Raw genomic sequence first — 72,089 nt, forward strand, 5'->3', positions numbered from 1 at the left:
ATTCTCAGAAACGTCTTGGTCATGTGTGCATTGAACTCACAGAGTAGAACCTTCCTTTTCATAGAGAAGTTTGGAAACACTCTTTTAGTAGAATCTTCAGGTGGATGTATGGAGTGCTTTGAGGCCTATGCTGGAAAAGGAAATGTCTTCACGTAGAAAGGAGACAAAGGCATTCTCAGAAAGTTCCCTGTGCTTTGTGCATTCAACTCACAGAGTTCAGCCTTCTTTTTGATAGAGCAGTTTGGAAACACTCTTTGTGTGGAGTCTGCAAGTGGATAATTGGAGCGCTTTGAGGCCTACGCTGCAAAAGGAAATAGCATTGCATAAAAACTAGATGGAAGCATTCTCACAAACTTCTTTGTGGTGAGTGCATTCAACTCACAGAGTTGAACCTTCGTTTTGATAGACCAGTTTTGAAACACTGTTTTTGTAGTATTCGCAAGTGGATATTTGGAGCGCGTTGAGGCTGGAGTTGGAAAAGGAAATATCTTCACATACAAACTAGACGGAAGCATTCTCCGAAACTTCTTTGTCATGTGGGGATTGAACTCACAGTGTTGAACATTCCTTTTCGTAGAGCGGTTCTGCGTGACTCTTTTTGTGGAAACTGCAAGTGGATATTTGGTGCCATTGCGGCATCTAGTGGAAAGGAACATACATTACGATGAAAACTAGATTGAACTCTTCTCAGGAACTTCTTTGCGATGAGTGCCTTCTACTCACAGAGTCGAACCTTCCTTTCGAGAGAAGAGTTTTGAGACACTCTTTTGGTGGAATCTGCAAGGGGGTCACTAGGGCGCTTTGATGCCTATGCTGGAAAAGGAAATATCTTCACACGTAAACTAGACAGAAGCATTCTCAGAAACCTTTTCTGATGTGCGCGTTCAACTCACCGAGTTGAACCTTCCTTTTGATAGAGCAGTTTTGAAACCCTCTTTTTGTAGAATCTGCAAGTGGAGATTTGGAGTGCTTTGAGTCCTATCCTGGAAAAGGAAATAACTTCACTTAGAACCTAGACGGAAGCATTCTCAGAGACTTCCCTGTGCTTTCTGCATTCGACTCACAGAGTTGAACCTTCCTTTGGATAAAACAGCTTTGAAACGCTCTTTTTGTAGAATCTGCAAGTCGATACTTGGAACGCTTTGAGGCCTATGCTGGAAAAGGAAATATCTTCACATAAAAACTAGAGAGAAGCATTCTCAGAAACTTCTTTGTGATCTGCGCATTCAACTCACAGAGTTGAAGCTTCCCTTTGCTATAGCAGTTTTGAAACTCTCTTTGAGTAGGATATTCAAGGGGATATTCGGTGTGCCGAGAGGCCAACACTGGAAAAGGAAATATCTTCCCTTAAAAACTGGACGGAAGCGTTCTCAGAAACTACCCTGAGCTTTATGCATTCAACTCACAGAGAGGGCTCTTCCTTTGGAGAGCGCACTTTGGAAACACTCTTTTTGCAGAATTTGCTAGGGGATGTTTGGAGCTTTTGGAGGCCTATGCTGGAAAAGGAAATATCTTCACATACCAACTAGACAGAAGCATTCTCACAAACTTCTTTGTGATGAGTGCCTTCAACTCACAGACTTGAACCTTCCTTTTGAAAGAGCAGTTTTGAAACACTCCTTTTGTAGAATCTGCAAGTGGATATTTGGAGCGTTTTGAGGCCTTTGCTGGGAAATGAAATATCTTCACCTAAAAACTAGACAGAAGCATTCTCAGAAACATCTTTGCGATGTGTGCATTCAACTCGCAGGGTTGAACCTTCCTTTTGATAGAGCAGTTTTGAAACGCACTTTGTGTAGAATCTGCAAGTGGATATTTGGAGCGCTTTGAGGCCTATGCTGGAAAAGGGAATATCTTCACATAAACACTAGACAGACGCATTCTCAGAAACTTCTTTGTGATGTGTGCATTCAACTCACAGAGCTGAACCGGCCTTTTGATAGAGCCGTTTGGAAACAGCCTTTTTGTAACATCTGCAAGTGGATATTTGGAGCGATTTGGGGCCTATGATGGAAAGGGAAATATCTTCACATAGAAACTAGACAGAAGCCTTCTCAGAAACTTCTGTGTGATGAATGCGTTCAACTCACAGACTTGAACCTTCCTTTTGACAGAGATGTTTTGAAACACTCTTTTAGAGGCATGTGAATGAGGATCTTGGGAACGCTTCGAGGCCAATGCTGGGAAACGAAATATCATCACATAGAAACTAGACAGATGGATTCTCAGAAACTTCTTTGTGATGAGTGCGTTCCACTCACAGACTTGAACGTCGCTCTTGAGAGAACAGTTTTGAAACACTCCTTTTGTAGAATCTGCAAGTGTTTATTTGGAGCGCTTTGAGGCCTATGTTGGAAAAGGAAATATCTTCACATATAAACTAGACAGAAGCATTCTCAGAAACTTCTTTGCGATGAGGGCATTCAACGCACAGACTTGAAGCTTCCTTTGGAAAGAGCAGTTTTGAAACACTCTTTTTGTAGAATCTGCAAGTGGATATGTGGAGCGCTTTGAGGCCTCTGCTGGAAAAGGAAATATCTTCACAGAAAAACTAGTCAGAAGCATTCTCAGAAACGTCTTGGTCATGTGTGCATTGAACTCACAGAGTAGAACCTTCCTTTTCATAGAGAAGTTTGGAAACACTCTTTTAGTAGAATCTTCAGGTGGATGTATGGAGTGCTTTGAGGCCTATGCTGGAAAAGGAAATGTCTTCACGTAGAAAGGAGACAAAGGCATTCTCAGAAAGTTCCCTGTGCTTTGTGCATTCAACTCACAGAGTTCAGCCTTCTTTTTGATAGAGCAGTTTGGAAACACTCTTTGTGTGGAGTCTGCAAGTGGATAATTGGAGCGCTTTGAGGCCTACGCTGCAAAAGGAAATAGCATTGCATAAAAACTAGATGGAAGCATTCTCACAAACTTCTTTGTGGTGAGTGCATTCAACTCACAGAGTTGAACCTTCGTTTTGATAGACCAGTTTTGAAACACTGTTTTTGTAGTATTCGCAAGTGGATATTTGGAGCGCGTTGAGGCTGGAGTTGGAAAAGGAAATATCTTCACATACAAACTAGACGGAAGCATTCTCCGAAACTTCTTTGTCATGTGGGGATTGAACTCACAGTGTTGAACATTCCTTTTCGTAGAGCGGTTCTGCGTGACTCTTTTTGTGGAAACTGCAAGTGGATATTTGGTGCCATTGCGGCATCTAGTGGAAAGGAACATACATTACGATGAAAACTAGATTGAACTCTTCTCAGGAACTTCTTTGCGATGAGTGCCTTCTACTCACAGAGTCGAACCTTCCTTTCGAGAGAAGAGTTTTGAGACACTCTTTTGGTGGAATCTGCAAGGGGGTCACTAGGGCGCTTTGATGCCTATGCTGGAAAAGGAAATATCTTCACACGTAAACTAGACAGAAGCATTCTCAGAAACCTTTTCTGATGTGCGCGTTCAACTCACCGAGTTGAACCTTCCTTTTGATAGAGCAGTTTTGAAACCCTCTTTTTGTAGAATCTGCAAGTGGAGATTTGGAGTGCTTTGAGTCCTATCCTGGAAAAGGAAATAACTTCACTTAGAACCTAGACGGAAGCATTCTCAGAGACTTCCCTGTGCTTTCTGCATTCGACTCACAGAGTTGAACCTTCCTTTTGATAAAACAGCTTTGAAACGCTCTTTTTGTAGAATCTGCAAGTCGATACTTGGAACGCTTTGAGGCCTATGCTGGAAAAGGAAATATCTTCACATAAAAACTAGAGAGAAGCATTCTCAGAAACTTCTTTGTGATCTGCGCATTCAACTCACAGAGTTGAAGCTTCCCTTTGCTATAGCAGTTTTGAAACTCTCTTTGAGTAGGATATTCAAGGGGATATTCGGTGTGCCGAGAGGCCAACACTGGAAAAGGAAATATCTTCCCTTAAAAACTGGACGGAAGCGTTCTCAGAAACTACCCTGAGCTTTATGCATTCAACTCACAGAGAGGGCTCTTCCTTTGGAGAGCGCACTTTGGAAACACTCTTTTTGCAGAATTTGCTAGGGGATGTTTGGAGCTTTTGGAGGCCTATGCTGGAAAAGGAAATATCTTCACATACCAACTAGACAGAAGCATTCTCACAAACTTCTTTGTGATGAGTGCCTTCAACTCACAGACTTGAACCTTCCTTTTGAAAGAGCAGTTTTGAAACACTCCTTTTGTAGAATCTGCAAGTGGATATTTGGAGCGTTTTGAGGCCTTTGCTGGGAAATGAAATATCTTCACCTAAAAACTAGACAGAAGCATTCTCAGAAACATCTTTGCGATGTGTGCATTCAACTCACAGGGTTGAACCTTCCTTTTGATAGAGCAGTTTTGAAACGCACTTTGTGTAGAATCTGCAAGTGGATATTTGGAGCGCTTTGAGGCCTATGCTGGAAAAGGGAATATCTTCACATAAACACTAGACAGACGCATTCTCAGAAACTTCTTTGTGATGTGTGCATTCAACTCACAGAGCTGAACCGGCCTTTTGATAGAGCCGTTTGGAAACAGCCTTTTTGTAACATCTGCAAGTGGATATTTGGAGCGATTTGGGGCCTATGATGGAAAGGGAAATATCTTCACATAGAAACTAGACAGAAGCCTTCTCAGAAACTTCTGTGTGATGAATGCGTTCAACTCACAGACTTGAACCTTCCTTTTGACAGAGATGTTTTGAAACACTCTTTTAGAGGCATGTGAATGAGGATCTTGGGAACGCTTCGAGGCCAATGCTGGGAAACGAAATATCATCACATAGAAACTAGACAGATGGATTCTCAGAAACTTCTTTGTGATGAGTGCGTTCCACTCACAGACTTGAACGTCCCTCTTGAGAGAACAGTTTTGAAACACTCCTTTTGTAGAATCTGCAAGTGTTTATTTGGAGCGCTTTGAGGCCTATGTTGGAAAAGGAAATATCTTCACATAGAAACTAGACAGAAGCATTCTCAGAAACTTCTTTGCGATGAGTGCATTCAACGCACAGGCTTGAAGCTTCCTTTGGAAAGAGCAGTTTTGAAACACTCTTTTTGTAGAATCTGCAAGTGGATATGTGGAGCGCTTTGAGGCCTCTGCTGGAAAAGGAAATATCTTCACAGAAAAACTAGTCAGAAGCATTCTCAGAAACGTCTTGGTCATGTGTGCATTGAACTCACAGAGTAGAACCTTCCTTTTCATAGAGAAGTTTGGAAACACTCTTTTAGTAGAATCTTCAGGTGGATGTATGGAGTGCTTTGAGGCCTATGCTGGAAAAGGAAATGTCTTCACGTAGAAAGGAGACAAAGGCATTCTCAGAAAGTTCCCTGTGCTTTGTGCATTCAACTCACAGAGTTCAGCCTTCTTTTTGATAGAGCAGTTTGGAAACACTCTTTGTGTGGAGTCTGCAAGTGGATAATTGGAGCGCTTTGAGGCCTACGCTGCAAAAGGAAATAGCATTGCATAAAAACTAGATGGAAGCATTCTCACAAACTTCTTTGTGGTGAGTGCATTCAACTCACAGAGTTGAACCTTCGTTTTGATAGACCAGTTTTGAAACACTGTTTTTGTAGTATTCGCAAGTGGATATTTGGAGCGCGTTGAGGCTGGAGTTGGAAAAGGAAATATCTTCACATACAAACTAGACGGAAGCATTCTCCGAAACTTCTTTGTCATGTGGGGATTGAACTCACAGTGTTGAACATTCCTTTTCGTAGAGCGGTTCTGCGTGACTCTTTTTGTGGAAACTGCAAGTGGATATTTGGTGCCATTGCGGCATCTAGTGGAAAGGAACATACATTACGATGAAAACTAGATTGAACTCTTCTCAGGAACTTCTTTGCGATGAGTGCCTTCTACTCACAGAGTCGAACCTTCCTTTCGAGAGAAGAGTTTTGAGACACTCTTTTGGTGGAATCTGCAAGGGGGTCACTAGGGCGCTTTGATGCCTATGCTGGAAAAGGAAATATCTTCACACGTAAACTAGACAGAAGCATTCTCAGAAACCTTTTCTGATGTGCGCGTTCAACTCACCGAGTTGAACCTTCCTTTTGATAGAGCAGTTTTGAAACCCTCTTTTTGTAGAATCTGCAAGTGGAGATTTGGAGTGCTTTGAGTCCTATCCTGGAAAAGGAAATAACTTCACTTAGAACCTAGACGGAAGCATTCTCAGAGACTTCCCTGTGCTTTCTGCATTCGACTCACAGAGTTGAACCTTCCTTTGGATAAAACAGCTTTGAAACGCTCTTTTTGTAGAATCTGCAAGTCGATACTTGGAACGCTTTGAGGCCTATGCTGGAAAAGGAAATATCTTCACATAAAAACTAGAGAGAAGCATTCTCAGAAACTTGTTTGTGATCTGCGCATTCAACTCACAGAGTTGAAGCTTCCCTTTGCTATAGCAGTTTTGAAACTCTCTTTGAGTAGGATATTCAAGGGGATATTCGGTGTGCCGAGAGGCCAACACTGGAAAAGGAAATATCTTCCCTTAAAAACTGGACGGAAGCGTTCTCAGAAACTACCCTGAGCTTTATGCATTCAACTCACAGAGAGGGCTCTTCCTTTGGAGAGCGCACTTTGGAAACACTCTTTTTGCAGAATTTGCTAGGGGATGTTTGGAGCTTTTGGAGGCCTATGCTGGAAAAGGAAATATCTTCACATACCAACTAGACAGAAGCATTCTCACAAACTTCTTTGTGATGAGTGCCTTCAACTCACAGACTTGAACCTTCCTTTTGAAAGAGCAGTTTTGAAACACTCCTTTTGTAGAATCTGCAAGTGGATATTTGGAGCGTTTTGAGGCCTTTGCTGGGAAATGAAATATCTTCACCTAAAAACTAGACAGAAGCATTCTCAGAAACATCTTTGCGATGTGTGCATTCAACTCGCAGGGTTGAACCTTCCTTTTGATAGAGCAGTTTTGAAACGCACTTTGTGTAGAATCTGCAAGTGGATATTTGGAGCGCTTTGAGGCCTATGCTGGAAAAGGGAATATCTTCACATAAACACTAGACAGACGCATTCTCAGAAACTTCTTTGTGATGTGTGCATTCAACTCACAGAGCTGAACCGGCCTTTTGATAGAGCCGTTTGGAAACAGCCTTTTTGTAACATCTGCAAGTGGATATTTGGAGCGATTTGGGGCCTATGATGGAAAGGGAAATATCTTCACATAGAAACTAGACAGAAGCCTTCTCAGAAACTTCTGTGTGATGAATGCGTTCAACTCACAGACTTGAACCTTCCTTTTGACAGAGATGTTTTGAAACACTCTTTTAGAGGCATGTGAATGAGGATCTTGGGAACGCTTCGAGGCCAATGCTGGGAAACGAAATATCATCACATAGAAACTAGACAGATGGATTCTCAGAAACTTCTTTGTGATGAGTGCGTTCCACTCACAGACTTGAACGTCGCTCTTGAGAGAACAGTTTTGAAACACTCCTTTTGTAGAATCTGCAAGTGTTTATTTGGAGCGCTTTGAGGCCTATGTTGGAAAAGGAAATATCTTCACATATAAACTAGACAGAAGCATTCTCAGAAACTTCTTTGCGATGAGGGCATTCAACGCACAGACTTGAAGCTTCCTTTGGAAAGAGCAGTTTTGAAACACTCTTTTTGTAGAATCTGCAAGTGGATATGTGGAGCGCTTTGAGGCCTCTGCTGGAAAAGGAAATATCTTCACAGAAAAACTAGACAGAAGCATTCTCAGAAACGTCTTGGTCATGTGTGCATTGAACTCACAGAGTAGAACCTTCCTTTTCATAGAGAAGTTTGGAAACACTCTTTTAGTAGAATCTTCAGGTGGATGTATGGAGTGCTTTGAGGCCTATGCTGGAAAAGGAAATGTCTTCACGTAGAAAGGAGACAAAGGCATTCTCAGAAAGTTCCCTGTGCTTTGTGCATTCAACTCACAGAGTTCAGCCTTCTTTTTGATAGAGCAGTTTGGAAACACTCTTTGTGTGGAGTCTGCAAGTGGATAATTGGAGCGCTTTGAGGCCTACGCTGCAAAAGGAAATAGCATTGCATAAAAACTAGATGGAAGCATTCTCACAAACTTCTTTGTGGTGAGTGCATTCAACTCACAGAGTTGAACCTTCGTTTTGATAGACCAGTTTTGAAACACTGTTTTTGTAGTATTCGCAAGTGGATATTTGGAGCGCGTTGAGGCTGGAGTTGGAAAAGGAAATATCTTCACATACAAACTAGACGGAAGCATTCTCCGAAACTTCTTTGTCATGTGGGGATTGAACTCACAGTGTTGAACATTCCTTTTCGTAGAGCGGTTCTGCGTGACTCTTTTTGTGGAAACTGCAAGTGGATATTTGGTGCCATTGCGGCATCTAGTGGAAAGGAACATACATTACGATGAAAACTAGATTGAACTCTTCTCAGGAACTTCTTTGCGATGAGTGCCTTCTACTCACAGAGTCGAACCTTCCTTTCGAGAGAAGAGTTTTGAGACACTCTTTTGGTGGAATCTGCAAGGGGGTCACTAGGGCGCTTTGATGCCTATGCTGGAAAAGGAAATATCTTCACACGAAAACTAGACAGAAGCATTCTCAGAAACCTTTTCTGATGTGCGCGTTCAACTCACCGAGTTGAACCTTCCTTTTGATAGAGCAGTTTTGAAACCCTCTTTTTGTAGAATCTGCAAGTGGAGATTTGGAGTGCTTTGAGTCCTATCCTGGAAAAGGAAATAACTTCACTTAGAACCTAGACGGAAGCATTCTCAGAGACTTCCCTGTGCTTTCTGCATTCGACTCACAGAGTTGAACCTTCCTTTTGATAAAACAGCTTTGAAACGCTCTTTTTGTAGAATCTGCAAGTCGATACTTGGAACGCTTTGAGGCCTATGCTGGAAAAGGAAATATCTTCACATAAAAACTAGAGAGAAGCATTCTCAGAAACTTCTTTGTGATCTGCGCATTCAACTCACAGAGTTGAAGCTTCCCTTTGCTATAGCAGTTTTGAAACTCTCTTTGAGTAGAATCTTCAAGGGGATATTCGGTGTGCCGAGAGGCCAACACTGGAAAAGGAAATATCTTCCCTTAAAAACTGGACGGAAGCGTTCTCAGAAACTACCCTGAGCTTTATGCATTCAACTCACAGAGAGGGCTCTTCCTTTGGAGAGCGCACTTTGGAAACACTCTTTTTGCAGAATTTGCTAGGGGATGTTTGGAGCTTTTGGAGGCCTATGCTGGAAAAGGAAATATCTTCACATACCAACTAGACAGAAGCATTCTCACAAACTTCTTTGTGATGAGTGCCTTCAACTCACAGACTTGAACCTTCCTTTTGAAAGAGCAGTTTTGAAACACTCCTTTTGTAGAATCTGCAAGTGGATATTTGGAGCGTTTTGAGGCCTTTGCTGGGAAATGAAATATCTTCACCTAAAAACTAGACAGAAGCATTCTCAGAAACATCTTTGCGATGTGTGCATTCAACTCGCAGGGTTGAACCTTCCTTTTGATAGAGCAGTTTTGAAACGCACTTTGTGTAGAATCTGCAAGTGGATATTTGGAGCGCTTTGAGGCCTATGCTGGAAAAGGGAATATCTTCACATAAACACTAGACAGACGCATTCTCAGAAACTTCTTTGTGATGTGTGCATTCAACTCACAGAGTTGAACCGGCCTTTTGATAGAGCCGTTTGGAAACAGCCTTTTTGTAACATCTGCAAGTGGATATTTGGAGCGATTTGAGGCCTATGATGGAAAGGGAAATATCTTCACATAGAAACTAGACAGAAGCCTTCTCAGAAACTTCTGTGGGATGAGTGCATTCAACTCACAGACTTGAACCTTCCTTTTGACAGAGAAGTTTTGAAACCCTCTTGTAGAGGCATCTGAATGAGGATCTTGGGAGCGCTTCGAGGCCAATGCTGGGAAACGAAATATCATCACATAGAAACTAGACAGAAGGATTCTCAGAAACTTCTTTGTGTTGAGGGCGTTCCACTCACAGACTTGAACGTCGCTCTTGAGAGAACAGTTTTGAAACACTCCTTTTGTAGAATCTGCAAGTGTTTATTTGGAGCGCTTTGAGGCCTATGTTGGAAAAGGAAATATCTTCACATACAAACTAGACAGAAGCATTCTCAGAAACTTCTTTGCAGTGAGTGCATTCAACTCACTGACTTGAAGCTTCCTTAAGAAAGAGCAGTTTTGAAACCCTCTTTTTGTAGAATCTGCAAGTGGATATGTGGAGCGCTTTGAGGCCTCTGCTGGAAAAGGAAATATCTTCACAGAAAAACCAGACAGAAGCATTCTCAGAAACGTCTTGGTCATGTGTGCATTGAACTCACAGAGTAGAACCTTCCTTTTCATAGAGAAGTTTGGAAACACTCTTTTAGTAGAATCTTCAGGTGGATGTATGGAGTGCTTTGAGGCCTATGCTGGAAAAGGAAATGTCTTCACGTAGAAACGAGACAAAGGCATTCTCAGAAAGTTCGCTGTGCTTTGTGCATTCAACTCACAGAGTTCAGCCTTCTTTTTGATAGAGCAGTTTGGAAACACTCTTTGTGTGGAGTCTGCAAGTGGATAATTGGAGCGCTTTGAGGCCTACGCTGCAAAAGGAAATAGCATTGCATAAAAACTAGATGGAAGCATTCTCACAAACTTCTTTGTGGTGAGTGCATTCAACTCACAGAGTTGAACCTTCGTTTTGATAGACCAGTTTTGAAACACTGTTTTTGTAGTATTCGCAAGTGGATATTTGGAGCGCGTTGAGGCTGGAGTTGGAAAAGGAAATATCTTCACATACAAACTAGACGGAAGCATTCTCCGAAACTTCTTTGTCATGTGGGGATTGAACTCACAGTGTTGAACATTCCTTTTCGTAGAGCGGTTCTGCGTGGCTCTTTTTGTGGAAACTGCAAGTGGATATTTGGTGCGATTGCGGCATCTAGTGGAAAGGAACATACATTACGATGAAAACTAGATTGAACTCTTCTCAGGAACTTCTTTGCGATGAGTGCCTTCTACTCACAGAGTCGAACCTTCCTTTCGAGAGAAGAGTTTTGAGACACTCTTTTGGTGGAATCTGCAAGGGGGTCACTAGGGCGCTTTGATGCCTATGCTGGAAAAGGAAATATCTTCACACGAAAACTAGACAGAAGCATTCTCAGAAACCTTTTCTGATGTGCGCGTTCAACTCACCGAGTTGAACCTTCCTTTTGATAGAGCAGTTTTGAAACCCTCTTTTTGTAGAATCTGCAAGTGGAGATTTGGAGTGCTTTGAGTCCTGTCCTGGAAAAGGAAATAACTTCACTTAGAACCTAGACGGAAGCATTCTCAGAGACTTCCCTGTGCTTTCTGCATTCGACTCACAGAGTTGAACCTTCCTTTTGATAAAACAGCTTTGAAACGCTCTTTTTGTAGAATCTGCAAGTCGATACTTGGAACGCTTTGAGGCCTATGCTGGAAAAGGAAATATCTTCACATAAAAACTAGAGAGAAGCATTCTCAGAAACTTCTTTGTGATCTGCGCATTCAACTCACAGAGTTGAAGCTTCCCTTTGCTATAGCAGTTTTGAAACTCTCTTTGAGTAGAATCTTCAAGGGGATATTCGGTGTGCCGAGAGGCCAACACTGGAAAAGGAAATATCTTCCCTTAAAAACTGGACGGAAGCGTTCTCAGAAACTACCCTGAGCTTTATGCATTCAACTCACAGAGAGGGCTCTTCCTTTGGAGAGCGCACTTTTGAAACACTCTTTTTGCAGAATTTGCTAGGGGATGTTTGGAGCTTTTGGAGGCCTATGCTGGAAAAGGAAATATCTTCACATACCAACTAGACAGAAGCATTCTCACAAACTTCTTTGTGATGAGTGCCTTCAACTCACAGACTTGAACCTTCCTTTTGAAAGAGCAGTTTTGAAACACTCCTTTTGTAGAATCTGCAAGTGGATATTTGGAGCGTTTTGAGGCCTTTGCTGGGAAATGAAATATCTTCACCTAAAAACTAGACAGAAGCATTCTCAGAAACATCTTTGCGATGTGTGCATTCAACTCACAGGGTTGAACCTTCCTTTTGATAGAGCAGTTTTGAAACGCACTTTGTGTAGAATCTGCAAGTGGATATTTGGAGCGCTTTGAGGCCTATGCTGGAAAAGGGAATATCTTCACATAAACACTAGACAGACGCATTCTCAGAAACTTCTTTGTGATGTGTGCATTCAACTCACAGAGCTGAACCGGCCTTTTGATAGAGCCGTTTGGAAACAGCCTTTTTGTAACATCTGCAAGTGGATATTTGGAGCGATTTGGGGCCTATGATGGAAAGGGAAATATCTTCACATAGAAACTAGACAGAAGCCTTCTCAGAAACTTCTGTGTGATGAATGCGTTCAACTCACAGACTTGAACCTTCCTTTTGACAGAGATGTTTTGAAACACTCTTTTAGAGGCATGTGAATGAGGATCTTGGGAACGCTTCGAGGCCAATGCTGGGAAACGAAATATCATCACATAGAAACTAGACAGATGGATTCTCAGAAACTTCTTTGTGATGAGTGCGTTCCACTCACAGACTTGAACGTCGCTCTTGAGAGAACAGTTTTGAAACACTCCTTTTGTAGAATCTGCAAGTGTTTATTTGGAGCGCTTTGAGGCCTATGTTGGAAAAGGAAATATCTTCACATATAAACTAGACAGAAGCATTCTCAGAAACTTCTTTGCGATGAGGGCATTCAACGCACAGACTTGAAGCTTCCTTTGGAAAGAGCAGTTTTGAAACACTCTTTTTGTAGAATCTGCAAGTGGATATGTGGAGCGCTTTGAGGCCTCTGCTGGAAAAGGAAATATCTTCACAGAAAAACTAGTCAGAAGCATTCTCAGAAACGTCTTGGTCATGTGTGCATTGAACTCACAGAGTAGAACCTTCCTTTTCATAGAGAAGTTTGGAAACACTCTTTTAGTAGAATCTTCAGGTGGATGTATGGAGTGCTTTGAGGCCTATGCTGGAAAAGGAAATGTCTTCACGTAGAAAGGAGACAAAGGCATTCTCAGAAAGTTCCCTGTGCTTTGTGCATTCAACTCACAGAGTTCAGCCTTCTTTTTGATAGAGCAGTTTGGAAACACTCTTTGTGTGGAGTCTGCAAGTGGATAATTGGAGCGCTTTGAGGCCTACGCTGCAAAAGGAAATAGCATTGCATAAAAACTAGATGGAAGCATTCTCACAAACTTCTTTGTGGTGAGTGCATTCAACTCACAGAGTTGAACCTTCGTTTTGATAGACCAGTTTTGAAACACTGTTTTTGTAGTATTCGCAAGTGGATATTTGGAGCGCGTTGAGGCTGGAGTTGGAAAAGGAAATATCTTCACATACAAACTAGACGGAAGCATTCTCCGAAACTTCTTTGTCATGTGGGGATTGAACTCACAGTGTTGAACATTCCTTTTCGTAGAGCGGTTCTGCGTGACTCTTTTTGTGGAAACTGCAAGTGGATATTTGGTGCCATTGCGGCATCTAGTGGAAAGGAACATACATTACGATGAAAACTAGATTGAACTCTTCTCAGGAACTTCTTTGCGATGAGTGCCTTCTACTCACAGAGTCGAACCTTCCTTTCGAGAGAAGAGTTTTGAGACACTCTTTTGGTGGAATCTGCAAGGGGGTCACTAGGGCGCTTTGATGCCTATGCTGGAAAAGGAAATATCTTCACACGTAAACTAGACAGAAGCATTCTCAGAAACCTTTTCTGATGTGCGCGTTCAACTCACCGAGTTGAACCTTCCTTTTGATAGAGCAGTTTTGAAACCCTCTTTTTGTAGAATCTGCAAGTGGAGATTTGGAGTGCTTTGAGTCCTATCCTGGAAAAGGAAATAACTTCACTTAGAACCTAGACGGAAGCATTCTCAGAGACTTCCCTGTGCTTTCTGCATTCGACTCACAGAGTTGAACCTTCCTTTGGATAAAACAGCTTTGAAACGCTCTTTTTGTAGAATCTGCAAGTCGATACTTGGAACGCTTTGAGGCCTATGCTGGAAAAGGAAATATCTTCACATAAAAACTAGAGAGAAGCATTCTCAGAAACTTCTTTGTGATCTGCGCATTCAACTCACAGAGTTGAAGCTTCCCTTTGCTATAGCAGTTTTGAAACTCTCTTTGAGTAGGATATTCAAGGGGATATTCGGTGTGCCGAGAGGCCAACACTGGAAAAGGAAATATCTTCCCTTAAAAACTGGACGGAAGCGTTCTCAGAAACTACCCTGAGCTTTATGCATTCAACTCACAGAGAGGGCTCTTCCTTTGGAGAGCGCACTTTGGAAACACTCTTTTTGCAGAATTTGCTAGGGGATGTTTGGAGCTTTTGGAGGCCTATGCTGGAAAAGGAAATATCTTCACATACCAACTAGACAGAAGCATTCTCACAAACTTCTTTGTGATGAGTGCCTTCAACTCACAGACTTGAACCTTCCTTTTGAAAGAGCAGTTTTGAAACACTCCTTTTGTAGAATCTGCAAGTGGATATTTGGAGCGTTTTGAGGCCTTTGCTGGGAAATGAAATATCTTCACCTAAAAACTAGACAGAAGCATTCTCAGAAACATCTTTGCGATGTGTGCATTCAACTCACAGGGTTGAACCTTCCTTTTGATAGAGCAGTTTTGAAACGCACTTTGTGTAGAATCTGCAAGTGGATATTTGGAGCGCTTTGAGGCCTATGCTGGAAAAGGGAATATCTTCACATAAACACTAGACAGACGCATTCTCAGAAACTTCTTTGTGATGTGTGCATTCAACTCACAGAGCTGAACCGGCCTTTTGATAGAGCCGTTTGGAAACAGCCTTTTTGTAACATCTGCAAGTGGATATTTGGAGCGATTTGGGGCCTATGATGGAAAGGGAAATATCTTCACATAGAAACTAGACAGAAGCCTTCTCAGAAACTTCTGTGTGATGAATGCGTTCAACTCACAGACTTGAACCTTCCTTTTGACAGAGATGTTTTGAAACACTCTTTTAGAGGCATGTGAATGAGGATCTTGGGAACGCTTCGAGGCCAATGCTGGGAAACGAAATATCATCACATAGAAACTAGACAGATGGATTCTCAGAAACTTCTTTGTGATGAGTGCGTTCCACTCACAGACTTGAACGTCCCTCTTGAGAGAACAGTTTTGAAACACTCCTTTTGTAGAATCTGCAAGTGTTTATTTGGAGCGCTTTGAGGCCTATGTTGGAAAAGGAAATATCTTCACATAGAAACTAGACAGAAGCATTCTCAGAAACTTCTTTGCGATGAGTGCATTCAACGCACAGGCTTGAAGCTTCCTTTGGAAAGAGCAGTTTTGAAACACTCTTTTTGTAGAATCTGCAAGTGGATATGTGGAGCGCTTTGAGGCCTCTGCTGGAAAAGGAAATATCTTCACAGAAAAACTAGTCAGAAGCATTCTCAGAAACGTCTTGGTCATGTGTGCATTGAACTCACAGAGTAGAACCTTCCTTTTCATAGAGAAGTTTGGAAACACTCTTTTAGTAGAATCTTCAGGTGGATGTATGGAGTGCTTTGAGGCCTATGCTGGAAAAGGAAATGTCTTCACGTAGAAAGGAGACAAAGGCATTCTCAGAAAGTTCCCTGTGCTTTGTGCATTCAACTCACAGAGTTCAGCCTTCTTTTTGATAGAGCAGTTTGGAAACACTCTTTGTGTGGAGTCTGCAAGTGGATAATTGGAGCGCTTTGAGGCCTACGCTGCAAAAGGAAATAGCATTGCATAAAAACTAGATGGAAGCATTCTCACAAACTTCTTTGTGGTGAGTGCATTCAACTCACAGAGTTGAACCTTCGTTTTGATAGACCAGTTTTGAAACACTGTTTTTGTAGTATTCGCAAGTGGATATTTGGAGCGCGTTGAGGCTGGAGTTGGAAAAGGAAATATCTTCACATACAAACTAGACGGAAGCATTCTCCGAAACTTCTTTGTCATGTGGGGATTGAACTCACAGTGTTGAACATTCCTTTTCGTAGAGCGGTTCTGCGTGACTCTTTTTGTGGAAACTGCAAGTGGATATTTGGTGCCATTGCGGCATCTAGTGGAAAGGAACATACATTACGATGAAAACTAGATTGAACTCTTCTCAGGAACTTCTTTGCGATGAGTGCCTTCTACTCACAGAGTCGAACCTTCCTTTCGAGAGAAGAGTTTTGAGACACTCTTTTGGTGGAATCTGCAAGGGGGTCACTAGGGCGCTTTGATGCCTATGCTGGAAAAGGAAATATCTTCACACGTAAACTAGACAGAAGCATTCTCAGAAACCTTTTCTGATGTGCGCGTTCAACTCACCGAGTTGAACCTTCCTTTTGATAGAGCAGTTTTGAAACCCTCTTTTTGTAGAATCTGCAAGTGGAGATTTGGAGTGCTTTGAGTCCTATCCTGGAAAAGGAAATAACTTCACTTAGAACCTAGACGGAAGCATTCTCAGAGACTTCCCTGTGCTTTCTGCATTCGACTCACAGAGTTGAACCTTCCTTTGGATAAAACAGCTTTGAAACGCTCTTTTTGTAGAATCTGCAAGTCGATACTTGGAACGCTTTGAGGCCTATGCTGGAAAAGGAAATATCTTCACATAAAAACTAGAGAGAAGCATTCTCAGAAACTTCTTTGTGATCTGCGCATTCAACTCACAGAGTTGAAGCTTCCCTTTGCTATAGCAGTTTTGAAACTCTCTTTGAGTAGGATATTCAAGGGGATATTCGGTGTGCCGAGAGGCCAACACTGGAAAAGGAAATATCTTCCCTTAAAAACTGGACGGAAGCGTTCTCAGAAACTACCCTGAGCTTTATGCATTCAACTCACAGAGAGGGCTCTTCCTTTGGAGAGCGCACTTTGGAAACACTCTTTTTGCAGAATTTGCTAGGGGATGTTTGGAGCTTTTGGAGGCCTATGCTGGAAAAGGAAATATCTTCACATACCAACTAGACAGAAGCATTCTCACAAACTTCTTTGTGATGAGTGCCTTCAACTCACAGACTTGAACCTTCCTTTTGAAAGAGCAGTTTTGAAACACTCCTTTTGTAGAATCTGCAAGTGGATATTTGGAGCGTTTTGAGGCCTTTGCTGGGAAATGAAATATCTTCACCTAAAAACTAGACAGAAGCATTCTCAGAAACATCTTTGCGATGTGTGCATTCAACTCGCAGGGTTGAACCTTCCTTTTGATAGAGCAGTTTTGAAACGCACTTTGTGTAGAATCTGCAAGTGGATATTTGGAGCGCTTTGAGGCCTATGCTGGAAAAGGGAATATCTTCACATAAACACTAGACAGACGCATTCTCAGAAACTTCTTTGTGATGTGTGCATTCAACTCACAGAGCTGAACCGGCCTTTTGATAGAGCCGTTTGGAAACAGCCTTTTTGTAACATCTGCAAGTGGATATTTGGAGCGATTTGGGGCCTATGATGGAAAGGGAAATATCTTCACATAGAAACTAGACAGAAGCCTTCTCAGAAACTTCTGTGTGATGAATGCGTTCAACTCACAGACTTGAACCTTCCTTTTGACAGAGATGTTTTGAAACACTCTTTTAGAGGCATGTGAATGAGGATCTTGGGAACGCTTCGAGGCCAATGCTGGGAAACGAAATATCATCACATAGAAACTAGACAGATGGATTCTCAGAAACTTCTTTGTGATGAGTGCGTTCCACTCACAGACTTGAACGTCGCTCTTGAGAGAACAGTTTTGAAACACTCCTTTTGTAGAATCTGCAAGTGTTTATTTGGAGCGCTTTGAGGCCTATGTTGGAAAAGGAAATATCTTCACATATAAACTAGACAGAAGCATTCTCAGAAACTTCTTTGCGATGAGGGCATTCAACGCACAGACTTGAAGCTTCCTTTGGAAAGAGCAGTTTTGAAACACTCTTTTTGTAGAATCTGCAAGTGGATATGTGGAGCGCTTTGAGGCCTCTGCTGGAAAAGGAAATATCTTCACAGAAAAACTAGACAGAAGCATTCTCAGAAACGTCTTGGTCATGTGTGCATTGAACTCACAGAGTAGAACCTTCCTTTTCATAGAGAAGTTTGGAAACACTCTTTTAGTAGAATCTTCAGGTGGATGTATGGAGTGCTTTGAGGCCTATGCTGGAAAAGGAAATGTCTTCACGTAGAAAGGAGACAAAGGCATTCTCAGAAAGTTCCCTGTGCTTTGTGCATTCAACTCACAGAGTTCAGCCTTCTTTTTGATAGAGCAGTTTGGAAACACTCTTTGTGTGGAGTCTGCAAGTGGATAATTGGAGCGCTTTGAGGCCTACGCTGCAAAAGGAAATAGCATTGCATAAAAACTAGATGGAAGCATTCTCACAAACTTCTTTGTGGTGAGTGCATTCAACTCACAGAGTTGAACCTTCGTTTTGATAGACCAGTTTTGAAACACTGTTTTTGTAGTATTCGCAAGTGGATATTTGGAGCGCGTTGAGGCTGGAGTTGGAAAAGGAAATATCTTCACATACAAACTAGACGGAAGCATTCTCCGAAACTTCTTTGTCATGTGGGGATTGAACTCACAGTGTTGAACATTCCTTTTCGTAGAGCGGTTCTGCGTGACTCTTTTTGTGGAAACTGCAAGTGGATATTTGGTGCCATTGCGGCATCTAGTGGAAAGGAACATACATTACGATGAAAACTAGATTGAACTCTTCTCAGGAACTTCTTTGCGATGAGTGCCTTCTACTCACAGAGTCGAACCTTCCTTTCGAGAGAAGAGTTTTGAGACACTCTTTTGGTGGAATCTGCAAGGGGGTCACTAGGGCGCTTTGATGCCTATGCTGGAAAAGGAAATATCTTCACACGTAAACTAGACAGAAGCATTCTCAGAAACCTTTTCTGATGTGCGCGTTCAACTCACCGAGTTGAACCTTCCTTTTGATAGAGCAGTTTTGAAACCCTCTTTTTGTAGAATCTGCAAGTGGAGATTTGGAGTGCTTTGAGTCCTATCCTGGAAAAGGAAATAACTTCACTTAGAACCTAGACGGAAGCATTCTCAGAGACTTCCCTGTGCTTTCTGCATTCGATTCACAGAGTTGAACCTTCCTTTGGATAAAACAGCTTTGAAACGCTCTTTTTGTAGAATCTGCAAGTCGATACTTGGAACGCTTTGAGGCCTATGCTGGAAAAGGAAATATCTTCACATAAAAACTAGAGAGAAGCATTCTCAGAAACTTCTTTGTGATCTGCGCATTCAACTCACAGAGTTGAAGCTTCCCTTTGCTATAGCAGTTTTGAAACTCTCTTTGAGTAGGATATTCAAGGGGATATTCGGTGTGCCGAGAGGCCAACACTGGAAAAGGAAATATCTTCCCTTAAAAACTGGACGGAAGCGTTCTCAGAAACTACCCTGAGCTTTATGCATTCAACTCACAGAGAGGGCTCTTCCTTTGGAGAGCGCACTTTGGAAACACTCTTTTTGCAGAATTTGCTAGGGGATGTTTGGAGCTTTTGGAGGCCTATGCTGGAAAAGGAAATATCTTCACATACCAACTAGACAGAAGCATTCTCACAAACTTCTTTGTGATGAGTGCCTTCAACTCACAGACTTGAACCTTCCTTTTGAAAGAGCAGTTTTGAAACACTCCTTTTGTAGAATCTGCAAGTGGATATTTGGAGCGTTTTGAGGCCTTTGCTGGGAAATGAAATATCTTCACCTAAAAACTAGACAGAAGCATTCTCAGAAACATCTTTGCGATGTGTGCATTCAACTCACAGGGTTGAACCTTCCTTTTGATAGAGCAGTTTTGAAACGCACTTTGTGTAGAATCTGCAAGTGGATATTTGGAGCGCTTTGAGGCCTATGCTGGAAAAGGGAATATCTTCACATAAACACTAGACAGACGCATTCTCAGAAACTTCTTTGTGATGTGTGCATTCAACTCACAGAGCTGAACCGGCCTTTTGATAGAGCCGTTTGGAAACAGCCTTTTTGTAACATCTGCAAGTGGATATTTGGAGCGATTTGGGGCCTATGATGGAAAGGGAAATATCTTCACATAGAAACTAGACAGAAGCCTTCTCAGAAACTTCTGTGTGATGAATGCCTTCAACTCACAGACTTGAACCTTCCTTTTGATAGAGATGTTTTGAAACACTCTTTTAGAGGCATGTGAATGAGGATCTTGGGAACGCTTCGAGGCCAATGCTGGGAAACGAAATATCATCACATAGAAACTAGACAGATGGATTCTCAGAAACTTCTTTGTGATGAGTGCGTTCCACTCACAGACTTGAACGTCGCTCTTGAGAGAACAGTTTTGAAACACTCCTTTTGTAGAATCTGCAAGTGTTTATTTGGAGCGCTTTGAGGCCTATGTTGGAAAAGGAAATATCTTCACATATAAACTAGACAGAAGCATTCTCAGAAACTTCTTTGCGATGAGGGCATTCAACGCACAGACTTGAAGCTTCCTTTGGAAAGAGCAGTTTTGAAACACTCTTTTTGTAGAATCTGCAAGTGGATATGTGGAGCGCTTTGAGGCCTCTGCTGGAAAAGGAAATATCTTCACAGAAAAACTAGACAGAAGCATTCTCAGAAACGTCTTGGTCATGTGTGCATTGAACTCACAGAGTAGAACCTTCCTTTTCATAGAGAAGTTTGGAAACACTCTTTTAGTAGAATCTTCAGGTGGATGTGTGGAGTGCTTTGAGGCCTATGCTGGAAAAGGAAATGTCTTCACGTAGAAAGGAGACAAAGGCATTCTCAGAAAGTTCCCTGTGCTTTGTGCATTCAACTCACAGAGTTCAGCCTTCTTTTTGATAGAGCAGTTTGGAAACACTCTTTGTGTGGAGTCTGCAAGTGGATAATTGGAGCGCTTTGAGGCCTACGCTGCAAAAGGAAATAGCATTGCATAAAAACTAGATGGAAGCATTCTCACAAACTTCTTTGTGGTGAGTGCATTCAACTCACAGAGTTGAACCTTCGTTTTGATAGACCAGTTTTGAAACACTGTTTTTGTAGTATTCGCAAGTGGATATTTGGAGCGCGTTGAGGCTGGAGTTGGAAAAGGAAATATCTTCACATACAAACTAGACGGAAGCATTCTCCGAAACTTCTTTGTCATGTGGGGATTGAACTCACAGTGTTGAACATTCCTTTTCGTAGAGCGGTTCTGCGTGACTCTTTTTGTGGAAACTGCAAGTGGATATTTGGTGCCATTGCGGCATCTAGTGGAAAGGAACATACATTACGATGAAAACTAGATTGAACTCTTCTCAGGAACTTCTTTGCGATGAGTGCCTTCTACTCACAGAGTCGAACCTTCCTTTCGAGAGAAGAGTTTTGAGACACTCTTTTGGTGGAATCTGCAAGGGGGTCACTAGGGCGCTTTGATGCCTATGCTGGAAAAGGAAATATCTTCACACGTAAACTAGACAGAAGCATTCTCAGAAACCTTTTCTGATGTGCGCGTTCAACTCACCGAGTTGAACCTTCCTTTTGATAGAGCAGTTTTGAAACCCTCTTTTTGTAGAATCTGCAAGTGGAGATTTGGAGTGCTTTGAGTCCTATCCTGGAAAAGGAAATAACTTCACTTAGAACCTAGACGGAAGCATTCTCAGAGACTTCCCTGTGCTTTCTGCATTCGACTCACAGAGTTGAACCTTCCTTTGGATAAAACAGCTTTGAAACGCTCTTTTTGTAGAATCTGCAAGTCGATACTTGGAACGCTTTGAGGCCTATGCTGGAAAAGGAAATATCTTCACATAAAAACTAGAGAGAAGCATTCTCAGAAACTTCTTTGTGATCTGCGCATTCAACTCACAGAGTTGAAGCTTCCCTTTGCTATAGCAGTTTTGAAACTCTCTTTGAGTAGAATCTTCAAGGGGATATTCGGTGTGCCGAGAGGCCAACACTGGAAAAGGAAATATCTTCCCTTAAAAACTGGACGGAAGCGTTCTCAGAAACTACCCTGAGCTTTATGCATTCAACTCACAGAGAGGGCTCTTCCTTTGGAGAGCGCACTTTGGAAACACTCTTTTTGCAGAATTTGCTAGGGGATGTTTGGAGCTTTTGGAGGCCTATGCTGGAAAAGGAAATATCTTCACATACCAACTAGACAGAAGCATTCTCACAAACTTCTTTGTGATGAGTGCCTTCAACTCACAGACTTGAACCTTCCTTTTGAAAGAGCAGTTTTGAAACACTCCTTTTGTAGAATCTGCAAGTGGATATTTGGAGCGTTTTGAGGCCTTTGCTGGGAAATGAAATATCTTCACCTAAAAACTAGACAGAAGCATTCTCAGAAACATCTTTGCGATGTGTGCATTCAACTCACAGGGTTGAACCTTCCTTTTGATAGAGCAGTTTTGAAACGCACTTTGTGTAGAATCTGCAAGTGGATATTTGGAGCGCTTTGAGGCCTATGCTGGAAAAGGGAATATCTTCACATAAACACTAGACAGACGCATTCTCAGAAACTTCTTTGTGATGTGTGCATTCAACTCACAGAGCTGAACCGGCCTTTTGATAGAGCCGTTTGGAAACAGCCTTTTTGTAACATCTGCAAGTGGATATTTGGAGCGATTTGGGGCCTATGATGGAAAGGGAAATATCTTCACATAGAAACTAGACAGAAGCCTTCTCAGAAACTTCTGTGTGATGAATGCCTTCAACTCACAGACTTGAACCTTCCTTTTGATAGAGATGTTTTGAAACACTCTTTTAGAGGCATGTGAATGAGGATCTTGGGAAGGCTTCGAGGCCAATGCTGGGAAACGAAATATCATCACATAGAAACTAGACAGATGGATTCTCAGAAACTTCTTTGTGATGAGTGCGTTCCACTCACAGACTTGAACGTCCCTCTTGAGAGAACAGTTTTGAAACACTCCTTTTGTAGAATCTGCAAGTGTTTATTTGGAGCGCTTTGAGGCCTATGTTGGAAAAGGAAATATCTTCACATATAAACTAGACAGAAGCATTCTCAGAAACTTCTTTGCGATGAGTGCATTCAACGCACAGACTTGAAGCTTCCTTTGGAAAGAGCAGTTTTGAAACACTCTTTTTGTAGAATCTGCAAGTGGATATGTGGAGCGCTTTGAGGCCTCTGCTGGAAAAGGAAATATCTTCACAGAAAAACTAGACAGAAGCATTCTCAGAAACGTCTTGGTCATGTGTGCATTGAACTCACAGAGTAGAACCTTCCTTTTCATAGAGAAGTTTGGAAACACTCTTTTTGTAGAATCTTCAGGTGGATGTGTGGAGTGCTTTGAGGCCTATGCTGGAAAAGGAAATGTCTTCACGTAGAAACGAGACAAAGGCATTCTCAGAAAGTTCCCTGTGCTTTGTGCATTCAACTCACAGAGTTCAGCCTTCTTTTTGATAGAGCAGTTTGGAAACACTCTTTGTGTGGAGTCTGCAAGTGGATAATTGGAGCGCTTTGAGGCCTACGCTGCAAAAGGAAATAGCATTGCATAAAAACTAGATGGAAGCATTCTCACAAACTTCTTTGTGGTGAGTGCATTCAACTCACAGAGTTGAACCTTCGTTTTGATAGACCAGTTTTGAAACACTGTTTTTGTAGTATTCGCAAGTGGATATTTGGAGCGCGTTGAGGCTGGAGTTGGAAAAGGAAATATCTTCACATACAAACTAGACGGAAGCATTCTCCGAAACTTCTTTGTCATGTGGGGATTGAACTCACAGTGTTGAACATTCCTTTTCGTAGAGCGGTTCTGCGTGACTCTTTTTGTGGAAACTGCAAGTGGATATTTGGTGCGATTGCTGCATCTAGTGGAAAGGAACATACATTACGATGAAAACTAGATTGAACTCTTCTCAGGAACTTCTTTGCGATGAGTGCCTTCTACTCACAGAGTCGAACCTTCCTTTCGAGAGAAGAGTTTTGAGACACTCTTTTGGTGGAATCTGCAAGGGGGTCACTAGGGCGCTTTGATGCCTATGCTGGAAAAGGAAATATCTTCACACGAAAACTAGACAGAAGCATTCTCAGAAACCTTTTCTGATGTGCGCGTTCAACTCACCGAGTTGAACCTTCCTTTTGATAGAGCAGTTTTGAAACCCTCTTTTTGTAGAATCTGCAAGTGGAGATTTGGAGTGCTTTGAGTCCTATCCTGGAAAAGGAAATAACTTCACTTAGAACCTAGACGGAAGCATTCTCAGAGACTTCCCTGTGCTTTCTGCATTCGACTCACAGAGTTGAACCTTCCTTTGGATAAAACAGCTTTGAAACGCTCTTTTTGTAGAATCTGCAAGTCGATACTTGGAACGCTTTGAGGCCTATGCTGGAAAAGGAAATATCTTCACATAAAAACTAGAGAGAAGCATTCTCAGAAACTTCTTTGTGATCTGCGCATTCAACTCACAGAGTTGAAGCTTCCCTTTGCTATAGCAGTTTTGAAACTCTCTTTGAGTAGGATATTCAAGGGGATATTCGGTGTGCCGAGAGGCCAACACTGGAAAAGGAAATATCTTCCCTTAAAAACTGGACGGAAGCGTTCTCAGAAACTACCCTGAGCTTTATGCATTCAACTCACAGAGAGGGCTCTTCCTTTGGAGAGCGCACTTTGGAAACACTCTTTTTGCAGAATTTGCTAGGGGATGTTTGGAGCTTTTGGAGGCCTATGCTGGAAAAGGAAATATCTTCACATACCAACTAGACAGAAGCATTCTCACAAACTTCTTTGTGATGAGTGCCTTCAACTCACAGACTTGAACCTTCCTTTTGAAAGAGCAGTTTTGAAACACTCCTTTTGTAGAATCTGCAAGTGGATATTTGGAGCGTTTTGAGGCCTTTGCTGGGAAATGAAATATCTTCACCTAAAAACTAGACAGAAGCATTCTCAGAAACATCTTTGCGATGTGTGCATTCAACTCACAGGGTTGAACCTTCCTTTTGATAGAGCAGTTTTGAAACGCACTTTGTGTAGAATCTGCAAGTGGATATTTGGAGCGCTTTGAGGCCTACGCTGGAAAAGGGAATATCTTCACATAAACACTAGACAGACGCATTCTCAGAAACTTCTTTGTGATGTGTGCATTCAACTCACAGAGCTGAACCGGCCTTTTGATAGAGCCGTTTGGAAACAGCCTTTTTGTAACATCTGCAAGTGGATATTTGGAGCGATTTGGGGCCTATGATGGAAAGGGAAATATCTTCACATAGAAACTAGACAGAAGCCTTCTCAGAAACTTCTGTGTGATGAATGCGTTCAACTCACAGACTTGAACCTTCCTTTTGACAGAGATGTTTTGAAACACTCTTTTAGAGGCATGTGAATGAGGATCTTGGGAACGCTTCGAGGCCAATGCTGGGAAACGAAATATCATCACATAGAAACTAGACAGATGGATTCTCAGAAACTTCTTTGTGATGAGTGCGTTCCACTCACAGACTTGAACGTCCCTCTTGAGAGAACAGTTTTGAAACACTCCTTTTGTAGAATCTGCAAGTGTTTATTTGGAGCGCTTTGAGGCCTATGTTGGAAAAGGAAATATCTTCACATAGAAACTAGACAGAAGCATTCTCAGAAACTTCTTTGCGATGAGTGCATTCAACGCACAGGCTTGAAGCTTCCTTTGGAAAGAGCAGTTTTGAAACACTCTTTTTGTAGAATCTGCAAGTGGATATGTGGAGCGCTTTGAGGCCTCTGCTGGAAAAGGAAATATCTTCACAGAAAAACTAGTCAGAAGCATTCTCAGAAACGTCTTGGTCATGTGTGCATTGAACTCACAGAGTAGAACCTTCCTTTTCATAGAGAAGTTTGGAAACACTCTTTTAGTAGAATCTTCAGGTGGATGTATGGAGTGCTTTGAGGCCTATGCTGGAAAAGGAAATGTCTTCACGTAGAAAGGAGACAAAGGCATTCTCAGAAAGTTCCCTGTGCTTTGTGCATTCAACTCACAGAGTTCAGCCTTCTTTTTGATAGAGCAGTTTGGAAACACTCTTTGTGTGGAGTCTGCAAGTGGATAATTGGAGCGCTTTGAGGCCTACGCTGCAAAAGGAAATAGCATTGCATAAAAACTAGATGGAAGCATTCTCACAAACTTCTTTGTGGTGAGTGCATTCAACTCACAGAGTTGAACCTTCGTTTTGATAGACCAGTTTTGAAACACTGTTTTTGTAGTATTCGCAAGTGGATATTTGGAGCGCGTTGAGGCTGGAGTTGGAAAAGGAAATATCTTCACATACAAACTAGACGGAAGCATTCTCCGAAACTTCTTTGTCATGTGGGGATTGAACTCACAGTGTTGAACATTCCTTTTCGTAGAGCGGTTCTGCGTGACTCTTTTTGTGGAAACTGCAAGTGGATATTTGGTGCCATTGCGGCATCTAGTGGAAAGGAACATACATTACGATGAAAACTAGATTGAACTCTTCTCAGGAACTTCTTTGCGATGAGTGCCTTCTACTCACAGAGTCGAACCTTCCTTTCGAGAGAAGAGTTTTGAGACACTCTTTTGGTGGAATCTGCAAGGGGGTCACTAGGGCGCTTTGATGCCTATGCTGGAAAAGGAAATATCTTCACACGTAAACTAGACAGAAGCATTCTCAGAAACCTTTTCTGATGTGCGCGTTCAACTCACCGAGTTGAACCTTCCTTTTGATAGAGCAGTTTTGAAACCCTCTTTTTGTAGAATCTGCAAGTGGAGATTTGGAGTGCTTTGAGTCCTATCCTGGAAAAGGAAATAACTTCACTTAGAACCTAGACGGAAGCATTCTCAGAGACTTCCCTGTGCTTTCTGCATTCGACTCACAGAGTTGAACCTTCCTTTGGATAAAACAGCTTTGAAACGCTCTTTTTGTAGAATCTGCAAGTCGATACTTGGAACGCTTTGAGGCCTATGCTGGAAAAGGAAATATCTTCACATAAAAACTAGAGAGAAGCATTCTCAGAAACTTCTTTGTGATCTGCGCATTCAACTCACAGAGTTGAAGCTTCCCTTTGCTATAGCAGTTTTGAAACTCTCTTTGAGTAGGATATTCAAGGGGATATTCGGTGTGCCGAGAGGCCAACACTGGAAAAGGAAATATCTTCCCTTAAAAACTGGACGGAAGCGTTCTCAGAAACTACCCTGAGCTTTATGCATTCAACTCACAGAGAGGGCTCTTCCTTTGGAGAGCGCACTTTGGAAACACTCTTTTTGCAGAATTTGCTAGGGGATGTTTGGAGCTTTTGGAGGCCTATGCTGGAAAAGGAAATATCTTCACATACCAACTAGACAGAAGCATTCTCACAAACTTCTTTGTGATGAGTGCCTTCAACTCACAGACTTGAACCTTCCTTTTGAAAGAGCAGTTTTGAAACACTCCTTTTGTAGAATCTGCAAGTGGATATTTGGAGCGTTTTGAGGCCTTTGCTGGGAAATGAAATATCTTCACCTAAAAACTAGACAGAAGCATTCTCAGAAACATCTTTGCGATGTGTGCATTCAACTCGCAGGGTTGAACCTTCCTTTTGATAGAGCAGTTTTGAAACGCACTTTGTGTAGAATCTGCAAGTGGATATTTGGAGCGCTTTGAGGCCTATGCTGGAAAAGGGAATATCTTCACATAAACACTAGACAGACGCATTCTCAGAAACTTCTTTGTGATGTGTGCATTCAACTCACAGAGCTGAACCGGCCTTTTGATAGAGCCGTTTGGAAACAGCCTTTTTGTAACATCTGCAAGTGGATATTTGGAGCGATTTGGGGCCTATGATGGAAAGGGAAATATCTTCACATAGAAACTAGACAGAAGCCTTCTCAGAAACTTCTGTGTGATGAATGCGTTCAACTCACAGACTTGAACCTTCCTTTTGACAGAGATGTTTTGAAACACTCTTTTAGAGGCATGTGAATGAGGATCTTGGGAACGCTTCGAGGCCAATGCTGGGAAACGAAATATCATCACATAGAAACTAGACAGATGGATTCTCAGAAACTTCTTTGTGATGAGTGCGTTCCACTCACAGACTTGAACGTCGCTCTTGAGAGAACAGTTTTGAAACACTCCTTTTGTAGAATCTGCAAGTGTTTATTTGGAGCGCTTTGAGGCCTATGTTGGAAAAGGAAATATCTTCACATAGAAACTAGACAGAAGCATTCTCAGAAACTTCTTTGCGATGAGTGCATTCAACGCACAGACTTGAAGCTTCCTTTGGAAAGAGCAGTTTTGAAACACTCTTTTTGTAGAATCTGCAAGGGGATATGTGGAGCGCTTTGAGGCCTCTGCTGGAAAAGGAAATATCTTCACAGAAAAACTAGACAGAAGCATTCTCAGAAACGTCTTGGTCATGTGTGCATTGAACTCACAGAGTAGAACCTTCCTTTTGATAGAGAAGTTTGGAAACACTCTTTTAGTAGAATCTTCAGGTGGATGTGTGGAGTGCTTTGAGGCCTATGCTGGAAAAGGAAATGTCTTCACGTAGAAACGAGACAAAGGCATTCTCAGAAAGTTCCCTGTGCTTTGTGCATTCAACTCACAGAGTTCAGCCTTCTTTTTGATAGAGCAGTTTGGAAACACTCTTTGTGTGGAGTCTGCAAGTGGATAATTGGAGCGCTTTGAGGCCTACGCTGCAAAAGGAAATAGCATTGCATAAAAACTAGATGGAAGCATTCTCACAAACTTCTTTGTGGTGAGTGCATTCAACTCACAGAGTTGAACCTTCGTTTTGATAGACCAGTTTTGAAACACTGTTTTTGTAGTATTCGCAAGTGGATATTTGGAGCGCGTTGAGGCTGGAGTTGGAAAAGGAAATATCTTCACATACAAACTAGACGGAAGCATTCTCCGAAACTTCTTTGTCATGTGGGGATTGAACTCACAGTGTTGAACATTCTTTTTCGTAGAGCGGTTCTGCGTGACTCTTTTTGTGGAAACTGCAAGTGGATATTTGGTGCGATTGCGGCATCTAGTGGAAAGGAACATACATTACGATGAAAACTAGATTGAACTCTTCTCAGGAAATTCTTTGCGATGAGTGCCTTCTACTCACAGAGTCGAACCTTCCTTTCGAGAGAAGAGTTTTGAGACACTCTTTTGGTGGAATCTGCAAGGGGGTCACTAGGGCGCTTTGATGCCTATGCTGGAAAAGGAAATATCTTCACACGTAAACTAGACAGAAGCATTCTCAGAAACCTTTTCTGATGTGCGCGTTCAACTCACCGAGTTGAACCTTCCTTTTGATAGAGCAGTTTTGAAACCCTCTTTTTGTAGAATCTGCAAGTGGAGATTTGGAGTGCTTTGAGTCCTATCCTGGAAAAGGAAATAACTTCACTTAGAACCTAGACGGAAGCATTCTCAGAGACTTCCCTGTGCTTTCTGCATTCGACTCACAGAGTTGAACCTTCCTTTGGATAAAACAGCTTTGAAACGCTCTTTTTGTAGAATCTGCAAGTCGATACTTGGAACGCTTTGAGGCCTATGCTGGAAAAGGAAATATCTTCACATAAAAACTAGAGAGAAGCATTCTCAGAAACTTCTTTGTGATCTGCGCATTCAACTCACAGAGTTGAAGCTTCCCTTTGCTATAGCAGTTTTGAAACTCTCTTTGAGTAGGATATTCAAGGGGATATTCGGTGTGCCGAGAGGCCAACACTGGAAAAGGAAATATCTTCCCTTAAAAACTGGACGGAAGCGTTCTCAGAAACTACCCTGAGCTTTATGCATTCAACTCACAGAGAGGGCTCTTCCTTTGGAGAGCGCACTTTGGAAACACTCTTTTTGCAGAATTTGCTAGGGGATGTTTGGAGCTTTTGGAGGCCTATGCTGGAAAAGGAAATATCTTCACATACCAACTAGACAGAAGCATTCTCACAAACTTCTTTGTGATGAGTGCCTTCAACTCACAGACTTGAACCTTCCTTTTGAAAGAGCAGTTTTGAAACACTCCTTTTGTAGAATCTGCAAGTGGATATTTGGAGCGTTTTGAGGCCTTTGCTGGGAAATGAAATATCTTCACCTAAAAACTAGACAGAAGCATTCTCAGAAACATCTTTGCGATGTGTGCATTCAACTCACAGGGTTGAACCTTCCTTTTGATAGAGCAGTTTTGAAACGCACTTTGTGTAGAATCTGCAAGTGGATATTTGGAGCGCTTTGAGGCCTATGCTGGAAAAGGGAATATCTTCACATAAACACTAGACAGACGCATTCTCAGAAACTTCTTTGTGATGTGTGCATTCAACTCACAGAGCTGAACCGGCCTTTTGATAGAGCCGTTTGGAAACAGCCTTTTTGTAACATCTGCAAGTGGATATTTGGAGCGATTTGGGGCCTATGATGGAAAGGGAAATATCTTCACATAGAAACTAGACAGAAGCCTTCTCAGAAACTTCTGTGTGATGAATGCCTTCAACTCACAGACTTGAACCTTCCTTTTGATAGAGATGTTTTGAAACACTCTTTTAGAGGCATGTGAATGAGGATCTTGGGAACGCTTCGAGGCCAATGCTGGGAAACGAAATATCATCACATAGAAACTAGACAGATGGATTCTCAGAAACTTCTTTGTGATGAGTGCGTTCCACTCACAGACTTGAACGTCGCTCTTGAGAGAACAGTTTTGAAACACTCCTTTTGTAGAATCTGCAAGTGTTTATTTGGAGCGCTTTGAGGCCTATGTTGGAAAAGGAAATATCTTCACATAGAAACTAGACAGAAGCATTCTCAGAAACTTCTTTGCGATGAGGGCATTCAACGCACAGACTTGAAGCTTCCTTTGGAAAGAGCAGTTTTGAAACACTCTTTTTGTAGAATCTGCAAGTGGATATGTGGAGCGCTTTGAGGCCTCTGCTGGAAAAGGAAATATCTTCACAGAAAAACTAGACAGAAGCATTCTCAGAAACGTCTTGGTCATGTGTGCATTGAACTCACAGAGTAGAACCTTCCTTTTCATAGAGAAGTTTGGAAACACTCTTTTAGTAGAATCTTCAGGTGGATGTGTGGAGTGCTTTGAGGCCTATGCTGGAAAAGGAAATGTCTTCACGTAGAAAGGAGACAAAGGCATTCTCAGAAAGTTCCCTGTGCTTTGTGCATTCAACTCACAGAGTTCAGCCTTCTTTTTGATAGAGCAGTTTGGAAACACTCTTTGTGTGGAGTCTGCAAGTGGATAATTGGAGCGCTTTGAGGCCTACGCTGCAAAAGGAAATAGCATTGCATAAAAACTAGATGGAAGCATTCTCACAAACTTCTTTGTGGTGAGTGCATTCAACTCACAGAGTTGAACCTTCGTTTTGATAGACCAGTTTTGAAACACTGTTTTTGTAGTATTCGCAAGTGGATATTTGGAGCGCGTTGAGGCTGGAGTTGGAAAAGGAAATATCTTCACATACAAACTAGACGGAAGCATTCTCCGAAACTTCTTTGTCATGTGGGGATTGAACTCACAGTGTTGAACATTCCTTTTCGTAGAGCGGTTCTGCGTGACTCTTTTTGTGGAAACTGCAAGTGGATATTTGGTGCCATTGCGGCATCTAGTGGAAAGGAACATACATTACGATGAAAACTAGATTGAACTCTTCTCAGGAACTTCTTTGCGATGAGTGCCTTCTACTCACAGAGTCGAACCTTCCTTTCGAGAGAAGAGTTTTGAGACACTCTTTTGGTGGAATCTGCAAGGGGGTCACTAGGGCGCTTTGATGCCTATGCTGGAAAAGGAAATATCTTCACACGTAAACTAGACAGAAGCATTCTCAGAAACCTTTTCTGATGTGCGCGTTCAACTCACCGAGTTGAACCTTCCTTTTGATAGAGCAGTTTTGAAACCCTCTTTTTGTAGAATCTGCAAGTGGAGATTTGGAGTGCTTTGAGTCCTATCCTGGAAAAGGAAATAACTTCACTTAGAACCTAGACGGAAGCATTCTCAGAGACTTCCCTGTGCTTTCTGCATTCGACTCACAGAGTTGAACCTTCCTTTGGATAAAACAGCTTTGAAACGCTCTTTTTGTAGAATCTGCAAGTCGATACTTGGAACGCTTTGAGGCCTATGCTGGAAAAGGAAATATCTTCACATAAAAACTAGAGAGAAGCATTCTCAGAAACTTCTTTGTGATCTGCGCATTCAACTCACAGAGTTGAAGCTTCCCTTTGCTATAGCAGTTTTGAAACTCTCTTTGAGTAGAATCTTCAAGGGGATATTCGGTGTGCCGAGAGGCCAACACTGGAAAAGGAAATATCTTCCCTTAAAAACTGGACGGAAGCGTTCTCAGAAACTACCCTGAGCTTTATGCATTCAACTCACAGAGAGGGCTCTTCCTTTGGAGAGCGCACTTTGGAAACACTCTTTTTGCAGAATTTGCTAGGGGATGTTTGGAGCTTTTGGAGGCCTATGCTGGAAAAGGAAATATCTTCACATACCAACTAGACAGAAGCATTCTCACAAACTTCTTTGTGATGAGTGCCTTCAACTCACAGACTTGAACCTTCCTTTTGAAAGAGCAGTTTTGAAACACTCCTTTTGTAGAATCTGCAAGTGGATATTTGGAGCGTTTTGAGGCCTTTGCTGGGAAATGAAATATCTTCACCTAAAAACTAGACAGAAGCATTCTCAGAAACATCTTTGCGATGTGTGCATTCAACTCACAGGGTTGAACCTTCCTTTTGATAGAGCAGTTTTGAAACGCACTTTGTGTAGAATCTGCAAGTGGATATTTGGAGCGCTTTGAGGCCTATGCTGGAAAAGGGAATATCTTCACATAAACACTAGACAGACGCATTCTCAGAAACTTCTTTGTGATGTGTGCATTCAACTCACAGAGCTGAACCGGCCTTTTGATAGAGCCGTTTGGAAACAGCCTTTTTGTAACATCTGCAAGTGGATATTTGGAGCGATTTGGGGCCTATGATGGAAAGGGAAATATCTTCACATAGAAACTAGACAGAAGCCTTCTCAGAAACTTCTGTGTGATGAATGCCTTCAACTCACAGACTTGAACCTTCCTTTTGATAGAGATGTTTTGAAACACTCTTTTAGAGGCATGTGAATGAGGATCTTGGGAAGGCTTCGAGGCCAATGCTGGGAAACGAAATATCATCACATAGAAACTAGACAGATGGATTCTCAGAAACTTCTTTGTGATGAGTGCGTTCCACTCACAGACTTGAACGTCCCTCTTGAGAGAACAGTTTTGAAACACTCCTTTTGTAGAATCTGCAAGTGTTTATTTGGAGCGCTTTGAGGCCTATGTTGGAAAAGGAAATATCTTCACATATAAACTAGACAGAAGCATTCTCAGAAACTTCTTTGCGATGAGTGCATTCAACGCACAGACTTGAAGCTTCCTTTGGAAAGAGCAGTTTTGAAACACTCTTTTTGTAGAATCTGCAAGTGGATATGTGGAGCGCTTTGAGGCCTCTGCTGGAAAAGGAAATATCTTCACAGAAAAACTAGACAGAAGCATTCTCAGAAACGTCTTGGTCATGTGTGCATTGAACTCACAGAGTAGAACCTTCCTTTTCATAGAGAAGTTTGGAAACACTCTTTTTGTAGAATCTTCAGGTGGATGTGTGGAGTGCTTTGAGGCCTATGCTGGAAAAGGAAATGTCTTCACGTAGAAACGAGACAAAGGCATTCTCAGAAAGTTCCCTGTGCTTTGTGCATTCAACTCACAGAGTTCAGCCTTCTTTTTGATAGAGCAGTTTGGAAACACTCTTTGTGTGGAGTCTGCAAGTGGATAATTGGAGCGCTTTGAGGCCTACGCTGCAAAAGGAAATAGCATTGCATAAAAACTAGATGGAAGCATTCTCACAAACTTCTTTGTGGTGAGTGCATTCAACTCACAGAGTTGAACCTTCGTTTTGATAGACCAGTTTTGAAACACTGTTTTTGTAGTATTCGCAAGTGGATATTTGGAGCGCGTTGAGGCTGGAGTTGGAAAAGGAAATATCTTCACATACAAACTAGACGGAAGCATTCTCCGAAACTTCTTTGTCATGTGGGGATTGAACTCACAGTGTTGAACATTCCTTTTCGTAGAGCGGTTCTGCGTGACTCTTTTTGTGGAAACTGCAAGTGGATATTTGGTGCGATTGCTGCATCTAGTGGAAAGGAACATACATTACGATGAAAACTAGATTGAACTCTTCTCAGGAACTTCTTTGCGATGAGTGCCTTCTACTCACAGAGTCGAACCTTCCTTTCGAGAGAAGAGTTTTGAGACACTCTTTTGGTGGAATCTGCAAGGGGGTCACTAGGGCGCTTTGATGCCTATGCTGGAAAAGGAAATATCTTCACACGAAAACTAGACAGAAGCATTCTCAGAAACCTTTTCTGATGTGCGCGTTCAACTCACCGAGTTGAACCTTCCTTTTGATAGAGCAGTTTTGAAACCCTCTTTTTGTAGAATCTGCAAGTGGAGATTTGGAGTGCTTTGAGTCCTATCCTGGAAAAGGAAATAACTTCACTTAGAACCTAGACGGAAGCATTCTCAGAGACTTCCCTGTGCTTTCTGCATTCGACTCACAGAGTTGAACCTTCCTTTGGATAAAACAGCTTTGAAACGCTCTTTTTGTAGAATCTGCAAGTCGATACTTGGAACGCTTTGAGGCCTATGCTGGAAAAGGAAATATCTTCACATAAAAACTAGAGAGAAGCATTCTCAGAAACTTCTTTGTGATCTGCGCATTCAACTCACAGAGTTGAAGCTTCCCTTTGCTATAGCAGTTTTGAAACTCTCTTTGAGTAGAATCTTCAAGGGGATATTCGGTGTGCCGAGAGGCCAACACTGGAAAAGGAAATATCTTCCCTTAAAAACTGGACGGAAGCGTTCTCAGAAACTACCCTGAGCTTTATGCATTCAACTCACAGAGAGGGCTCTTCCTTTGGAGAGCGCACTTTGGAAACACTCTTTTTGCAGAATTTGCTAGGGGATGTTTGGAGCTTTTGGAGGCCTATGCTGGAAAAGGAAATATCTTCACATACCAACTAGACAGAAGCATTCTCACAAACTTCTTTGTGATGAGTGCCTTCAACTCACAGACTTGAACCTTCCTTTTGAAAGAGCAGTTTTGAAACACTCCTTTTGTAGAATCTGCAAGTGGATATTTGGAGCGTTTTGAGGCCTTTGCTGGGAAATGAAATATCTTCACCTAAAAACTAGACAGAAGCATTCTCAGAAACATCTTTGCGATGTGTGCATTCAACTCACAGGGTTGAACCTTCCTTTTGATAGAGCAGTTTTGAAACGCACTTTGTGTAGAATCTGCAAGTGGATATTTGGAGCGCTTTGAGGCCTACGCTGGAAAAGGGAATATCTTCACATAAACACTACACAGAAGCATTCTCAGAAACTTCTTTGTGATGTGTGCATTCAACTCACAGAGCTGAACCGGCCTTTTGATAGAGCCGTTTGGAAACAGCCTTTTTGTAACATCTGCAAGTGGATATTTGGAGCGATTTGGGGCCTATGATGGAAAGGGAAATATCTTCACATAGAAACTAGACAGAAGCCTTCTCAGAAACTTCTGTGTGATGAGTGCATTCAACTCACAGACTTGAACCTTCCTTTTGATAGAGAAGTTTTGAAACACTCTTTTAGAGGCATGTGAATGAGGATCTTGGGAGCGCTTCGAGGCCAATGCTGGGAAACGAAATATCATCACATAGAAACTAGACAGATGGATTCTCAGAAACTTCTTTGTGATGAGTGCGTTCCACTCACAGACTTGAACGTCCCTCTTGAGAGAACAGTTTTGAAACACTCCTTTTGTAGAATCTGCAAGTGTTTATTTGGAGCGCTTTGAGGCCTATGTTGGAAAAGGAAATATCTTCACATAGAAACTAGACAGAAGCATTCTCAGAAACTTCTTTGCGATGAGTGCATTCAACGCACAGACTTGAAGCTTCCTTTGGAAAGAGCAGTTTTGAAACACTCTTTTTGTAGAATCTGCAAGGGGATATGTGGAGCGCTTTGAGGCCTCTGCTGGAAAAGGAAATATCTTCACAGAAAAACTAGACAGAAGCATTCTCAGAAACGTCTTGGTCATGTGTGCATTGAACTCACAGAGTAGAACCTTCCTTTTGATAGAGAAGTTTGGAAACACTCTTTTAGTAGAATCTTCAGGTGGATGTGTGGAGTGCTTTGAGGCCTATGCTGGAAAAGGAAATGTCTTCACGTAGAAACGAGACAAAGGCATTCTCAGAAAGTTCCCTGTGCTTTGTGCATTCAACTCACAGAGTTCAGCCTTCTTTTTGATAGAGCAGTTTGGAAACACTCTTTGTGTGGAGTCTGCAAGTGGATAATTGGAGCGCTTTGAGGCCTACGCTGCAAAAGGAAATAGCATTGCATAAAAACTAGATGGAAGCATTCTCACAAACTTCTTTGTGGTGAGTGCATTCAACTCACAGAGTTGAACCTTCGTTTTGATAGACCAGTTTTGAAACACTGTTTTTGTAGTATTCGCAAGTGGATATTTGGAGCGCGTTGAGGCTGGAGTTGGAAAAGGAAATATCTTCACATACAAACTAGACGGAAGCATTCTCCGAAACTTCTTTGTCATGTGGGGATTGAACTCACAGTGTTGAACATTCCTTTTCGTAGAGCGGTTCTGCGTGACTCTTTTTGTGGAAACTGCAAGTGGATATTTGGTGCGATTGCGGCATCTAGTGGAAAGGAACATACATTACGATGAAAACTAGATTGAACTCTTCTCAGGAAATTCTTTGCGATGAGTGCCTTCTACTCACAGAGTCGAACCTTCCTTTCGAGAGAAGAGTTTTGAGACACTCTTTTGGTGGAATCTGCAAGGGGGTCACTAGGGCGCTTTGATGCCTATGCTGGAAAAGGAAATATCTTCACACGAAAACTAGACAGAAGCATTCTCAGAAACCTTTTCTGATGTGCGCGTTCAACTCACCGAGTTGAACCTTCCTTTTGATAGAGCAGTTTTGAAACCCTCTTTTTGTAGAATCTGCAAGTGGAGATTTGGAGTGCTTTGAGTCCTACCCTGGAAAAGGAAATAACTTCACTTAGAACCTAGACGGAAGCATTCTCAGAGACTTCCCTGTGCTTTCTGCATTCGACTCACAGAGTTGAACCTTCCTTTTGATAAAACAGCTTTGAAACGCTCTTTTTGTAGAATCTGCAAGTCGATACTTGGAACGCTTTGAGGCCTATGCTGGAAAAGGAAATATCTTCACATAAAAACTAGAGAGAAGCATTCTCAGAAACTTCTTTGTGATCTGCGCATTCAACTCACAGAGTTGAAGCTTCTCTTTGCTATAGCAGTTTTGAAACTCTCTTTGAGTAGAATCTTCAAGGGGATATTCGGTGTGCCGAGAGGCCAACACTGGAAAAGGAAATATCTTCCCTTAAAAACTGGACGGAAGCGTTCTCAGAAACTACCCTGAGCTTTATGCATTCAACTCACAGAGAGGGCTCTTCCTTTGGAGAGCGCACTTTGGAAACACTCTTTTTGCAGAATTTTCTAGGGGATGTTTGGAGCTTTTGGAAGCCTATGCTGGAAAAGGAAATATCTTCACATACCAACTAGACAGAAGCATTCTCACAATCTTCTTTGTGATGAGTGCCTTCAACTCACAGACTTGAACCTTCCTTTTGAAAGAGCAGTTTTGAAACACTCCTTTTGTAGAATCTGCAAGTGGATATTTGGAGCGTTTTGAGGCCTTTGCTGGGAAATGAAATATCTTCACCTAAAAACTAGACAGAAGCATTCTCAGAAACATCTTTGCGATGTGTGCATTCAACTCACAGGGTTGAACCTTCCTTTTGATAGAGCAGTTTTGAAACGCACTTTGTGTAGAATCTGCAAGTGGATATTTGGAGCGCTTTGAGGCCTACGCTGGAAAAGGGAATATCTTCACATAAACACTACACAGAAGCATTCTCAGAAACTTCTTTGTGATGTGTGCATTCAACTCACAGAGCTGAACCGGCCTTTTGATAGAGCCGTTTGGAAACAGCCTTTTTGTAACATCTGCAAGTGGATATTTGGAGCGATTTGGGGCCTATGATGGAAAGGGAAATATCTTCACATAGAAACTAGACAGAAGCCTTCTCAGAAACTTCTGTGTGATGAGTGCATTCAACTCACAGACTTGAACCTTCCTTTTGATAGAGAAGTTTTGAAACACTCTTTTAGAGGCATGTGAATGAGGATCTTGGGAGCGCTTCGAGGCCAATGCTGGGAAACGAAATATCATCACATAGAAACTAGACAGATGGATTCTCAGAAACTTCTTTGTGATGAGTGCGTTCCACTCACAGACTTGAACGTCCCTCTTGAGAGAACAGTTTTGAAACACTCCTTTTGTAGAATCTGCAAGTGTTTATTTGGAGCGCTTTGAGGCCTATGTTGGAAAAGGAAATATCTTCACATAGAAACTAGACAGAAGCATTCTCAGAAACTTCTTTGCGATGAGTGCATTCAACGCACAGACTTGAAGCTTCCTTTGGAAAGAGCAGTTTTGAAACACTCTTTTTGTAGAATCTGCAAGGGGATATGTGGAGCGCTTTGAGGCCTCTGCTGGAAAAGGAAATATCTTCACAGAAAAACTAGACAGAAGCATTCTCAGAAACGTCTTGGTCATGTGTGCATTGAACTCACAGAGTAGAACCTTCCTTTTGATAGAGAAGTTTGGAAACACTCTTTTAGTAGAATCTTCAGGTGGATGTGTGGAGTGCTTTGAGGCCTATGCTGGAAAAGGAAATGTCTTCACGTAGAAACGAGACAAAGGCATTCTCAGAAAGTTCCCTGTGCTTTGTGCATTCAACTCACAGAGTTCAGCCTTCTTTTTGATAGAGCAGTTTGGAAACACTCTTTGTGTGGAGTCTGCAAGTGGATAATTGGAGCGCTTTGAGGCCTACGCTGCAAAAGGAAATAGCATTGCATAAAAACTAGATGGAAGCATTCTCACAAACTTCTTTGTGGTGAGTGCATTCAACTCACAGAGTTGAACCTTCGTTTTGATAGACCAGTTTTGAAACACTGTTTTTGTAGTATTCGCAAGTGGATATTTGGAGCGCGTTGAGGCTGGAGTTGGAAAAGGAAATATCTTCACATACAAACTAGACGGAAGCATTCTCCGAAACTTCTTTGTCATGTGGGGATTGAACTCACAGTGTTGAACATTCTTTTTCGTAGAGCGGTTCTGCGTGACTCTTTTTGTGGAAACTGCAAGTGGATATTTGGTGCGATTGCGGCATCTAGTGGAAAGGAACATACATTACGATGAAAACTAGATTGAACTCTTCTCAGGAAATTCTTTGCGATGAGTGCCTTCTACTCACAGAGTCGAACCTTCCTTTCGAGAGAAGAGTTTTGAGACACTCTTTTGGTGGAATCTGCAAGGGGGTCACTAGGGCGCTTTGATGCCTATGCTGGAAAAGGAAATATCTTCACACGAAAACTAGACAGAAGCATTCTCAGAAACCTTTTCTGATGTGCGCGTTCAACTCACCGAGTTGAACCTTCCTTTTGATAGAGCAGTTTTGAAACCCTCTTTTTGTAGAATCTGCAAGTGGAGATTTGGAGTGCTTTGAGTCCTACCCTGGAAAAGGAAATAACTTCACTTAGAACCTAGACGGAAGCATTCTCAGAGACTTCCCTGTGCTTTCTGCATTCGACTCACAGAGTTGAACCTTCCTTTGGATAAAACAGCTTTGAAACGCTCTTTTTGTAGAATCTGCAAGTCGATACTTGGAACGCTTTGAGGCCTATGCTGGAAAAGGAAATATCTTCACATAAAAACTAGAGAGAAGCATTCTCAGAAACTTCTTTGTGATCTGCGCATTCAACTCACAGAGTTGAAGCTTCCCTTTGCTATAGCAGTTTTGAAACTCTCTTTGAGTAGAATCTTCAAGGGGATATTCGGTGTGCCGAGAGGCCAACACTGGAAAAGGAAATATCTTCCCTTAAAAACTGGACGGAAGCGTTCTCAGAAACTACCCTGAGCTTTATGCATTCAACTCACAGAGAGGGCTCTTCCTTTGGAGAGCGCACTTTGGAAACACTCTTTTTGCAGAATTTTCTAGGGGATGTTTGGAGCTTTTGGAAGCCTATGCTGGAAAAGGAAATATCTTCACATACCAACTAGACAGAAGCATTCTCACAATCTTCTTTGTGATGAGTGCCTTCAACTCACAGACTTGAACCTTCCTTTTGAAAGAGCAGTTTTGAAACACTCCTTTTGTAGAATCTGCAAGTGGATATTTGGAGCGTTTTGAGGCCTTTGCTGGGAAATGAAATATCTTCACCTAAAAACTAGACAGAAGCATTCTCAGAAACATCTTTGCGATGTGTGCATTCAACTCACAGGGTTGAACCTTCCTTTTGATAGAGCAGTTTTGAAACGCACTTTGTGTAGAATCTGCAAGTGGATATTTGGAGCGCTTTGAGGCCTACGCTGGAAAAGGGAATATCTTCACATAAACACTACACAGAAGCATTCTCAGAAACTTCTTTGTGATGTGTGCATTCAACTCACAGAGCTGAACCGGCCTTTTGATAGAGCCGTTTGGAAACAGCCTTTTTGTAACATCTGCAAGTGGATATTTGGAGCGATTTGGGGCCTATGATGGAAAGGGAAATATCTTCACATAGAAACTAGACAGAAGCCTTCTCAGAAACTTCTGTGTGATGAGTGCATTCAACTCACAGACTTGAACCTTCCTTTTGATAGAGAAGTTTTGAAACACTCTTTTAGAGGCATGTGAATGAGGATCTTGGGAGCGCTTCGAGGCCAATGCTGGGAAACGAAATATCATCACATAGAAACTAGACAGATGGATTCTCAGAAACTTCTTTGTGATGAGTGCGTTCCACTCACAGACTTGAACGTCCCTCTTGAGAGAACAGTTTTGAAACACTCCTTTTGTAGAATCTGCAAGTGTTTATTTGGAGCGCTTTGAGGCCTATGTTGGAAAAGGAAATATCTTCACATAGAAACTAGACAGAAGCATTCTCAGAAACTTCTTTGCGATGAGTGCATTCAACGCACAGACTTGAAGCTTCCTTTGGAAAGAGCAGTTTTGAAACACTCTTTTCGTAGAATCTGCAAGGGGATATGTGGAGCGCTTTGAGGCCTCTGCTGGAAAAGGAAATATCTTCACAGAAAAACTAGACAGAAGCATTCTCAGAAACGTCTTGGTCATGTGTGCATTGAACTCACAGAGTAGAACCTTCCTTTTGATAGAGAAGTTTGGAAACACTCTTTTAGTAGAATCTTCAGGTGGATGTGTGGAGTGCTTTGAGGCCTATGCTGGAAAAGGAAATGTCTTCACGTAGAAACGAGACAAAGGCATTCTCAGAAAGTTCCCTGTGCTTTGTGCATTCAACTCACAGAGTTCAGCCTTCTTTTTGATAGAGCAGTTTGGAAACACTCTTTGTGTGGAGTCTGCAAGTGGATAATTGGAGCGCTTTGAGGCCTACGCTGCAAAAGGAAATAGCATTGCATAAAAACTAGATGGAAGCATTCTCACAAACTTCTTTGTGGTGAGTGCATTCAACTCACAGAGTTGAACCTTCGTTTTGATAGACCAGTTTTGAAACACTGTTTTTGTAGTATTCGCAAGTGGATATTTGGAGCGCGTTGAGGCTGGAGTTGGAAAAGGAAATATCTTCACATACAAACTAGACGGAAGCATTCTCCGAAACTTCTTTGTCATGTGGGGATTGAACTCACAGTGTTGAACATTCCTTTTCGTAGAGCGGTTCTGCGTGACTCTTTTTGTGGAAACTGCAAGTGGATATTTGGTGCGATTGCGGCATCTAGTGGAAAGGAACATACATTACGATGAAAACTAGATTGAACTCTTCTCAGGAACTTCTTTGCGATGAGTGCCTTCTACTCACAGAGTCGAACCTTCCTTTCGAGAGAAGAGTTTTGAGACACTCTTTGGGTGGAATCTGCAAGGGGGTCACTAGGGCGCTTTGATGCCTATGCTGGAAAAGGAAATATCTTCACACGAAAACTAGACAGAAGCATTCTCAGAAACCTTTTCTGATGTGCGCGTTCAACTCACCGAGTTGAACCTTCCTTTTGATAGAGCAGTTTTGAAACCCTCTTTTTGTAGAATCTGCAAGTGGAGATTTGGAGTGCTTTGAGTCCTACCCTGGAAAAGGAAATAACTTCACTTAGAACCTAGACGGAAGCATTCTCAGAGACTTCCCTGTGCTTTCTGCATTCGACTCACAGAGTTGAACCTTCCTTTTGATAAAACAGCTTTGAAACGCTCTTTTTGTAGAATCTGCAAGTCGATACTTGGAACGCTTTGAGGCCTATGCTGGAAAAGGAAATATCTTCACATAAAAACTAGAGAGAAGCATTCTCAGAAACTTCTTTGTGATCTGCGCATTCAACTCACAGAGTTGAAGCTTCCCTTTGCTATAGCAGTTTTGAAACTCTCTTTGAGTAGAATCTTCAAGGGGATATTCGGTGTGCCGAGAGGCCAACACTGGAAAAGGAAATATCTTCCCTTAAAAACTGGACGGAAGCGTTCTCAGAAACTACCCTGAGCTTTATGCATTCAACTCACAGAGAGGGCTCTTCCTTTGGAGAGCGCACTTTGGAAACACTCTTTTTGCAGAATTTTCTAGGGGATGTTTGGAGCTTTTGGAAGCCTATGCTGGAAAAGGAAATATCTTCACATACCAACTAGACAGAAGCATTCTCACAATCTTCTTTGTGATGAGTGCCTTCAACTCACAGACTTGAACCTTCCTTTTGAAAGAGCAGTTTTGAAACACTCCTTTTGTAGAATCTGCAAGTGGATATTTGGAGCGTTTTGAGGCCTTTGCTGGGAAATGAAATATCTTCACCTAAAAACTAGACAGAAGCATTCTCAGAAACATCTTTGCGATGTGTGCATTCAACTCACAGGGTTGAACCTTCCTTTTGATAGAGCAGTTTTGAAACGCACTTTGTGTAGAATCTGCAAGTGGATATTTGGAGCGCTTTGAGGCCTACGCTGGAAAAGGGAATATCTTCACATAAACACTACACAGAAGCATTCTCAGAAACTTCTTTGTGATGTGTGCATTCAACTCACAGAGCTGAACCGGCCTTTTGATAGAGCCGTTTGGAAACAGCCTTTTTGTAACATCTGCAAGTGGATATTTGGAGCGATTTGGGGCCTATGATGGAAAGGGAAATATCTTCACATAGAAACTAGACAGAAGCCTTCTCAGAAACTTCTGCGTGATGAGTGCATTCAACTCACAGACTTGAACCTTCCTTTTGATAGAGAAGTTTTGAAACACTCTTTTAGAGGCATGTGAATGAGGATCTTGGGAGCGCTTCGAGGCCAATGCTGGGAAACGAAATATCATCACATAGAAACTAGACAGATGGATTCTCAGAAACTTCTTTGTGATGAGTGCGTTCCACTCACAGACTTGAACGTCCCTCTTGAGAGAACAGTTTTGAAACACTCCTTTTGTAGAATCTGCAAGTGTTTATTTGGAGCGCTTTGAGGCCTATGTTGGAAAAGGAAATATCTTCACATATAAACTAGACAGAAGCATTCTCAGAAACTTCTTTGCGATGAGTGCATTCAACGCACAGACTTGAAGCTTCCTTTGGAAAGAGCAGTTTTGAAACACTCTTTTTGTAGAATCTGCAAGGGGATATGTGGAGCGCTTTGAGGCCTCTGCTGGAAAAGGAAATATCTTCACAGAAAAACTAGACAGAAGCATTCTCAGAAACGTCTTGGTCATGTGTGCATTGAACTCACAGAGTAGAACCTTCCTTTTGATAGAGAAGTTTGGAAACACTCTTTTAGTAGAATCTTCAGGTGGATGTGTGGAGTGCTTTGAGGCCTATGCTGGAAAAGGAAATGTCTTCACGTAGAAACGAGACAAAGGCATTCTCAGAAAGTTCCCTGTGTTTTGTGCATTCAACTCACAGAGTTCAGCCTTCTTTTTGATAGAGCAGTTTGGAAACACACTTTGTGTGGAGTCTGCAAGTGGATAATTGGAGCGCTTTGAGGCCTACGCTGCAAAAGGAAATAGCATTGCATAAAAACTAGATGGAAGCATTCTCACAAACTTCTTTGTGGTGAGTGCATTCAACTCACAGAGTTGAACCTTCGTTTTGATAGACCAGTTTTGAAACACTGTTTTTGTAGTATTCGCAAGTGGATATTTGGAGCGCGTTGAGGCTGGAGTTGGAAAAGGAAATATCTTCACATACAAACTAGACGGAAGCATTCTCCGAAACTTCTTTGTCATGTGGGGATTGAACTCACAGTGTTGAACATTCCTTTTCGTAGAGCGGTTCTGCGTGACTCTTTTTGTGGAAACTGCAAGTGGATATTTGGTGCGATTGCGGCATCTAGTGGAAAGGAACATACATTACGATGAAAACTAGATTGAACTCTTCTCAGGAACTTCTTTGCGATGAGTGCCTTCTACTCACAGAGTCGAACCTTCCTTTCGAGAGAAGAGTTTTGAGACACTCTTTGGGTGGAATCTGCAAGGGGGTCACTAGGGCGCTTTGATGCCTATGCTGGAAAAGGAAATATCTTCACACGAAAACTAGACAGAAGCATTCTCAGAAACCTTTTCTGATGTGCGCGTTCAACTCACCGAGTTGAACCTTCCTTTTGATAGAGCAGTTTTGAAACCCTCTTTTTGTAGAATCTGCAAGTGGAGATTTGGAGTGCTTTGAGTCCTATCCTGGAAAAGGAAATAACTTCACTTAGAACCTAGACGGAAGCATTCTCAGAGACTTCCCTGTGCTTTCTGCATTCGACTCACAGAGTTGAACCTTCCTTTGGATAGAACAGCTTTGAAACGCTCTTTTTGTGGAATCTGCAAGTCGATACTTGGAACGCTTTGAGGCCTATGCTGGAAAAGGAAACATCTTCACATAAAAACTAGAGAGAAACATTCTCAGAAACTTCTTTGTGATCTGCGCATTCAACTCACAGAGTTGAAGCTTCCCTTTGCTATAGCAGTTTTGAAACTCTCTTTGAGTAGAATCTTCAAGGGGATATTCGGTGTGCCGAGAGGCCAACACTGGAAAAGGAAATATCTTCCCTTAAAAACTGGACGGAAGCGTTCTCAGAAACTACCCTGAGCTTTATGCATTCACCTCACAGAGAGGGCTCTTCCTTTGGAGAGCGCACTTTTGAAACACTCTTTTTGCAGAATTTGCTAGGGGATGTTTGGAGCTTTTGGAGGCCTATGCTGGAAAAGGAAATATCTTCACATACCAACTAGACAGAAGCATTCTCACAAACTTCTTTGTGATGAGTGCCTTCAACTCACGGACTTGAACCTTCCTTTTGAAAGAGCAGTTTTGAAACACTCCTTTTGTAGAATCTGCAAGTGGATATTTGGAGCGTTTTGAGGCCTTTGCTGGGAAATGAAATATCTTCACCTAAAAACTAGACAGAAGCATTCTCAGAAACATCTTTGCGAAGTGTGCATTCAACTCACAGGGTTGAACCTTCCTTTTGATAGAGCAGTTTTGAAACGCACTTTGTGTAGAATCTGCAAGTGGATATTTGGAGCGCTTTGAGGCCTACGCTGGAAAAGGGAATATCTTCACATAAACACTAGACAGAAGCATTCTCATAAACTTCTTTGTGATGTGTGCATTCAACTCACAGAGCTGAACCGGCCTTTTGATAATGCCGTTTGGAAACAGCCTTTTTGTAACATCTGCAAGTGGATATTTGGAGCGATTTGGGGCCTATGATGGAAAGGGAAATATCTTCACATAGAAACTAGACAGAAGCCTTCTCAGAAACTTCTGCGTGATGAGCGCATTCAACTCACAGACTTGAACCTTCCTTTTGTTAGAGAAGTTTTGAAACACTCTTTTAGAGGCATGTGAATGAGGATCTTGGGAGCGCTTCGAGGCCAATGCTGGGAAACGAAATATCATCACATAGAAACTAGACAGATGGATTCTCAGAAACTTCTTTGTGATGAGTGCGTTCCACTCACAGACTTGAACGTCCCTCTTGAGAGAACAGTTTTGAAACACTCCTTTTGTAGAATCGGCAAGTGTTTATTTGGAGCGCTTTGAGGCCTATGTTGGAAAAGGAAATATCTTCACATAGAAACTAGACAGAAGCATTCTCAGAAACTTCTTTGCGATGAGTGCATTCAACGCACAGACTTGAAGCTTCCTTTGGAAAGAGCAGTTTTGAAACACTCTTTTTGTAGAATCTGCAAGGGGATATGTGGAGCGCTTTGAGGCCTCTGCTGGAAAAGGAAATATCTTCACAGAAAAACTAGACAGAAGCATTCTCAGAAACGTCTTGGTCATGTGTGCATTGAACTCACAGAGTAGAACCTTCCTTTTGATAGAGAAGTTTGGAAACACTCTTTTAGTAGAATCTTCAGGTGGATGTGTGGAGTGCTTTGAGGCCTATGCTGGAAAAGGAAATGTCTTCACGTAGAAACGAGACAAAGGCATTCTCAGAAAGTTCCCTGTGCTTTGTGCATTCAACTCACAGAGTTCAGCCTTCTTTTTGATAGAGCAGTTTGGAAACACTCTTTGTGTGGAGTCTGCAAGTGGATAATTGGAGCGCTTTGAGGCCTACGCTGCAAAAGGAAATAGCATTGCATAAAAACTAGATGGAAGCATTCTCACAAACTTCTTTGTGGTGAGTGCATTCAACTCACAGAGTTGAACCTTCGTTTTGATAGACCAGTTTTGAAACACTGTTTTTGTAGTATTCGCAAGTGGATATTTGGAGCGCGTTGAGGCTGGAGTTGGAAAAGGAAATATCTTCACATACAAACTAGACGGAAGCATTCTCCGAAACTTCTTTGTCATGTGGGGATTGAACTCACAGTGTTGAACATTCCTTTTCGTAGAGCGGTTCTGCGTGACTCTTTTTGTGGAAACTGCAAGTGGATATTTGGTGCGATTGCGGCATCTAGTGGAAAGGAACATACATTACGATGAAAACTAGATTGAACTCTTCTCAGGAACTTCTTTGCGATGAGTGCCTTCTACTCACAGAGTCGAACCTTCCTTTCGAGAGAAGAGTTTTGAGACACTCTTTGGGTGGAATCTGCAAGGGGGTCACTAGGGCGCTTTGATGCCTATGCTGGAAAAGGAAATATCTTCACACGAAAACTAGACAGAAGCATTCTCAGAAACCTTTTCTGATGTGCGCGTTCAACTCACCGAGTTGAACCTTCCTTTTGATAGAGCAGTTTTGAAACCCTCTTTTTGTAGAATCTGCATGTGGAGATTTGGAGTGCTTTGAGTCCTACCCTGGAAAAGGAAATAACTTCACTTAGAACCTAGACGGAAGCATTCTCAGAGACTTCCCTGTGCTTTCTGCATTCGACTCACAGAGTTGAACCTTCCTTTGGATAGAACAGCTTTGAAACGCTCTTTTTGTGGAATCTGCAAGTCGATACTTGGAACGCTTTGAGGCCTATGCTGGAAAAGGAAACATCTTCACATAAAAACTAGAGAGAAGCATTCTCAGAAACTTCTTTGTGATCTGCGCATTCAACTCACAGAGTTGAAGCTTCCCTTTGCTATAGCAGTTTTGAAACTCTCTTTGAGTAGAATCTTCAAGGGGATATTCGGTGTGCCGAGAGGCCAACACTGGAAAAGGAAATATCTTCCCTTAAAAACTGGACGGAAGCGTTCTCAGAAACTACCCTGAGCTTTATGCATTCAACTCACAGAGAGGGCTCTTCCTTTGGAGAGCGCACTTTGGAAACACTCTTTTTGCAGAATTTTCTAGGGGATGTTTGGAGCTTTTGGAAGCCTATGCTGGAAAAGGAAATATCTTCACATACCAACTAGACAGAAGCATTCTCACAATCTTCTTTGTGATGAGTGCCTTCAACTCACGGACTTGAACCTTCCTTTTGAAAGAGCAGTTTTGAAACACTCCTTTTGTAGAATCTGCAAGTGGATATTTGGAGCGTTTTGAGGCCTTTGCTGGGAAATGAAATATCTTCACCTAAAAACTAGACAGAAGCATTCTCAGAAACATCTTTGCGATGTGTGCATTCAACTCACAGGGTTGAACCTTCCTTTTGATAGAGCAGTTTTGAAACGCACTTTGTGTAGAATCTGCAAGTGGATATTTGGAGCGCTTTGAGGCCTACGCTGGAAAAGGGAATATCTTCACATAAACACTACACAGAAGCATTCTCAGAAACTTCTTTGTGATGTGTGCATTCAACTCACAGAGCTGAACCGGCCTTTTGATAGAGCCGTTTGGAAACAGCCTTTTTGTAACATCTGCAAGTGGATATTTGGAGCGATTTGGGGCCTATGATGGAAAGGGAAATATCTTCACATAGAAACTAGACAGAAGCCTTCTCAGAAACTTCTGCGTGATGAGCGCATTCAACTCACAGACTTGAACCTTCCTTTTGATAGAGAAGTTTTGAAACACTCTTTTAGAGGCATGTGAATGAGGATCTTGGGAGCGCTTCGAGGCCAATGCTGGGAAGCGAAATATCATCACATAGAAACTAGACAGATGGATTCTCAGAAACTTCTTTGTGATGAGTGCGTTCCACTCACAGACTTGAACGTCCCTCTTGAGAGAACAGTTTTGAAACACTCCTTTTGTAGAATCGGCAAGTGTTTATTTGGAGCGCTTTGAGGCCTATGTTGGAAAAGGAAATATCTTCACATAGAAACTAGACAGAAGCATTCTCAGAAACTTCTTTGCGATGAGTGCATTCAACGCACAGACTTGAAGCTTCCTTTGGAAAGAGCAGTTTTGAAACACTCTTTTTGTAGAATCTGCAAGGGGATATGTGGAGCGCTTTGAGGCCTCTGCTGGAAAAGGAAATATCTTCACAGAAAAACTAGACAGAAGCATTCTCAGAAACGTCTTGGTCATGTGTGCATTGAACTCACAGAGTAGAACCTTCCTTTTGATAGAGAAGTTTGGAAACACTCTTTTAGTAGAATCTTCAGGTGGATGTGTGGAGTGCTTTGAGGCCTATGCTGGAAAAGGAAATGTCTTCACGTAGAAACGAGACAAAGGCATTCTCAGAAAGTTCCCTGTGCTTTGTGCATTCAACTCACAGAGTTCAGCCTTCTTTTTGATAGAGCAGTTTGGAAACACTCTTTGTGTGGAGTCTGCAAGTGGATAATTGGAGCGCTTTGAGGCCTACGCTGCAAAAGGAAATAGCATTGCATAAAAACTAGATGGAAGCATTCTCACAAACTTCTTTGTGGTGAGTGCATTCAACTCACAGTGTTGAACCTTCGTTTTGATAGACCAGTTTTGAAACACTGTTTTTGTAGTATTCGCAAGTGGATATTTGGAGCGCGTTGAGGCTGGAGTTGGAAAAGGAAATATCTTCACATACAAACTAGACGGAAGCATTCTCCGAAACTTCTTTGTCATGTGGGGATTGAACTCACAGTGTTGAACATTCCTTTTCGTAGAGCGGTTCTGCGTGACTCTTTTTGTGGAAACTGCAAGTGGATATTTGGTGCGATTGCGGCATCTAGTGGAAAGGAACATACATTACGATGAAAACTAGATTGAACTCTTCTCAGGAACTTCTTTGCGATGAGTGCCTTCTACTCACAGAGTCGAACCTTCCTTTCGAGAGAAGAGTTTTGAGACACTCTTTGGGTGGAATCTGCAAGGGGGTCACTAGGGCGCTTTGATGCCTATGCTGGAAAAGGAAATATCTTCACACGAAAACTAGACAGAAGCATTCTCAGAAACCTTTTCTGATGTGCGCGTTCAACTCACCGAGTTGAACCTTCCTTTTGATAGAGCAGTTTTGAAACCCTCTTTTTGTAGAATCTGCAAGTGGAGATTTGGAGTGCTTTGAGTCCTACCCTGGAAAAGGAAATAACTTCACTTAGAACCTAGACGGAAGCATTCTCAGAGACTTCCCTGTGCTTTCTGCATTCGACTCACAGAGTTGAACCTTCCTTTGGATAGAACAGCTTTGAAACGCTCTTTTTGTGGAATCTGCAAGTCGATACTTGGAACGCTTTGAGGCCTATGCTGGAAAAGGAAACATCTTCACATAAAAACTAGAGAGAAGCATTCTCAGAAACTTCTTTGTGATCTGCGCATTCAACTCACAGAGTTGAAGCTTCCCTTTGCTATAGCAGTTTTGAAACTCTCTTTGAGTAGAATCTTCAAGGGGATATTCGGTGTGCCGAGAGGCCAACACTGGAAAAGGAAATATCTTCCCTTAAAAACTGGACGGAAGCGTTCTCAGAAACTACCCTGAGCTTTATGCATTCAACTCACAGAGAGGGCTCTTCCTTTGGAGAGCGCACTTTGGAAACACTCTTTTTGCAGAATTTTCTAGGGGATGTTTGGAGCTTTTGGAAGCCTATGCTGGAAAAGGAAATATCTTCACATACCAACTAGACAGAAGCATTCTCACAATCTTCTTTGTGATGAGTGCCTTCAACTCACAGACTTGAACCTTCCTTTTGAAAGAGCAGTTTTGAAACACTCCTTTTGTAGAATCTGCAAGTGGATATTTGGAGCGTTTTGAGGCCTTTGCTGGGAAATGAAATATCTTCACCTAAAAACTAGACAGAAGCATTCTCAGAAACATCTTTGCGATGTGTGCATTCAACTCACAGGGTTGAACCTTCCTTTTGATAGAGCAGTTTTGAAACGCACTTTGTGTAGAATCTGCAAGTGGATATTTGGAGCGCTTTGAGGCCTACGCTGGAAAAGGGAATATCTTCACATAAACACTAGACAGACGCATTCTCAGAAACTTCTTTGTGATGTGTGCATTCAACTCACAAAGCTGAACCGGCCTTTTGATAGAGCCGTTTGGAAACAGCCTTTTTGTAACATCTGCAAGTGGATATTTGGAGCGATTTGGGGCCTATGATGGAAAGGGAAATATCTTCAAATAGAAACTAGACAGAAGCCTTCTCAGAAACTTCTGTGTGATGAGTGCATTCAACTCACAGACTTGAACCTTCCTTTTGATAGAGAAGTTTTGAAACACTCTTTTAGAGGCATGTGAATGAGGATCTTGGGAGCGCTTCGAGGCCAATGCTGGGAAACGAAATATCATCACATAGAAACTAGACAGATGGATTCTCAGAAACTTCTTTGTGATGAGTGCGTTCCACTCACAGACTTGAACGTCCCTCTTGAGAGAACAGTTTTGAAACACTCCTTTTGTAGAATCTGCAAGTGTTTATTTGGAGCGCTTTGAGGCCTATGTTGGAAAAGGAAATATCTTCACATAGAAACTAGACAGAAGCATTCTCAGAAACTTCTTTGCGATGAGTGCATTCAACGCACAGACTTGAAGCTTCCTTTGGAAAGAGCAGTTTTGAAACACTCTTTTTGTAGAATCTGCAAGGGGATATGTGGAGCGCTTTGAGGCCTCTGCTGGAAAAGGAAATATCTTCACAGAAAAACTAGACAGAAGCATTCTCAGAAACGTCTTGGTCATGTGTGCATTGAACTCACAGAGTAGAACCTTCCTTTTGATAGAGAAGTTTGGAAACACTCTTTTAGTAGAATCTTCAGGTGGATGTGTGGAGTGCTTTGAGGCCTATGCTGGAAAAGGAAATGTCTTCACGTAGAAACGAGACAAAGGCATTCTCAGAAAGTTCCCTGTGCTTTGTGCATTCAACTCACAGAGTTCAGCCTTCTTTTTGATAGAGCAGTTTGGAAACACTCTTTGTGTGGAGTCTGCAAGTGGATAATTGGAGCGCTTTGAGGCCTACGCTGCAAAAGGAAATAGCATTGCATAAAAACTAGATGGAAGCATTCTCACAAACTTCTTTGTGGTGAGTGCATTCAACTCACAGAGTTGAACCTTCGTTTTGATAGACCAGTTTTGAAACACTGTTTTTGTAGTATTCGCAAGTGGATATTTGGAGCGCGTTGAGGCTGGAGTTGGAAAAGGAAATATCTTCACATACAAACTAGACGGAAGCATTCTCCGAAACTTCTTTGTCATGTGGGGATTGAACTCACAGTGTTGAACATTCCTTTTCGTAGAGCGGTTCTGCGTGACTCTTTTTGTGGAAACTGCAAGTGGATATTTGGTGCGATTGCGGCATCTAGTGGAAAGGAACATACATTACGATGAAAACTAGATTGAACTCTTCTCAGGAACTTCTTTGCGATGAGTGCCTTCTACTCACAGAGTCGAACCTTCCTTTCGAGAGAAGAGTTTTGAGACACTCTTTGGGTGGAATCTGCAAGGGGGTCACTAGGGCGCTTTGATGCCTATGCTGGAAAAGGAAATATCTTCACACGAAAACTAGACAGAAGCATTCTCAGAAACCTTTTCTGATGTGCGCGTTCAACTCACCGAGTTGAACCTTCCTTTTGATAGAGCAGTTTTGAAACCCTCTTTTTGTAGAATCTTCAAGTGGAGATTTGGAGTGCTTTGAGTCCTTTCCTGGAAAAGGAAATAACTTCACTTAGAACCTAGACGGAAGCATTCTCAGAGACTTCCCTGTGCTTTCTGCATTCGACTCACAGAGTTGAACCTTCCTTTTGATAAAACAGCTTTGAAACGCTCTTTTTGTAGAATCTGCAAGTCGATACTTGGAACGCTTTGAGGCCTATGCTGGAAAAGGAAATATCTTCACATAAAAACTAGAGAGAAGCATTCTCAGAAACTTCTTTGTGATCTGCGCATTCAACTCACAGAGTTGAAGCTTCCCTTTGCTATAGCAGTTTTGAAACTCTCTTTGAGTAGAATCTTCAAGGGGATATTCGGTGTGCCGAGAGGCCAACACTGGAAAAGGAAATATCTTCCCTTAAAAACTGGACGGAAGCGTTCTCAGAAACTACCCTGAGCTTTATGCATTCAACTCACAGAGAGGGCTCTTCCTTTGGAGAGCGCACTTTGGAAACACTCTTTTTGCAGAATTTTCTAGGGGATGTTTGGAGCTTTTGGAGGCCTATGCTGGAAAAGGAAATATCTTCACATACCAACTAGACAGAAGCATTCTCACAATCTTCTTTGTGATGAGTGCCTTCAACTCACAGACTTGAACCTTCCTTTTGAAAGAGCAGTTTTGAAACACTCCTTTTGTAGAATCTGCAAGTGGATATTTGGAGCGTTTTGAGGCCTTTGCTGGGAAATGAAATATCTTCACCTAAAAACTAGACAGAAGCATTCTCAGAAACATCTTTGCGATGTGTGCATTCAACTCACAGGGTTGAACCTTCCTTTTGATAGAGCAGTTTTGAAACGCACTTTGTGTAGAATCTGCAAGTGGATATTTGGAGCGCTTTGAGGCCTACGCTGGAAAAGGGAATATCTTCACATAAACACTAGACAGACGCATTCTCAGAAACTTCTTTGTGATGTGTGCATTCAACTCACAGAGCTGAACCGGCCTTTTGATAGAGCCGTTTGGAAACAGCCTTTTTGTAACATCTGCAAGTGGATATTTGGAGCGATTTGGGGCCTATGATGGAAAGGGAAATATCTTCAAATAGAAACTAGACAGAAGCCTTCTCAGAAACTTCTGTGTGATGAGTGCATTCAACTCACAGACTTGAACCTTCCTTTTGATAGAGAAGTTTTGAAACACTCTTTTAGAGGCATGTGAATGAGGATCTTGGGAGCGCTTCGAGGCCAATGCTGGGAAACGAAATATCATCACATAGAAACTAGACAGATGGATTCTCAGAAACTTCTTTGTGATGAGTGCGTTCCACTCACAGACTTGAACGTCCCTCTTGAGAGAACAGTTTTGAAACACTCCTTTTGTAGAATCTGCAAGTGTTTATTTGGAGCGCTTTGAGGCCTATGTTGGAAAAGGAAATATCTTCACATAGAAACTAGACAGAAGCATTCTCAGAAACTTCTTTGCGATGAGTGCATTCAACGCACAGACTTGAAGCTTCCTTTGGAAAGAGCAGTTTTGAAACACTCTTTTTGTAGAATCTGCAAGGGGATATGTGGAGCGCTTTGAGGCCTCTGCTGGAAAAGGAAATATCTTCACAGAAAAACTAGACAGAAGCATTCTCAGAAACGTCTTGGTCATGTGTGCATTGAACTCACAGAGTAGAACCTTCCTTTTGATAGAGAAGTTTGGAAACACTCTTTTAGTAGAATCTTCAGGTGGATGTGTGGAGTGCTTTGAGGCCTATGCTGGAAAAGGAAATGTCTTCACGTAGAAACGAGACAAAGGCATTCTCAGAAAGTTCCCTGTGCTTTGTGCATTCAACTCACAGAGTTCAGCCTTCTTTTTGATAGAGCAGTTTGGAAACACTCTTTGTGTGGAGTCTGCAAGTGGATAATTGGAGCGCTTTGAGGCCTACGCTGCAAAAGGAAATAGCATTGCATAAAAACTAGATGGAAGCATTCTCACAAACTTCTTTGTGGTGAGTGCATTCAACTCACAGAGTTGAACCTTCGTTTTGATAGACCAGTTTTGAAACACTGTTTTTGTAGTATTCGCAAGTGGATATTTGGAGCGCGTTGAGGCTGGAGTTGGAAAAGGAAATATCTTCACATACAAACTAGACGGAAGCATTCTCCGAAACTTCTTTGTCATGTGGGGATTGAACTCACAGTGTTGAACATTCCTTTTCGTAGAGCGGTTCTGCGTGACTCTTTTTGTGGAAACTGCAAGTGGATATTTGGTGCGATTGCGGCATCTAGTGGAAAGGAACATACATTACGATGAAAACTAGATTGAACTCTTCTCAGGAAATTCTTTGCGATGAGTGCCTTCTACTCACAGAGTCGAACCTTCCTTTCGAGAGAAGAGTTTTGAGACACTCTTTTGGTGGAATCTGCAAGGGGGTCACTAGGGCGCTTTGATGCCTATGCTGGAAAAGGAAATATCTTCACACGAAAACTAGACAGAAGCATTCTCAGAAACCTTTTCTGATGTGCGCGTTCAACTCACCGAGTTGAACCTTCCTTTTGATAGAGCAGTTTTGAAACCCTCTTTTTGTAGAATCTGCAAGTGGAGATTTGGAGTGCTTTGAGTCCTACCCTGGAAAAGGAAATAACTTCACTTAGAACCTAGACGGAAGCATTCTCAGAGACTTCCCTGTGCTTTCTGCATTCGACTCACAGAGTTGAACCTTCCTTTTGATAAAACAGCTTTGAAACGCTCTTTTTGTAGAATCTGCAAGTCGATACTTGGAACGCTTTGAGGCCTATGCTGGAAAAGGAAATATCTTCACATAAAAACTAGAGAGAAGCATTCTCAGAAACTTCTTTGTGATCTGCGCATTCAACTCACAGAGTTGAAGCTTCCCTTTGCTATAGCAGTTTTGAAACTCTCTTTGAGTAGAATCTTCAAGGGGATATTCGGTGTGCCGAGAGGCCAACACTGGAAAAGGAAATATCTTCCCTTAAAAACTGGACGGAAGCGTTCTCAGAAACTACCCTGAGCTTTATGCATTCAACTCACAGAGAGGGCTCTTCCTTTGGAGAGCGCACTTTGGAAACACTCTTTTTGCAGAATTTGCTAGGGGATGTTTGGAGCTTTTGGAGGCCTATGCTGGAAAAGGAAATATCTTCACATACCAACTAGACAGAAGCATTCTCACAAACTTCTTTGTGATGAGTGCCTTCAACTCACAGACTTGAACCTTCCTTTTGAAAGAGCAGTTTTGAAACACTCCTTTTGTAGAATCTGCAAGTGGATATTTGGAGCGTTTTGAGGCCTTTGCTGGGAAATGAAATATCTTCACCTAAAAACTAGACAGAAGCATTCTCAGAAACATCTTTGCGATGTGTGCATTCAACTCACAGGGTTGAACCTTCCTTTTGATAGAGCAGTTTTGAAACGCACTTTGTGTAGAATCTGCAAGTGGATATTTGGAGCGCTTTGAGGCCTACGCTGGAAAAGGGAATATCTTCACATAAACACTACACAGAAGCATTCTCAGAAACTTCTTTGTGATGTGTGCATTCAACTCACAGAGCTGAACCGGCCTTTTGATAGAGCCGTTTGGAAACAGCCTTTTTGTAACATCTGCAAGTGGATATTTGGAGCGATTTGGGGCCTATGATGGAAAGGGAAATATCTTCACATAGAAACTAGACAGAAGCCTTCTCAGAAACTTCTGTGTGATGAGTGCATTCAACTCACAGACTTGAACCTTCCTTTTGATAGAGAAGTTTTGAAACACTCTTTTAGAGGCATGTGAATGAGGATCTTGGGAGCGCTTCGAGGCCAATGCTGGGAAACGAAATATCATCACATAGAAACTAGACAGATGGATTCTCAGAAACTTCTTTGTGATGAGTGCGTTCCACTCACAGACTTGAACGTCCCTCTTGAGAGAACAGTTTTGAAACACTCCTTTTGTAGAATCTGCAAGTGTTTATTTGGAGCGCTTTGAGGCCTATGTTGGAAAAGGAAATATCTTCACATAGAAACTAGACAGAAGCATTCTCAGAAACTTCTTTGCGATGAGTGCATTCAACGCACAGACTTGAAGCTTCCTTTGGAAAGAGCAGTTTTGAAACACTCTTTTTGTAGAATCTGCAAGGGGATATGTGGAGCGCTTTGAGGCCTCTGCTGGAAAAGGAAATATCTTCACAGAAAAACTAGACAGAAGCATTCTCAGAAACGTCTTGGTCATGTGTGCATTGAACTCACAGAGTAGAACCTTCCTTTTGATAGAGAAGTTTGGAAACACTCTTTTAGTAGAATCTTCAGGTGGATGTGTGGAGTGCTTTGAGGCCTATGCTGGAAAAGGAAATGTCTTCACGTAGAAACGAGACAAAGGCATTCTCAGAAAGTTCCCTGTGCTTTGTGCATTCAACTCACAGAGTTCAGCCTTCTTTTTGATAGAGCAGTTTGGAAACACTCTTTGTGTGGAGTCTGCAAGTGGATAATTGGAGCGCTTTGAGGCCTACGCTGCAAAAGGAAATAGCATTGCATAAAAACTAGATGGAAGCATTCTCACAAACTTCTTTGTGGTGAGTGCATTCAACTCACAGAGTTGAACCTTCGTTTTGATAGACCAGTTTTGAAACACTGTTTTTGTAGTATTCGCAAGTGGATATTTGGAGCGCGTTGAGGCTGGAGTTGGAAAAGGAAATATCTTCACATACAAACTAGACGGAAGCATTCTCCGAAACTTCTTTGTCATGTGGGGATTGAACTCACAGTGTTGAACATTCCTTTTCGTAGAGCGGTTCTGCGTGACTCTTTTTGTGGAAACTGCAAGTGGATATTTGGTGCGATTGCGGCATCTAGTGGAAAGGAACATACATTACGATGAAAACTAGATTGAACTCTTCTCAGGAACTTCTTTGCGATGAGTGCCTTCTACTCACAGAGTCGAACCTTCCTTTCGAGAGAAGAGTTTTGAGACACTCTTTGGGTGGAATCTGCAAGGGGGTCACTAGGGCGCTTTGATGCCTATGCTGGAAAAGGAAATATCTTCACACGAAAACTAGACAGAAGCATTCTCAGAAACCTTTTCTGATGTGCGCGTTCAACTCACCGAGTTGAACCTTCCTTTTGATAGAGCAGTTTTGAAACCCTCTTTTTGTAGAATCTGCAAGTGGAGATTTGGAGTGCTTTGAGTCCTACCCTGGAAAAGGAAATAACTTCACTTAGAACCTAGACGGAAGCATTCTCAGAGACTTCCCTGTGCTTTCTGCATTCGACTCACAGAGTTGAACCTTCCTTTTGATAAAACAGCTTTGAAACGCTCTTTTTGTAGAATCTGCAAGTCGATACTTGGAACGCTTTGAGGCCTATGCTGGAAAAGGAAATATCTTCACATAAAAACTAGAGAGAAGCATTCTCAGAAACTTCTTTGTGATCTGCGCATTCAACTCACAGAGTTGAAGCTTCCCTTTGCTATAGCAGTTTTGAAACTCTCTTTGAGTAGAATCTTCAAGGGGATATTCGGTGTGCCGAGAGGCCAACACTGGAAAAGGAAATATCTTCCCTTAAAAACTGGACGGAAGCGTTCTCAGAAACTACCCTGAGCTTTATGCATTCAACTCACAGAGAGGGCTCTTCCTTTGGAGAGCGCACTTTGGAAACACTCTTTTTGCAGAATTTGCTAGGGGATGTTTGGAGCTTTTGGAGGCCTATGCTGGAAAAGGAAATATCTTCACATACCAACTAGACAGAAGCATTCTCACAATCTTCTTTGTGATGAGTGCCTTCAACTCACAGACTTGAACCTTCCTTTTGAAAGAGCAGTTTTGAAACACTCCTTTTGTAGAATCTGCAAGTGGATATTTGGAGCGTTTTGAGGCCTTTGCTGGGAAATGAAATATCTTCACCTAAAAACTAGACAGAAGCATTCTCAGAAACATCTTTGCGATGTGTGCATTCAACTCACAGGGTTGAACCTTCCTTTTGATAGAGCAGTTTTGAAACGCACTTTGTGTAGAATCTGCAAGTGGATATTTGGAGCGCTTTGAGGCCTACGCTGGAAAAGGGAATATCTTCACATAAACACTACACAGAAGCATTCTCAGAAACTTCTTTGTGATGTGTGCATTCAACTCACAGAGCTGAACCGGCCTTTTGATAGAGCCGTTTGGAAACAGCCTTTTTGTAACATCTGCAAGTGGATATTTGGAGCGATTTGGGGCCTATGATGGAAAGGGAAATATCTTCACATAGAAACTAGACAGAAGCCTTCTCAGAAACTTCTGTGTGATGAGTGCATTCAACTCACAGACTTGAACCTTCCTTTTGATAGAGAAGTTTTGAAACACTCTTTTAGAGGCATGTGAATGAGGATCTTGGGAGCGCTTCGAGGCCAATGCTGGGAAACGAAATATCATCACATAGAAACTAGACAGATGGATTCTCAGAAACTTCTTTGTGATGAGTGCGTTCCACTCACAGACTTGAACGTCCCTCTTGAGAGAACAGTTTTGAAACACTCCTTTTGTAGAATCTGCAAGTGTTTATTTGGAGCGCTTTGAGGCCTATGTTGGAAAAGGAAATATCTTCACATAGAAACTAGACAGAAGCATTCTCAGAAACTTCTTTGCGATGAGTGCATTCAACGCACAGACTTGAAGCTTCCTTTGGAAAGAGCAGTTTTGAAACACTCTTTTTGTAGAATCTGCAAGGGGATATGTGGAGCGCTTTGAGGCCTCTGCTGGAAAAGGAAATATCTTCACAGAAAAACTAGACAGAAGCATTCTCAGAAACGTCTTGGTCATGTGTGCATTGAACTCACAGAGTAGAACCTTCCTTTTGATAGAGAAGTTTGGAAACACTCTTTTAGTAGAATCTTCAGGTGGATGTGTGGAGTGCTTTGAGGCCTATGCTGGAAAAGGAAATGTCTTCACGTAGAAACGAGACAAAGGCATTCTCAGAAAGTTCCCTGTGCTTTGTGCATTCAACTCACAGAGTTCAGCCTTCTTTTTGATAGAGCAGTTTGGAAACACTCTTTGTGTGGAGTCTGCAAGTGGATAATTGGAGCGCTTTGAGGCCTACGCTGCAAAAGGAAATAGCATTGCATAAAAACTAGATGGAAGCATTCTCACAAACTTCTTTGTGGTGAGTGCATTCAACTCACAGAGTTGAACCTTCGTTTTGATAGACCAGTTTTGAAACACTGTTTTTGTAGTATTCGCAAGTGGATATTTGGAGCGCGTTGAGGCTGGAGTTGGAAAAGGAAATATCTTCACATACAAACTAGACGGAAGCATTCTCCGAAACTTCTTTGTCATGTGGGGATTGAACTCACAGTGTTGAACATTCTTTTTCGTAGAGCGGTTCTGCGTGACTCTTTTTGTGGAAACTGCAAGTGGATATTTGGTGCGATTGCGGCATCTAGTGGAAAGGAACATACATTACGATGAAAACTAGATTGAACTCTTCTCAGGAAATTCTTTGCGATGAGTGCCTTCTACTCACAGAGTCGAACCTTCCTTTCGAGAGAAGAGTTTTGAGACACTCTTTTGGTGGAATCTGCAAGGGGGTCACTAGGGCGCTTTGATGCCTATGCTGGAAAAGGAAATATCTTCACACGAAAACTAGACAGAAGCATTCTCAGAAACCTTTTCTGATGTGCGCGTTCAACTCACCGAGTTGAACCTTCCTTTTGATAGAGCAGTTTTGAAACCCTCTTTTTGTAGAATCTGCAAGTGGAGATTTGGAGTGCTTTGAGTCCTACCCTGGAAAAGGAAATAACTTCACTTAGAACCTAGACGGAAGCATTCTCAGAGACTTCCCTGTGCTTTCTGCATTCGACTCACAGAGTTGAACCTTCCTTTTGATAAAACAGCTTTGAAACGCTCTTTTTGTAGAATCTGCAAGTCGATACTTGGAACGCTTTGAGGCCTATGCTGGAAAAGGAAATATCTTCACATAAAAACTAGAGAGAAGCATTCTCAGAAACTTCTTTGTGATCTGCGCATTCAACTCACAGAGTTGAAGCTTCCCTTTGCTATAGCAGTTTTGAAACTCTCTTTGAGTAGAATCTTCAAGGGGATATTCGGTGTGCCGAGAGGCCAACACTGGAAAAGGAAATATCTTCCCTTAAAAACTGGACGGAAGCGTTCTCAGAAACTACCCTGAGCTTTATGCATTCAACTCACAGAGAGGGCTCTTCCTTTGGAGAGCGCACTTTGGAAACACTCTTTTTGCAGAATTTGCTAGGGGATGTTTGGAGCTTTTGGAGGCCTATGCTGGAAAAGGAAATATCTTCACATACCAACTAGACAGAAGCATTCTCACAATCTTCTTTGTGATGAGTGCCTTCAACTCACAGACTTGAACCTTCCTTTTGAAAGAGCAGTTTTGAAACACTCCTTTTGTAGAATCTGCAAGTGGATATTTGGAGCGTTTTGAGGCCTTTGCTGGGAAATGAAATATCTTCACCTAAAAACTAGACAGAAGCATTCTCAGAAACATCTTTTCGATGTGTGCATTCAACTCACAGGGTTGATCCTTCCTTTTGATAGAGCAGTTTTGAAACGCACTTTGTGTAGAATCTGCAAGTGGATATTTGGAGCGCTTTGAGGCCTACGCTGGAAAAGGGAATATCTTCACATAAACACTACACAGAAGCATTCTCAGAAACTTCTTTGTGATGTGTGCATTCAACTCACAGAGCTGAACCGGCCTTTTGATAGAGCCGTTTGGAAACAGCCTTTTTGTAACATCTGCAAGTGGATATTTGGAGCGATTTGGGGCCTATGATGGAAAGGGAAATATCTTCACATAGAAACTAGACAGAAGCCTTCTCAGAAACTTCTGTGTGATGAGTGCATTCAACTCACAGACTTGAACCTTCCTTTTGATAGAGAAGTTTTGAAACACTCTTTTAGAGGCATGTGAATGAGGATCTTGGGAGCGCTTCGAGGCCAATGCTGGGAAACGAAATATCATCACATAGAAACTAGACAGATGGATTCTCAGAAACTTCTTTGTGATGAGTGCGTTCCACTCACAGACTTGAACGTCCCTCTTGAGAGAACAGTTTTGAAACACTCCTTTTGTAGAATCTGCAAGTGTTTATTTGGAGCGCTTTGAGGCCTATGTTGGAAAAGGAAATATCTTCACATAGAAACTAGACAGAAGCATTCTCAGAAACTTCTTTGCGATGAGTGCATTCAACGCACAGACTTGAAGCTTCCTTTGGAAAGAGCAGTTTTGAAACACTCTTTTTGTAGAATCTGCAAGGGGATATGTGGAGCGCTTTGAGGCCTCTGCTGGAAAAGGAAATATCTTCACAGAAAAACTAGACAGAAGCATTCTCAGAAACGTCTTGGTCATGTGTGCATTGAACTCACAGAGTAGAACCTTCCTTTTCATAGAGAAGTTTGGAAACACTCTTTTAGTAGAATCTTCAGGTGGATGTGTGGAGTGCTTTGAGGCCTATGCTGGAAAAGGAAATGTCTTCACGTAGAAACGAGACAAAGGCATTCTCAGAAAGTTCCCTGTGCTTTGTGCATTCAACTCACAGAGTTCAGCCTTCTTTTTGATAGAGCAGTTTGGAAACACTCTTTGTGTGGAGTCTGCAAGTGGATAATTGGAGCGCTTTGAGGCCTACGCTGCAAAAGGAAATAGCATTGCATAAAAACTAGATGGAAGCATTCTCACAAACTTCTTTGTGGTGAGTGCATTCAACTCACAGAGTTGAACCTTCGTTTTGATAGACCAGTTTTGAAACACTGTTTTTGTAGTATTCGCAAGTGGATATTTGGAGCGCGTTGAAGCTGGAGTTGGAAAAGGAATTATCTTCACATACAAACTAGACGGAAGCATTCTCCGAAACTTCTTTGTCATGTGGGGATTGAACTCACAGTGTTGAACATTCCTTTTCGTAGAGCGGTTCTGCGTGACTCTTTTTGTGGAAACTGCAAGTGGATATTTGGTGCGATTGCGGCATCTAGTGGAAAGGAACATACATTACGATGAAAACTAGATTGAACTCTTCTCAGGAATTTCTTTGCGATGAGTGCCTTCTACTCACAGAGTCGAACCTTCCTTTCGAGAGAAGAGTTTTGAGACACTCTTTGGGTGGAATCTGCAAGGGGGTCACTAGGGCGCTTTGATGCCTATGCTGGAAAAGGAAATATCTTCACACGAAAACTAGACAGAAGCATTCTCAGAAACCTTTTCTGATGTGCGCGTTCAACTCACCGAGTTGAACCTTCCTTTTGATAGAGCAGTTTTGAAACCCTCTTTTTGTAGAATCTGCAAGTGGAGATTTGGAGTGCTTTGAGTCCTTTCCTGGAAAAGGAAATAACTTCACTTAGAACCTAGACGGAAGCATTCTCAGAGACTTCCCTGTGCTTTCTGCATTCGACTCACAGAGTTGAACCTTCCTTTTGATAAAACAGCTTTGAAACGCTCTTTTTGTAGAATCTGCAAGTCGATACTTGGAACGCTTTGAGGCCTATGCTGGAAAAGGAAATATCTTCACATAAAAACTAGAGAGAAGCATTCTCAGAAACTTCTTTGTGATCTGCGCATTCAACTCACAGAGTTGAAGCTTCCCTTTGCTATAGCAGTTTTGAAACTCTCTTTGAGTAGAATCTTCAAGGGGATATTCGGTGTGCCGAGAGGCCAACACTGGAAAAGGAAATATCTTCCCTTAAAAACTGGACGGAAGCGTTCTCAGAAACTACCCTGAGCTTTATGCATTCAACTCACAGAGAGGGCTCTTCCTTTGGAGAGCGCACTTTGGAAACACTCTTTTTGCAGAATTTGCTAGGGGATGTTTGGAGCTTTTGGAGGCCTATGCTGGAAAAGGAAATATCTTCACATACCAACTAGACAGAAGCATTCTCACAAACTTCTTTGTGATGAGTGCCTTCAACTCACAGACTTGAACCTTCCTTTTGAAAGAGCAGTTTTGAAACACTCCTTTTGTAGAATCTGCAAGTGGATATTTGGAGCGTTTTGAGGCCTTTGCTGGGAAATGAAATATCTTCACCTAAAAACTAGACAGAAGCATTCTCAGAAACATCTTTGCGATGTGTGCATTCAACTCACAGGGTTGAACCTTCCTTTTGATAGAGCAGTTTTGAAACGCACTTTGTGTAGAATCTGCAAGTGGATATTTGGAGCGCTTTGAGGCCTACGCTGGAAAAGGGAATATCTTCACATAAACACTACACAGAAGCATTCTCAGAAACTTCTTTGTGATGTGTGCATTCAACTCACAGAGCTGAACCGGCCTTTTGATAGAGCCGTTTGGAAACAGCCTTTTTGTAACATCTGCAAGTGGATATTTGGAGCGATTTGGGGCCTATGATGGAAAGGGAAATATCTTCACATAGAAACTAGACAGAAGCCTTCTCAGAAACTTCTGTGTGATGAGTGCATTCAACTCACAGACTTGAACCTTCCTTTTGATAGAGAAGTTTTGAAACACTCTTTTAGAGGCATGTGAATGAGGATCTTGGGAGCGCTTCGAGGCCAATGCTGGGAAACGAAATATCATCACATAGAAACTAGACAGATGGATTCTCAGAAACTTCTTTGTGATGAGTGCGTTCCACTCACAGACTTGAACGTCCCTCTTGAGAGAACAGTTTTGAAACACTCCTTTTGTAGAATCTGCAAGTGTTTATTTGGAGCGCTTTGAGGCCTATGTTGGAAAAGGAAATATCTTCACATAGAAACTAGACAGAAGCATTCTCAGAAACTTCTTTGCGATGAGTGCATTCAACGCACAGACTTGAAGCTTCCTTTGGAAAGAGCAGTTTTGAAACACTCTTTTTGTAGAATCTGCAAGGGGATATGTGGAGCGCTTTGAGGCCTCTGCTGGAAAAGGAAATATCTTCACAGAAAAACTAGACAGAAGCATTCTCAGAAACGTCTTGGTCATGTGTGCATTGAACTCACAGAGTAGAACCTTCCTTTTGATAGAGAAGTTTGGAAACACTCTTTTAGTAGAATCTTCAGGTGGATGTGTGGAGTGCTTTGAGGCCTATGCTGGAAAAGGAAATGTCTTCACGTAGAAACGAGACAAAGGCATTCTCAGAAAGTTCCCTGTGCTTTGTGCATTCAACTCACAGAGTTCAGCCTTCTTTTTGATAGAGCAGTTTGGAAACACTCTTTGTGTGGAGTCTGCAAGTGGATAATTGGAGCGCTTTGAGGCCTACGCTGCAAAAGGAAATAGCATTGCATAAAAACTAGATGGAAGCATTCTCACAAACTTCTTTGTGGTGAGTGCATTCAACTCACAGAGTTGAACCTTCGTTTTGATAGACCAGTTTTGAAACACTGTTTTTGTAGTATTCGCAAGTGGATATTTGGAGCGCGTTGAGGCTGGAGTTGGAAAAGGAAATATCTTCACATACAAACTAGACGGAAGCATTCTCCGAAACTTCTTTGTCATGTGGGGATTGAACTCACAGTGTTGAACATTCCTTTTCGTAGAGCGGTTCTGCGTGACTCTTTTTGTGGAAACTGCAAGTGGATATTTGGTGCGATTGCGGCATCTAGTGGAAAGGAACATACATTACGATGAAAACTAGATTGAACTCTTCTCAGGAACTTCTTTGCGATGAGTGCCTTCTACTCACAGAGTCGAACCTTCCTTTCGAGAGAAGAGTTTTGAGACACTCTTTGGGTGGAATCTGCAAGGGGGTCACTAGGGCGCTTTGATGCCTATGCTGGAAAAGGAAATATCTTCACACGAAAACTAGACAGAAGCATTCTCAGAAACCTTTTCTGATGTGCGCGTTCAACTCACCGAGTTGAACCTTCCTTTTGATAGAGCAGTTTTGAAACCCTCTTTTTGTAGAATCTGCAAGTGGAGATTTGGAGTGCTTTGAGTCCTACCCTGGAAAAGGAAATAACTTCACTTAGAACCTAGACGGAAGCATTCTCAGAGACTTCCCTGTGCTTTCTGCATTCGACTCACAGAGTTGAACCTTCCTTTTGATAAAACAGCTTTGAAACGCTCTTTTTGTAGAATCTGCAAGTCGATACTTGGAACGCTTTGAGGCCTATGCTGGAAAAGGAAATATCTTCACATAAAAACTAGAGAGAAGCATTCTCAGAAACTTCTTTGTGATCTGCGCATTCAACTCACAGAGTTGAAGCTTCCCTTTGCTATAGCAGTTTTGAAACTCTCTTTGAGTAGAATCTTCAAGGGGATATTCGGTGTGCCGAGAGGCCAACACTGGAAAAGGAAATATCTTCCCTTAAAAACTGGACGGAAGCGTTCTCAGAAACTACCCTGAGCTTTATGCATTCAACTCACAGAGAGGGCTCTTCCTTTGGAGAGCGCACTTTGGAAACACTCTTTTTGCAGAATTTGCTAGGGGATGTTTGGAGCTTTTGGAGGCCTATGCTGGAAAAGGAAATATCTTCACATACCAACTAGACAGAAGCATTCTCACAAACTTCTTTGTGATGAGTGCCTTCAACTCACAGACTTGAACCTTCCTTTTGAAAGAGCAGTTTTGAAACACTCCTTTTGTAGAATCTGCAAGTGGATATTTGGAGCGTTTTGAGGCCTTTGCTGGGAAATGAAATATCTTCACCTAAAAACTAGACAGAAGCATTCTCAGAAACATCTTTGCGATGTGTGCATTCAACTCACAGGGTTGAACCTTCCTTTTGATAGAGCAGTTTTGAAACGCACTTTGTGTAGAATCTGCAAGTGGATATTTGGAGCGCTTTGAGGCCTACGCTGGAAAAGGGAATATCTTCACATAAACACTACACAGAAGCATTCTCAGAAACTTCTTTGTGATGTGTGCATTCAACTCACAGAGCTGAACCGGCCTTTTGATAGAGCCGTTTGGAAACAGCCTTTTTGTAACATCTGCAAGTGGATATTTGGAGCGATTTGGGGCCTATGATGGAAAGGGAAATATCTTCACATAGAAACTAGACAGAAGCCTTCTCAGAAACTTCTGTGTGATGAGTGCATTCAACTCACAGACTTGAACCTTCCTTTTGATAGAGAAGTTTTGAAACACTCTTTTAGAGGCATGTGAATGAGGATCTTGGGAGCGCTTCGAGGCCAATGCTGGGAAACGAAATATCATCACATAGAAACTAGACAGATGGATTCTCAGAAACTTCTTTGTGATGAGTGCGTTCCACTCACAGACTTGAACGTCCCTCTTGAGAGAACAGTTTTGAAACACTCCTTTTGTAGAATCTGCAAGTGTTTATTTGGAGCGCTTTGAGGCCTATGTTGGAAAAGGAAATATCTTCACATATAAACTAGACAGAAGCATTCTCAGAAACTTCTTTGCGATGAGTGCATTCAACGCACAGACTTGAAGCTTCCTTTGGAAAGAGCAGTTTTGAAACACTCTTTTTGTAGAATCTGCAAGGGGATATGTGGAGCGCTTTGAGGCCTCTGCTGGAAAAGGAAATATCTTCACAGAAAAACTAGACAGAAGCATTCTCAGAAACGTCTTGGTCATGTGTGCATTGAACTCACAGAGTAGAACCTTCCTTTTGATAGAGAAGTTTGGAAACACTCTTTTAGTAGAATCTTCAGGTGGATGTGTGGAGTGCTTTGAGGCCTATGCTGGAAAAGGAAATGTCTTCACGTAGAAACGAGACAAAGGCATTCTCAGAAAGTTCCCTGTGCTTTGTGCATTCAACTCACAGAGTTCAGCCTTCTTTTTGATAGAGCAGTTTGGAAACACTCTTTGTGTGGAGTCTGCAAGTGGATAATTGGAGCGCTTTGAGGCCTACGCTGCAAAAGGAAATAGCATTGCATAAAAACTAGATGGAAGCATTCTCACAAACTTCTTTGTGGTGAGTGCATTCAACTCACAGAGTTGAACCTTCGTTTTGATAGACCAGTTTTGAAACACTGTTTTTGTAGTATTCGCAAGTGGATATTTGGAGCGCGTTGAGGCTGGAGTTGGAAAAGGAAATATCTTCACATACAAACTAGACGGAAGCATTCTCCGAAACTTCTTTGTCATGTGGGGATTGAACTCACAGTGTTGAACATTCCTTTTCGTAGAGCGGTTCTGCGTGACTCTTTTTGTGGAAACTGCAAGTGGATATTTGGTGCGATTGCGGCATCTAGTGGAAAGGAACATACATTACGATGAAAACTAGATTGAACTCTTCTCAGGAACTTCTTTGCGATGAGTGCCTTCTACTCACAGAGTCGAACCTTCCTTTCGAGAGAAGAGTTTTGAGACACTCTTTGGGTGGAATCTGCAAGGGGGTCACTAGGGCGCTTTGATGCCTATGCTGGAAAAGGAAATATCTTCACACGAAAACTAGACAGAAGCATTCTCAGAAACCTTTTCTGATGTGCGCGTTCAACTCACCGAGTTGAACCTTCCTTTTGATAGAGCAGTTTTGAAACCCTCTTTTTGTAGAATCTGCAAGTGGAGATTTGGAGTGCTTTGAGTCCTACCCTGGAAAAGGAAATAACTTCACTTAGAACCTAGACGGAAGCATTCTCAGAGACTTCCCTGTGCTTTCTGCATTCGACTCACAGAGTTGAACCTTCCTTTTGATAAAACAGCTTTGAAACGCTCTTTTTGTAGAATCTGCAAGTCGATACTTGGAACGCTTTGAGGCCTATGCTGGAAAAGGAAATATCTTCACATAAAAACTAGAGAGAAGCATTCTCAGAAACTTCTTTGTGATCTGCGCATTCAACTCACAGAGTTGAAGCTTCCCTTTGCTATAGCAGTTTTGAAACTCTCTTTGAGTAGAATCTTCAAGGGGATATTCGGTGTGCCGAGAGGCCAACACTGGAAAAGGAAATATCTTCCCTTAAAAACTGGACGGAAGCGTTCTCAGAAACTACCCTGAGCTTTATGCATTCAACTCACAGAGAGGGCTCTTCCTTTGGAGAGCGCACTTTGGAAACACTCTTTTTGCAGAATTTGCTAGGGGATGTTTGGAGCTTTTGGAGGCCTATGCTGGAAAAGGAAATATCTTCACATACCAACTAGACAGAAGCATTCTCACAAACTTCTTTGTGATGAGTGCCTTCAACTCACAGACTTGAACCTTCCTTTTGAAAGAGCAGTTTTGAAACACTCCTTTTGTAGAATCTGCAAGTGGATATTTGGAGCGTTTTGAGGCCTTTGCTGGGAAATGAAATATCTTCACCTAAAAACTAGACAGAAGCATTCTCAGAAACATCTTTGCGATGTGTGCATTCAACTCACAGGGTTGAACCTTCCTTTTGATAGAGCAGTTTTGAAACGCACTTTGTGTAGAATCTGCAAGTGGATATTTGGAGCGCTTTGAGGCCTACGCTGGAAAAGGGAATATCTTCACATAAACACTACACAGAAGCATTCTCAGAAACTTCTTTGTGATGTGTGCATTCAACTCACAGAGCTGAACCGGCCTTTTGATAGAGCCGTTTGGAAACAGCCTTTTTGTAACATCTGCAAGTGGATATTTGGAGCGATTTGGGGCCTATGATGGAAAGGGAAATATCTTCACATAGAAACTAGACAGAAGCCTTCTCAGAAACTTCTGTGTGATGAGTGCATTCAACTCACAGACTTGAACCTTCCTTTTGATAGAGAAGTTTTGAAACACTCTTTTAGAGGCATGTGAATGAGGATCTTGGGAGCGCTTCGAGGCCAATGCTGGGAAACGAAATATCATCACATAGAAACTAGACAGATGGATTCTCAGAAACTTCTTTGTGATGAGTGCGTTCCACTCACAGACTTGAACGTCCCTCTTGAGAGAACAGTTTTGAAACACTCCTTTTGTAGAATCTGCAAGTGTTTATTTGGAGCGCTTTGAGGCCTATGTTGGAAAAGGAAATATCTTCACATAGAAACTAGACAGAAGCATTCTCAGAAACTTCTTTGCGATGAGTGCATTCAACGCACAGACTTGAAGCTTCCTTTGGAAAGAGCAGTTTTGAAACACTCTTTTTGTAGAATCTGCAAGGGGATATGTGGAGCGCTTTGAGGCCTCTGCTGGAAAAGGAAATATCTTCACAGAAAAACTAGACAGAAGCATTCTCAGAAACGTCTTGGTCATGTGTGCATTGAACTCACAGAGTAGAACCTTCCTTTTGATAGAGAAGTTTGGAAACACTCTTTTAGTAGAATCTTCAGGTGGATGTGTGGAGTGCTTTGAGGCCTATGCTGGAAAAGGAAATGTCTTCACGTAGAAACGAGACAAAGGCATTCTCAGAAAGTTCCCTGTGCTTTGTGCATTCAACTCACAGAGTTCAGCCTTCTTTTTGATAGAGCAGTTTGGAAACACTCTTTGTGTGGAGTCTGCAAGTGGATAATTGGAGCGCTTTGAGGCCTACGCTGCAAAAGGAAATAGCATTGCATAAAAACTAGATGGAAGCATTCTCACAAACTTCTTTGTGGTGAGTGCATTCAACTCACAGAGTTGAACCTTCGTTTTGATAGACCAGTTTTGAAACACTGTTTTTGTAGTATTCGCAAGTGGATATTTGGAGCGCGTTGAGGCTGGAGTTGGAAAAGGAAATATCTTCACATACAAACTAGACGGAAGCATTCTCCGAAACTTCTTTGTCATGTGGGGATTGAACTCACAGTGTTGAACATTCCTTTTCGTAGAGCGGTTCTGCGTGACTCTTTTTGTGGAAACTGCAAGTGGATATTTGGTGCGATTGCGGCATCTAGTGGAAAGGAACATACATTACGATGAAAACTAGATTGAACTCTTCTCAGGAACTTCTTTGCGATGAGTGCCTTCTACTCACAGAGTCGAACCTTCCTTTCGAGAGAAGAGTTTTGAGACACTCTTTGGGTGGAATCTGCAAGGGGGTCACTAGGGCGCTTTGATGCCTATGCTGGAAAAGGAAATATCTTCACACGAAAACTAGACAGAAGCATTCTCAGAAACCTTTTCTGATGTGCGCGTTCAACTCACCGAGTTGAACCTTCCTTTTGATAGAGCAGTTTTGAAACCCTCTTTTTGTAGAATCTGCAAGTGGAGATTTGGAGTGCTTTGAGTCCTACCCTGGAAAAGGAAATAACTTCACTTAGAACCTAGACGGAAGCATTCTCAGAGACTTCCCTGTGCTTTCTGCATTCGACTCACAGAGTTGAACCTTCCTTTTGATAAAACAGCTTTGAAACGCTCTTTTTGTAGAATCTGCAAGTCGATACTTGGAACGCTTTGAGGCCTATGCTGGAAAAGGAAATATCTTCACATAAAAACTAGAGAGAAGCATTCTCAGAAACTTCTTTGTGATCTGCGCATTCAACTCACAGAGTTGAAGCTTCCCTTTGCTATAGCAGTTTTGAAACTCTCTTTGAGTAGAATCTTCAAGGGGATATTCGGTGTGCCGAGAGGCCAACACTGGAAAAGGAAATATCTTCCCTTAAAAACTGGACGGAAGCGTTCTCAGAAACTACCCTGAGCTTTATGCATTCAACTCACAGAGAGGGCTCTTCCTTTGGAGAGCGCACTTTGGAAACACTCTTTTTGCAGAATTTGCTAGGGGATGTTTGGAGCTTTTGGAGGCCTATGCTGGAAAAGGAAATATCTTCACATACCAACTAGACAGAAGCATTCTCACAAACTTCTTTGTGATGAGTGCCTTCAACTCACAGACTTGAACCTTCCTTTTGAAAGAGCAGTTTTGAAACACTCCTTTTGTAGAATCTGCAAGTGGATATTTGGAGCGTTTTGAGGCCTTTGCTGGGAAATGAAATATCTTCACCTAAAAACTAGACAGAAGCATTCTCAGAAACATCTTTGCGATGTGTGCATTCAACTCACAGGGTTGAACCTTCCTTTTGATAGAGCAGTTTTGAAACGCACTTTGTGTAGAATCTGCAAGTGGATATTTGGAGCGCTTTGAGGCCTACGCTGGAAAAGGGAATATCTTCACATAAACACTACACAGAAGCATTCTCAGAAACTTCTTTGTGATGTGTGCATTCAACTCACAGAGCTGAACCGGCCTTTTGATAGAGCCGTTTGGAAACAGCCTTTTTGTAACATCTGCAAGTGGATATTTGGAGCGATTTGGGGCCTATGATGGAAAGGGAAATATCTTCACATAGAAACTAGACAGAAGCCTTCTCAGAAACTTCTGTGTGATGAGTGCATTCAACTCACAGACTTGAACCTTCCTTTTGATAGAGAAGTTTTGAAACACTCTTTTAGAGGCATGTGAATGAGGATCTTGGGAGCGCTTCGAGGCCAATGCTGGGAAACGAAATATCATCACATAGAAACTAGACAGATGGATTCTCAGAAACTTCTTTGTGATGAGTGCGTTCCACTCACAGACTTGAACGTCCCTCTTGAGAGAACAGTTTTGAAACACTCCTTTTGTAGAATCTGCAAGTGTTTATTTGGAGCGCTTTGAGGCCTATGTTGGAAAAGGAAATATCTTCACATATAAACTAGACAGAAGCATTCTCAGAAACTTCTTTGCGATGAGTGCATTCAACGCACAGACTTGAAGCTTCCTTTGGAAAGAGCAGTTTTGAAACACTCTTTTTGTAGAATCTGCAAGGGGATATGTGGAGCGCTTTGAGGCCTCTGCTGGAAAAGGAAATATCTTCACAGAAAAACTAGACAGAAGCATTCTCAGAAACGTCTTGGTCATGTGTGCATTGAACTCACAGAGTAGAACCTTCCTTTTGATAGAGAAGTTTGGAAACACTCTTTTAGTAGAATCTTCAGGTGGATGTGTGGAGTGCTTTGAGGCCTATGCTGGAAAAGGAAATGTCTTCACGTAGAAACGAGACAAAGGCATTCTCAGAAAGTTCCCTGTGCTTTGTGCATTCAACTCACAGAGTTCAGCCTTCTTTTTGATAGAGCAGTTTGGAAACACTCTTTGTGTGGAGTCTGCAAGTGGATAATTGGAGCGCTTTGAGGCCTACGCTGCAAAAGGAAATAGCATTGCAT

This window comes from Pongo pygmaeus, chromosome 3 (genome assembly GCF_028885625.2).
Source record: "Pongo pygmaeus isolate AG05252 chromosome 3, NHGRI_mPonPyg2-v2.0_pri, whole genome shotgun sequence".
Taxonomy (NCBI): Eukaryota; Metazoa; Chordata; class Mammalia; order Primates; family Hominidae; genus Pongo; species Pongo pygmaeus.